The 72089-nt window shown below is 45.9% G+C and overlaps 1 protein-coding gene across 3 annotated transcripts; it reads right to left on the bottom strand.

The window, feature by feature from the left end:
• Positions 1 to 39497: 39497 nt before the first annotated feature.
• Positions 39498 to 71833, bottom strand: CDC20 (cell division cycle 20). 3 transcript variants are annotated; one of them, XM_069227792.1, is made up of 11 exons: positions 71762 to 71833; positions 61815 to 62056; positions 57118 to 57263; positions 56633 to 56729; positions 53820 to 53948; positions 53184 to 53380; positions 45364 to 45458; positions 44701 to 44932; positions 44398 to 44523; positions 41661 to 41778; positions 39498 to 39844 (listed from the first exon to the last, which is right to left on the bottom strand). In XM_069227792.1, the coding sequence occupies exons 2-11, from the start codon at positions 62038 to 62040 to the stop codon at positions 39666 to 39668; spliced, it is 1545 nt and encodes a 514-aa protein (XP_069083893.1). In that variant the 5' UTR covers positions 62041 to 62056; positions 71762 to 71833; the 3' UTR covers positions 39498 to 39665. The 3 variants fall into 3 exon arrangements, with proteins under 3 accessions (XP_069083893.1, XP_069083896.1, XP_069083897.1); XM_069227795.1 differs by having other exon boundaries at positions 71731 to 71766; XM_069227796.1 differs by lacking the exon at positions 71762 to 71833 and adding an exon at positions 71739 to 71759.
• Between the last annotated feature and the right edge of the window lie 256 nt (positions 71834 to 72089).

The raw sequence follows: 72089 nt of genomic DNA, 5'->3' as shown, positions 1-72089 counted from the left end.
ATGAGACAACTTAACAGTAAAGACAAAAGCACTGGAGAAGTAGCAGTTTTGAGGAGTAATTGTTGCAGTCTTGAGAGAAACATAAATGTAGTCACAAAAAATTGTAATAAAAGAAGTAGTACAAATATGAAGAGTTATGTCCAAAATAAAGACGGAGTGTAGTCGATGTGGGAGCACCTATCCTAATTCTGATTTTAAGAAATGCTTTACAATAAAAAACTAATGCAGAAAATGTGGGTCCCTCTGTCACATTTTGAATGGATGTGCAAGGAAGCGAGTAAACAACATAAAGTAAGTTTTAAATCTAGAGTAGGAATAGTGGATACGGTGGTATCGGGTACAGAAGTAGACAGAATCTTGGTAGTGAGGGATGGCAGTGCAGATATAGCAAATCACAGAAATAGGAAACGTTTAATGAGACCAATGGCAAATTTTGCAATTTGTGGAAGCAATGTGAAGCTAATGATAGATTTGGGTCAATGTACATCATAATTCCAGAAAATCTTTTTAAAACTTATTGGAGAGGTATGAAATTAATGCTTAAAGACATTAATCAAGGTGGCTACGAAGGAGAAACCCTTGAAATATTGGGTTATTTGGAAGCGAACAAAGTTTGGTTCACAAGAAATCACAGGAAAAGTTTGTGTGTCCAGCCATTTTGGGATGAAAACATAAGTATGACTTGAATAATAATTAATCCAAGAGCATCAAACCAAGTGACCGTAGTAGAAGAAATATCCTTAGATAATGTAATAAGGAGTGCACAAGGAGTGTTTAAGGAAAACTTAGGATGTCTGAGGGGTTTTGTGCATCAAATTATTTTAAAGAAAGATGCTGTTCCTGTGCAGCATAAGTTGAGGCGTGTGCCTATGGCAGTGCGTGGAAATGTAAAAGTATTGCTTAATGATATGCTTAAATCAGGAGATATTGAACCCATGGAAACATCTCCCTGGATTTCTCCTGTGTTGATCACTCAGAAATCAGATGGATGTTTGAGGTTTTGTGTAGACTTAAGATCATTGAACCACAATTTAATAGCTGATTTGTTCCCACTACCTAATATCAACGAATTGATGTCAACCATAAAAAGGGGAAAATACTTTTCAAAACTGGATTTAAAAAGCGCTTACCATCCGGATCAATTACATGAAAGTTCTAAGTCTCTTGCTCCTTTTGTCAGTACAGAAGGTACTTACCAATTCACTTGCATGCCGTTTGACTTAGTATCAGTGTCAAGTGTATTCCAATGTATGATGGCATAACTTTTTAGTGGAATGGAGTATGTTATTCATTTTCAAGACAATATTTTAGTTTTTGGGGATACGGTGTGTCAACATAATAGTGTCTTAATGAAAGTTTTGAGATGATTGGAGGAAGAAGGCTTAACACCGAGCAAAGAAAAGTGTGTGTTCATGACCAAATGTATAGAATATTTAGGTTACACTGTCACTGTCACTGAAGGGGGTATCAGACCTAAACAGAATTTACTTGATGCCATAAGATTATGACCATGCCCTACATATAAAGATCCATTGAGATCATTCTTAGGTTTAATAGAATATTATGCAAAGTTTGTAGAACATTTTGCTGATAAGACGGAAGATCTCAAAATACTGTTGAGAAAAGGAAACAAATATGTATGGAATGAAAATCAACAAAGATGTTTTGAGAACATTAAGAAAGAAATTTGTGATGCAAATATCTTAACAGCGTATGACATTCATCCTAAATCAGTCATAACAGTTGATGTGAGTGCTTCTGGAATAGGAGCAGTTTTGTCACAGATACATGGAAAAACGGAAAAGACAGCTGCATTTGCCTCTTGCTCCCTAACACAAACTGAGCGGAATTATTTGGTTATTGAGAGAGAAACCCTAGCTGCTGCCTTGGGCGTTGAATATGTCTGTGTGTACTTGTGGGGCACGAAATTCATTTTAAATACGGATCATAAGCCTTTATTGAAGATACTATCACTTGGAGGAGTGGGAAAAGGTTCCACTAGACTTTCAAGAGTAGCTGCTAGGTTGCAAAAATATATGTATACTGTTGAATTTCTACAGGGCTGGAAAAATATTCAGGCTGATTGTTTGTCAAGGATGCCTGTGGATTGGAAACAATGATGAAAGAGATGGTGCAGTAGCTTGGGTTCAGGATGCAGTACACTGTGGTTTAAGTGCTTTTACTATACGTGAGTGGCAAGAAGAGATGGAATGAGATGTCGTGCTATCAGTAATGATGAGGATGATACGTGATGTGGCCACAAGGGAAAGTATAGTTCCATAGGCTGCAAGACCATATTTTAAGATTCTAGATGAACTCAGTGTTCATGGAAACTGAGTGATTATGAGAGGGGATCGTTTTGTGCCATCGAGGGGGTTAAGAACTAAATTCATTAAAATGTGTTGCAAAGGTCACTTGGGACAAACTTTAACAAAAAAAAGATTGAAGTGCGAATTTTGGTGGCTGGGTTTAGATAATCAAGTTGTAGAATGGGTAGAAAAATGCACTGTTTGTAGAGAAATTGAGAAAAGACTGAAGGTGGGCAACAAATCTGTAGAGGGTCATATTGTTGATCCGGGAAACCATGGCACACTATTTGTTTAGACTTTATAGGTCCTATGTTTGAGTTAGCTGGTGATATGCGTTATGCTTTGGTTGTGATGGACGTGTACTCCAAATGGCTCATTTTAAAGTTTATGCAGGATGTTACCAATAAAAAAAACATTAAGGAATTGGAAACATTTTTTGTAGAAGAAGGAATTCCAGCAATATTAATCACCGATAATGGTATGCAGTTGACATCCACTGAGTTGGTTCACTTTCTTGAGCAATGTAGGGGTCAAACATTCTTGTACATCTCTTTATAATCCACGGGGAAATGGAATGGTGGAGAGGACAAATCGGTTGATAAAAGGTACTGTTCAAATGGCACTAGCTAGTAATACTGATATCAGGGGAATGGTAAATTACATAAAAGGGGCCTATAGTACAACTGCACAGTGTTTCTCACAGATGTCCATTTCAAGAGATGAGAAGGAGAGTTCCATGTACCAAATTAGTGCCTACATGGTTGAAGGCATGCAGGAAAGCATTGATAAATCTATTCACAAAATAGAGAAAGTTGATTGGGTAAAAGTCAAATCCGAGCGTGTGAAAGGTGGATTTTTTAAATTCAAGGGCCCATTGAAGGTTGATATAGTAAGCAGATATTAAGTTGTGCTTGAAGGTGGTGATAGGTGGAATCTGAGAAATGTAGCTCTCTATCAGAAAGATGGAGTGTGTAATGTGGAAAGGAGAAGGAAAGGTTGTTCAGGGACTATGGGCCATATTTATACTTTTTGACGCAAAATTGCGCTAAAGCAGTTTTGCGTAAAAAATATTTGCGCCGTCTAATGCCATTTTGATGCGCCATGCGGGCGTAAAATTTATACTTTGACGTACGGCGGCGCAACCAACAGGTGGGAGTCATTATTTCGTGACGCACACAGCGTCCGTCTGTCGTAAAGGAAACCAACGTAAATGTGACGCACATCACTGTGGGTCGATTTACGACAGCGCAATCGTGAAAACGCCGTTTTTTTTCACGCTATTGCGTTTAATTTTTGCGCGAAAACTGCCCTTTCAGCAGAGGAGAGCCAAAATGGATCCTAGATGCCCCAACAGACCCCAGGAGGATGAGAGCAGACCAGGAACCAGCCAGGAGGATCCATACAGGAACCAGGACATTTAAAAAAAAAAAAGAAAGTGTCGCTTCAGTGCAGAGGAACAGGAAATCCTGGTGAAAGAGGTGACGGAACACCAGCACCAACTTTTCATCTCCTCAAAATTGCCACTCAGTAGGAGAGAGGCCATCTGGAAACAAATTGTGGACAAGATTAACAGTGTGGCTGAAGAACGCCGGACAGTCACCGAGTGTAAGAAACGCTGGCATGACTGCAAACGTAGGACCAAAGAGAAAATGGCCAGGAACAGGAAGGCAGCAATGCAGACTGGAGGGGGGAGTCCAGCACAACAGGAGGCCCTGGACCACATGGAGGAGATGGTCGCAGCCGTCATCCCGGAGGAGATCGTCACAGGGATTCAAGGACTGGACAGCGCAGACTACCACGACACAACGCACATGCAGGGTAAGTCGCATGGGGAATTCAACTGCAATAATGGGGACTGTAAGCGGGGGGGGGGATACCTACTACACAATGCATGTAACTTAGCACATATATGAAGTGGCATGGGGAAAGGGGCACGGCAGGGGGGCATGCCCAGTACTGACCGAAGCTGGGGCATGACAAAATACAGCAACAACAACAGTCCCACGGGGACATCCTGTAATTACAACAAGAGAGCCAAGTTAAAGCAGTGACAGGTGGGAAGGACACTACCTCAAATCCACATCCAGGCACTTGTATTGCAAAATCTATTCTACATCAACTAGGTCCCTACCTGTAATGCAGTAGCAAATACAACAACTGCAACGTAACTGCCACAACAGTTGACAATAACACCTCTCATCTCTGTGCAGCTATAGTACCAAATGGCAGGAACCCCACCCTGGAACATACATACCTAAATTAGGGGGTGAGGATGACATCTGCAACTACTCCTAGAAATAAGACAAAGGTACCAGTACACTCAAATGCTGAATGTCCATAACTGACACATACATAAGCCTAAGGAAACAGCAATAGGAGCCACACAGCACCAACGACACACACATGCTGCATACGTCAGGGTCCCTCATGTGCCTGGCTAACAAGGCTACATCACTAATGTCATACTGCTCAGACAACAACATTGAGGAGGGGACACAGGCAACTGGTCACTGAAACACATCTGCACAGTCTGACAAACAAATAGGACATTCATATGATAAACAGGCCAATCCAGTAAGACACACATGATACCCCATCATATTCAAACCTCAAGAATGTTTACATCCATACCACATCCTAACATTGACATGCATAGGTAATGCCACGTAACATGTACAGATCATGCAATGTGAATAAAAAGTGTATGGGGCAGGGCCTGAGAGGCAAGTGTGCTGCCAGGGCATTCACAACACCCACAGTCAGTTAAAGTGTAGTGTTGTAAGTGTAACGTATACTTTGCGCATTAGCTTCAGGCTTTAGGCCTTTGTGCATCTTACCCTGAATGTACTTATACTCATTTGCTCACATCTAAGAGCCTCAGAGCACTTTGCACTAAATGAATCTCATTGCCCTTCCTATCAGTTAATGTATCAAATAGTCAGTCCTAAGGTGTTGTCAATTAGTCAAATCACACTGTTTTGCCTACTTCTGCACTGGAGTTTGCCAGAACATATTCACTCTGTGCCCCAGTCAAGGATACCGTCTGGTACGTTGCTGATAGATGTGGTAGGGGTTAAGGTTTGGCATTCCTGCGTAGGGAAACTTTGTCATCACCATGACATATGTCTTTTAAATTCACTTCCTCGTCCCAAGACACGCATGGGGGAGTTTCCAAACAGAAAATCACAACTAGATGCTGCCTGCCTTGCTGCTGATGCACAACCAGATCCCAGCCCATTCCTCTGATATGAGGGATGATGTCTCCCCTGTGATTCAGACAGGCAAGCTCCAAACTTAACATGCTGTGCTATACATAGAACAAGCAGAGGGAGAGTAGAAACTGTTAGGCACCATGATAGCTGTGTACTAATGTATTACTCTCCTGCGGACTATTTCAATTCTAACAGTGTGTATTGTTTGGGTTATTGGAGCTCACACCTAAATTTCTACAACTCAGTTGTACAATGAAACTTCATATTAAACAAATACTGTCTTTGTCATTTGTGTATGGGAACATACCGGAAAAGATCGAATTGTGTAGGATCTGAGTGACCACCACTTCCCTGAGAAGTTCCAAAGATGTCATGCGCTCGGATGTCTAAACATTCCTTTGATGTGGGAGACCAGAGGCACTGCTAGTCTGTCTGAGCTAAATTGAATATCTGGGTGACAGAGTTATTTACAAGTGGGTCAAACTTAGTCCCCCACACCATTAGCTATCCTGCTGCCTAGAAAGCCAAGAATCACATGTAGGATAATGAGAGCCCACCCAACAAAATGTCCCTCCATAACAATAGTGAAACACCGAGGGAGGAGTAGGACAAAAACACGCCTATTCCTAAATAATTACAAAGCAACACCTAGAGGCGACCTGGCAGACATGTCTGATAGCTCCATATCAGACATGTGACACACAGGTGGGCCATAGGCCTACAACAATGCCCTATGACGGACAGCAGATACCAAGACAAACACAGAGTACAAAGTTAAGGCATCCAAAGGCTTGTATCTTAGTGCAAAATTGTCACAACACAGACACACTAATTGTACCCTGTTTCATTGCAGAGGAACACGGATCTTCTGCCGATATGCCTGTCCATGAGTTCCCTGATGACATGGATGACGAGACCATCAACCTCCCACAAGAGACCATTGACATGGTCATGAAAGCCTCCAAACCCCACCTTCAGTCACAAGGAGGAGCACAGAAGAAGCAGCCACCACAGTAGAACCACCCGCCACCCCAATTGTAAGACCTGCCAGCTCCAACACAGCTGAGGACTCTGACGACACTGGCACCAGCTTCGAAAGAACAGTCGTTGGGGTCCAGCGGGAGCTGGCCAAGGAGGTGCGGTGGGGATGCAAACTATGGCAGCCAGCCTTGAGGGGGTGCGTTCGTGCATGTTGTCAACTGCTGATCAGGCAGCTGCAATGCAAGCCAGAACATCGCTCTTGGAGGAACTTTTAAAAACACAGAAGGAAATCTGCACAGCTGTCATCCAGTTGACACAACAACTCCAACTGCAAGCCAGTCAACGTGTGCACGAATGCAACATAGAACCCCTCAGGGCCGACCTGGCTGCCTACCATTGGGATGTGGCTGCCATTCTGAAAAACCAGCAGGCCCTCCTTGCTGCAGTACTGCCCTTCATTACTCGACAGGGATCAGCCCCCGGGATGTCTGCCTCCATGTCTTCTAACACTGAGGTGTGTGTTGCCCCTTCACAACCAACAACAACAAGGATACACCAGGCAACACACACATCAGAAGAAGAAGACATGGAACAGATAACATTCACACGCAAGAGTACCCGGAAGCCCTAGTCCCTGCACCATGGCCTACTCTGACCAAGGTCCTACGTTTTGACACATGCCAGTCTCACTACAACTACCCTCAATGACTGTTCGGCAATCCACTGTATGACTTGTCCCCATTGGCAGTGAATGTTTCTCTCCTACTATTTGGCAATTCCTGTTCCTCTGCACTGTCTGTGACATCACCCCAGCATGTCAGGAGCATCATCCACACCCCGTCTGTAGGATCACCATGTAAGAATGCACCAGAACGGACTCAGCTAACATTGTGAATGGAGATTTTGCACTACACCACCTACAAATAAATAGCACTTGCACACCTATTGTGTCTCTGTGTTATTTCACACTTCAACTGTGCAGTACATAACTCCAAAGTGGCTGTGTGGCAACCATGTCGATTCTCTATACTACTGTCCTGATTTCATGTATACTGAAACATCTGTGCAGTGGCCAGGATTGCATCATAGCTTTACTATACTGAGGAAAATAACTGATGAAGGGACTAAGCACACACAATCATGCTGTGTTGGACAGAATGATGCACCATCTATAGCTATTCTAGACAACTAATGGTGGCTGAGAAATGTAGGCACCATGCAATACTAAAATTAGAAATTATGCTGTAAAATGAAAGGAATGATAAACAAATTACACAGCATCAATCACCCTTACGGCGTATACTTCCATGAAGGAAAGTCATGCTGAATCAGTACACACATGATGTAGGTCAGCAATGACAGCAACAAGACAAGAGTGTGAACAAATCCTCATCTACAAAGATCTCCCTGAACTTCACACTGCTGTCCGACCTATCTATTTACCTACAATAACAAGTCTGGAAGCACTCTTTGTGAAGTAGGATACATACCAACCCCAAACCTTGATGATCAATGCACACTACCAATGGTGGCTCTCCCACATGGTGGATACTTACCAAGTTAGCACCGGTAGCTGGCATGTTAAACCTCAATAGCCTGGGGATAGCGAGCATAGGACACAAATGTCATACTAAAACTTTCTGCTACACTGATGTCAAGGCCATGAAAAGGTAGCACCTAACGCATCATGTAAAGGGTTAACAAATTTTTTATTTCAAAGTAGTAATAAAAGAGGCAACTAAGGGAAAGGTAAACCTACACTAATCTAACCTGACTACTACTAACCCACAACTGTCCCTAACTAACCTAAGTTAAACTTACTCTACACATGTAACAAAACGATCTAAACATCAACCCCCCCCACCCACCAATATGAGACAAGACACATGCAGGACAACACTTACTAACCTACACACATACTATACTATCCTAAACAAACATATATTTTTTTGAATATTTTTTAATTTTTTTAAAAAAAAATTGTTTTTTTTTTAAACAGGAATCCCAACATTGACCCCCACCCACCCACCCACCCACACAAAAATATAAGATAGAAAGAATAAGGACCCCCCACCCTCTTACCTAACACTAACTAAGCTAATTTCCTATACTTATCCTATAACTAACCCCCCAAACCCAACTAACAGTATGAAATAGGAAAGAGGTGAGAGGGGAGGGGTAAAAGTTCAGGAGGGCAAAATGACTACTGATTTGCCCTCCGTAGTGTGCGCCGGATGGAGCGCACCTTCTTCTTGACCTCATTCATGTCCTCCGTCAGGTTGTCAACCTTTCGAATCAACCTGTCTAATTTTCGGGACAATGCCTGGAAGGCCGCAGGGTCAATAGGAGGGTCAGTGCTGGTTTGCGTGCCGGTGGAGGTGGATGTTGTTGCTGGAGTTGTGTGGCCACGGGACAGCCCTGCTCCCACCACACGGCTGGGTCCAGGTCTGGAGGAAGATGCTTGGTCCGTTGCTGGGTCCACTTGGGCAGACCTGGTGGATGTAGTGGCGGTGGTTGTTGGTGGCACCGTTGGGGGAGCCTGTGGTGTGGCATACCATGCCCCGGAGGCCCGATCCGAATGATATCTGCGGGCCATCCTCCGATACCCACACTGCACCTGCAGGATGTGCCTGTACCTCATCGCACGGCGCTCGAAATGGTCGCGATCTGCGGCACTCAGGTTTGCAGCTGTGAAGAGAAAAGGGAAATATTGAGCTTTAAATTTACAGTGGGTTGAATACCACAATGGGTCATTTGTCCATTACTAGAAATGTATTGGTTGCAGCAATTGTTACAACATAGTTCACGGAAAGGCTCAGAGGAAGTACATGTGAATCATGCATACATAAGGGCATTTCACACATAGCATATCCATGTCTCTACATGATGGATGACATCACCCTAAACTACTCATCCAAATCATACCTAAGGCATTAGACATTATGGCACCAGCTCTTCCGCATACTGACTTCACTACATATGTCATTCTATGTGATAACAATCACACTCCTCACTCAATGGCATTTGGAATTAGTTGTGTGCTAAGATTGAACCCCTGGCCCAGAATCATATGTCCACACTAGGGGCCAGATGTAGGAATTTTGAAAAATCAACTAGCAATTTGCAAAGCAGAACGGTGTCTCTGACACCGTCTGCGAATCGCTATGGGGTCCCTAAAACCCACCTCATGAACATCAATGATGTGGGTTCCAAGTTGCCCCACCTTAGCAACTATGGGCACTCACGGGGATGGAGGCCTGCTGGGAACAGCAGAACTCCATAGACGTGACTGCTTTTAAATAAAGCAAGTTTTTTTCCCCCCAAGTGTAGGCCGTTTACCTGAAAGGAAAATGAGCTGCAATTAGTTAAAAATCACAACAATTCAACTTGGAAATTTTCACGGTAATTATTGGTCCCTTAGACCACTGGCTGTTTTGCGCAGGATTATTTTGGTCCACTCACAAAGGTGAAGTTTTACAATGAGGACCCCTTCCAGTCAGCAAGTTGGTTACCATCCACTTCAAGTGGATGATAACAGCTACTCACTTTGCAACCACGTACTCGGTTGCAAATGGGATTGCCTACCACTGTGAGTTGCAAGTAGGTCTGGTAAACCCCTTTATTATTTGCATTTTGAAAAGCATTTTGCTAATATGTACATGACCACCAAATACATTTTGGAATAGGAAACAGACGTTTGCAACTCACAAACAGAAATTTATGCCATTTGCAACGTGTAGACATTTTGCTACATCTGGCCCTAGGTACTAACTCAAGTCACAAAAGGTGTTAAATACGTGTAACATACTGGTTGCTACAGTCCTAGGTACCCTGTTTCACAGTAACATCCCAGTCTTTGTGGGTGGTGTGGGAAGAACAACCAACAATCCCATGTTCAATGCACACCCAGGAGTGTACAGAAAGTTCAACAAGTATGTGCCTTCACACACAACACCTATGAAGGGCTAGCAACACGTTGTAGTCAGCCAAACCTTGTCACATCCCAGGTCCACACATGTCAAAATGATATGACTTAGCCCAACATAACATACTATTAGTGAGGCATGTTTTACAACACACACAGAGGAGGTAGAACACCCATTCTCATGATTCGACAGAACATCTAGGCCATTGCACTCAAGTCACACACACTTCGAGTTCACCTTGTGGAAGTACATGCCCCCGGAAGATCCGACCTACAGTGTACACAGTCCATCCTCAACTAGGAAGAAGCACTTGTCATCAAAGCCATGTGCCTAAGCTATCTGGGAGACTGTCAGTCTGATATGCAGACTCAGTTAATGGCAAGTCCCTGACCAAGTCTAACATTGAGCAGTGTATTCCAAATGAGTCATACCATTCCCAATTTCCGCCCTAATTGAATGACCTACAGCCCCTCAATCTGAGAGATGACTAGGTATTGCTTTACAGAAACATTATTCCTATTTGATATCACACTAAAACAACCAAGCCAATGAACGGCCAGCACATCAAATCATGAATTCTCTTGAACACACAGTAATCCATCATGCTTCATTACCAAACAATGAAAATAGCACTCAGGCGACACTCACTGTAGGTATCGGGGTCGTCAAAATGGGCCACCTCTCCCACGGTGTACGGGGCTGGTCCACCTGTAAAGCATGAAAGGAAGAATATACTCAGACTGGGTGAACGGACAAATAATTTCTGTTACAATGAGACTGTGTGAATATGACATGGTAATGATACACTTTCACACATGCTCATCCTGCATGGATGACTTTGTATTCAACATTATCATTGGATGAGTCTCCTGCTCCAGTGACACACCCTACTACACTCATGCAGTGGCCAGGACAGTCATGTGTCGTCCAAGTTAATCCTCCATTAGTATGCCCCAACAATAATGTTATCCATACATCTCAGCATGTGCATCCCAGAGAGACATTCCAAAACTGGTTCCATGAGGACTGCATGACCACTCACAATCAAACAGGCTATGTGGACAGGTTCAACACACAGCAACCAGACACACATGGGACATATGTGTGGACAACATGACTAACTTCATGTGATGTGAAGGCAACACACATGTATAGCATCATCATGTGTTTCCAATTTTCTGTCTAGCTATGGCATCTACGTATGTAGGTATGTTGTTTCTACATGACGTACTCACTGGCCATTATGACCAGTAGAGTACAAATAGAGCAGTTCACGTGTTGCTTTTCTGACACAAATGCAACACTACATTACATGCAGCTACAGGCATCTGGTATGTGTTGCAAAAATGAGCCATCGGACTGGTAGCATAGGTCTTCATACACATTCTGCAACAAATACACATTAGGACACATATGTATACCTTTGTATCGCAGCATTTGCATCATTTTGTGACGCAGAGAGGGGGCTACTTAGCAAAATACAAATAGATGTTGGATTTTACTGCTGTTATTGCGTGTACATGTGTTGCAAAAATGGGGATTTATGTGTATGACCATGGGCCTAGGTTTCCCTAGCATTACACACAGTCAGCTACTTATTTTACAGATTGGCTAACAATCATCACATGTTCACACACAGATTTCTATTATTCCCATGTAATTGATTTGTACTCACCAACATGGCCACCAATCCGGAGTCCCAGGTGGTCCAGCAGGTCCTGTTCCCTGGTGATCAGATCTGCCCAGCGGTGCTTGAGTTGATGGACATTTCGCAGACTCCCGTAGACCCGGACCAGGTGATGGCGCACCTTCTCCCACCGGATTTTCCTCGCCTCCGTGTGATACCCCTGTATCACACGGCCCCCAGCCTCCAGCATCAGTGGGAGGAAATGGCTTACTAGCCATATGAACCCCCCCAATTCGTCTTCACCCATCCTGGACAGGCGAGGCCTACCTGACATATTGAGAGGTCTAAAAATGGACAAATGAAATATGAAAGTAAAAGTGGGAAATGGAGAAAGGTAGAGGTGTGAAAGAAAAAGAAGAAGGAGAAAAATAGCCCAACTAACCCCCCAAACTATGCTACCCACAACAGACTCCCACAGACAATACAAACTATCACAGGTATAGACAAAACAAGACTAAACAGACTGAGACAATGTTATACAACAATAATAGATTGACACTAAGACAAAATACAAGGCACACAGGACACTAAAGCAGTAAAACACAGGACAACACCTTTCACACAACCACATAGTCTAGATAAATCTGAGACTGCAAAGTGAAAGTGAAAGTTAACTCCCAGTACAGATTTGGTAAACAGGATATCCTATTACATCACTTCCTGCATAAAATGGCCGCCGTTTTTATTTTCCCGTTATGTGTCATATTTTCACGCATACACAGTTGTGCGTCATTTTTTTTTGACGCATTACAGTGTACATGATGCGGAGTGAAAAAATATGATATGAATATTAATAATTTTTAATGTACATGAGATGACCAACATATTGTCCATGTAGCGTCAATTTTACCACGCATACATCATGGGCGTCAATTTTTTTACACGTACAGTAGTGCACATGATGCGGAGTGAAAAAATATGATATGAATATTATTAATTTTTAATGTACATGAGATGACCAACATATTGTCCATGTAGCGTCAATTTTACCACGCATACATCATGGGCGTCAATTTTTTTACACGTACAGTAGTGCACATGATGCAGAGTCAAAAATATTGTGGATGTAAAATATACTTTGAAGGCGAAATATTAAGACACTTTTGGATACATTTGTATTTGACTCTGCATTGTGTGCACTCATGTACGTGAACAAATTATGACGGCCATGCTGTATGCGTAGAATATGGAGCAAATTTGTCCTTATGTCTTCATGTTTTACCTTTGGAAAGGTGATTTGTCATGGTCAAACGGTGCGATGTGATACACATTTGTGTTTGGATATGACACATGTCCGTTGTTTTATGTATAGAAGGCATTCACACTGTAATGTTTGGGATACGTTGACTAATGTATTGACCATATTTGACGACATATTTGGTGTAATTGCTGATGGCTATTTTGAAATGATGGATGGGATACCATTATGTATTCCGTCTCCAAAATGTGTCCACATTTATGATGGTGATGCTTTTATCTGTAGTCCTAACAGGGAGTGGAAGAGTCACTTACAGTTTTTATGGGGCTAACCATGTCCCATTATGATTTTGTGTTTCAGATTTGTGTTGGACTTATGACATGGAGGCCACACATGAGCCTTATGCATGTGTTTAGTTCACAAGTACATGATTCTTGTATGTTTTGGGGGCGGTAGAGGTGGACTTAGGCCCCCAGCACCCTAGGATTTGACCATCCAGAATAGCTACTGTATCCATGGAGTATATTTATTATATCATGGCAAACCTGCAGCAGCAGGCTAATGTAAGGCCATATGGTATGAATGACTGTTGACCATTCATTCATCTCATTAGCCCATTTGACGTTTGCAGTAATGATGAATTGGAGCTAACTTGCATACCATTTCCCTATGACTATGTTTGCAAGACTCTCAGCGTTCACGATGTGATAATGAGAATAATTTTGTGGTTGTCTGTGTCCCTTTCTGCATAAACTGGTTTAGTGTCATGTTACAATCTTCCTGCTAGGTTCAAACTGGGACACAACTGTGATGGTCTACTTTCAAATATTAGGTTGATTGTATGACATATGTGTACATGTGTGTGGGAATGTGGATCCACTATCACCTGTCTGGGTGTATGTTGTCACTGTAACTTCAAGGTCTCCTCCTGAGTTAGTGGCAGCTGATGTTGTACCAATTGTGTATTGCTCATATCACACACTTGAGAGAAGCCATTGATGACATGGTCACGTACACATGGATGGTCCCACCCTGTCTCTGAACACGTGTGATGTGACTTTCAAATGATCTCCAATTTTGGGCTGGATGAGAGACTGTTTCAGTTGTTTGGATCCGGCATCTGTAATTGTCACATTTGTACTCTTGTTGGGCTCTGTGTATGGTAATGTATCATGTCACATCCTACCCTCTGTGCATACATTTGTGATGTTTATTTTTGGTGTGATGAATGTTATAGCATTCTTGCTCAATGAGATGACATTCATCTTCAGCAATTTCAAACTAAAAGTGGTCTGAAATGAATAGGCCAAAGCATGATGTGGTGTTTGTTATCTGTGTTTATTTACAAGTGTGGAATACAAGTGATTATAATAACTTAAGTAAAAAAATTGTTGACAATCTGTTGGCGCCTACGCACTCCTGCTGCCGTGTTAGGTTGTTCCCCCTCCTGTTGCAGGCCAGCATCCTCCTCATCGTCATCCTCAGGCATGTCTGGGTCCGGTTCAAGGAGGGGAATGTTCCTTTTCACACAAATATTGTGTAATATGGCACAAGTGAGTATGATCTTACAGACCATCTCTGGGGAGTATAGTAGGCTACCGCCAGTGATGTCAAGGCAGCGGAACCTTGACTTTAGGATCCCAAAGGTCCGCTCCACAATGCTGCGTGTCCTCTTGTGGGCGTCATTGTATGCCCGCTCAGCAGCAGTATTTGGGTTCCCATATGGTGTCATTATCCAAGGCTGGATGCCATACCCCTGATCAGCTGAAAGAGAAACACAGAATGGTATCAATTAGATGTAGGAGGCACTGTTGTACGTATCTTTGATGGCAGTAGTTGTGTTGTGTTGTCTGTGACTATTTTGTGTACTAATGTGACAACCTATGGTTGTTGGTGAAAACTTTGGCATTGTTTTTTTTCCTTGGCTGAGCAAGTGTTTGTTGGCTAACTGTTTGTCAGCAGGATGTATTGGTTTCTCAAGTACAGTGTGCCCTCCCTTGCATTGTGACTTGTGACACAGGTGTCCGTGTGTCCTCACTGGGGGTGTGATGATAGTTCCATGCAGAGTTGAAACATGAAAGTGTATTAGAAACGTTCATATGAACATACCCAGGCCATCCCATCCCTTAGAACTTATGCATTGTACAGGTTATTGTGAGCCTTCAAATTTGCAAGGTGACATTTAGGCAACCACAGTCATTAATGTCTTCACACTAAGCTGTAGAGTAAATTCCAATGTGTGAGAGGTTCAATGGTGACTTGTGAAACATGGCTAGTGATGTGAGTACCTCAGTGTGTTCCTGTCTAGGTGTTGCTATTGTGGTGTATGGGTTGTTTATCCTAGAGGGTTTCTGTGCAGTGAGTATATAAGTAGATTTTTGTCCTTACCAACAAGTAGTCCATTGCCATACCGTCCATCCTGGAAGTGTTGGTTGATGGTGCAGTGACGGAAGATGAATGCGTCATGTACACTCCCAGGATATTTAGCCACGATGTTGCTGATCAGTCCTTGGTGATCGACTATGGCCTGCACGTTGATGGAATGTGTGTGCTTCCTGTTGCGGTAGAGGTGTTCACTCGCAGCAGGTGGCACAAGGCGTACGTGTGTGCAGTCGATTGCACCAAGGACGTGCGGGAAGCCACTGATGGCGTAGAACCCCTGTTTGGTTTCCTGCTGCTTCTGCAGTGTGTTAGGGAAGCAGATGTGGCGGGGTGTCAGTCCAATGATGGCATCCAGTACTTTAGGCAGGAATGCGGAGAAAGATGGTTGTGATATTCCACCAACCAGGGCACCAGTTGTCTCAAAGGAGCCACTTGCCAGCATGTGAAGTACGGCAAGCAGCTTTGTTTCTGTTGGGATAGTGCGTGGAGTCACTAAAGTGGGGGCCAATTGCTGTTCAATATTTGTCAGCAGCTGCTGAATGGCCTGCCAGTTCAACCGGTACCTCTGGATGATGTCTCGTTCCCTGAGGCCATGCAGGGTTGTTCTTGGGCGGAATATCCTCTCCTGCCTTCTGCGCTGTCTTTGGGGTCCCTGCTGTTGTTGTTGTAGCTGCTGTTGTTGCTGCAGGGCTCTGCGTCTACGTGCACGCTGAAGAAAAAGCACCTCCATGTCTCCCTGTTGCTGCTCTGCTGCTCTGCTGCTCTGCTGCTCTGTTGTTTGTTCTGTGTGTTCTGATTAAGTACAGGTGTGTTTGCACCATTTTAACGCCTGCCCTGACCCAGGCGTTAAAATTTTACGATATTCGTGCTTTGCGTGATTTTTTTGCGCCGCCTGCCGCGCGGGAGTGATTTTTGCTCGGAAGCATAAATACGACGCACCTCTGTGTGCGTCGGTTTTTGGACGGGAACGCCTACCCTGCATGTCATTAACGCACGGCGGGGTGCCGCTTCCAAAAACTGGTACACATAGCGCCATTTTCCTTGTGCGCCGGATCGGGCGTCAGGGTTTAAATATGGGGCAACGTTTGCGCTGAAAGTGCGTCAAAATTTTTGACGCACATTCGGCGCAAACGGAGTATAAATATGCCCCTCTGTTCATAAATGATGAGGAAATGAGAATGGAAAGAGACAATGTTGTTGAGGGATTTGAGTTAGTTGTGGAAGCAGATGGATCGAATGTCCGAGTGGTAGGATTCGCAACCCACCTTATCTTAAGGATTATGTGAGATCATAAGGTATAAGAAATGTACTACTGACACCTGGTTGCCATGAGACTGGAATGCAAAGCAAGGAAGATGCACTTGAATTTGTCTGGCTCTCTAAAACACGTGAGACAGGTTATCCTGGCATCTGGCACCTACAGCCACAGCTTTGGGTGAAAGCAGGGCCTTTGATCTAGAAAATCAGCTCACTTTCCATTTCAAGCAGAGGATTTTCACCATTACAGAGAAAGGGTTGGACCAGATTGGTCTCTTGATACCCCCTCTGTAGGTGTCATGGACAGATTTCAAAGGCCTGATTACAAGAACCCTGGCAAAGAGATATGACAATACATCACGGGTAATAAAGTAGGGTTTAGGGGTTTTCCAGATAAGGCATTACAAGGTCTGCAGATTTTAATGCTGTACATTTTTTCTATTTGGGAGCTGCAAAACTCAAGATATTGCATTGTTCACAGAAAGAGTGCCCAGTTATTACCTGGCAAAATCTGCACTAGGAGAATAGCATGGTCTGTGCACAAGTTGTAATCAGAGCTCAGAAGTGTCTAAAGCTGGATTATGTAGGCCTGAAGAAGACCTGCTGGTTTTCGCAACTGAAGACTAGGAGGTAGACAGCTCTGTGTGATGACGAACTTACCTACTTCCTCACAGGAGTGGTGAAGTCACAGTTGGCCCTCTGTCTGTCCCGAGGGAAGATGCAACAGGGCGGAATGGAAGGGGCATAACTCCATTGAACAATTTGCAGGACTCACTTGTCCGAGGCGATTGCTTGCCATCCTGGGAGAAATGCAGGATCCTGCCTCTGACAGGGTGTCTGTAAGGACACACTAAAGTGGCTTTGCGGCAGATGGACGAGTCGGGGACTGGGCTGCGCCTGGCCCTCTTGCCTACTTTCTCTGTTGGATACATGGCCTTGGCTATGAAATGGCTGAGAAGCCTGCTGGGCTGGCTGTGTAGGCTGGTTCTGATAGCTACTACCGTAGCATCAGAGCTGGCCAAGCTGGTGGTGAAACTGTCTCACCAGGGCAGACAGACCCAAGGTGTGTGCTGTGCCCCTGCTGTCTTTAAAATGCTAATGGGATAAGTCTGTCTTCTCACTGAACAGGCGAGAGTCATCGAATGACATGTTCATTACCAAGTATTCTACGTCTCCAGAGAAGCCTGTAGACACCTTCCAGGTATGCTGAGTACTGCTGGTACCTACTGCTCAGCCTAAGCAGTCAGTAAAATCCAGCCCCACAACATATCACAAACTTCACCACATCGCAGCAGTCTTGGATGACTAGTGTAAGAGGGGGCTAGAGGTCTTCAAGTACGGCAGTCAGAACCTGGGCAACTCCATTCCAAAGTCTGTCCAAGTAGCAGTTAATGAGACAGCTGTCACTGAGTGGAAGAAAACGTGTGGTTGCCAAAGGTCTTAACACGCTTTGACTTATGGTCCAAGGGGAGGGGGGGGTAGTAGGAAACGCATTTGTGCTAATTCTACTGGTGGACACCTGCACTGTTCTACTTTCAGGGGTAGGGTGTTGCATTACCAAAGCGGGTCGCCTGGAGCAGGGCAATGGCGCAGAACAATTTGTTGGCTTACTGAGGCTCATGTACCTAATAGAGTATTTGTCACGGCCTCATTAAAGAGAAGAGGCTCTGTGTGTCTGACCAGGTTGTAGGACCTCACTGGGGACATTAGTCTTTACCTCCATGGTTTTAAGTTGGAGCTCAAGCACTTCAAGTGCCCTTGGCATCACCACTGCAAAGGAGGCACAGTCCTCAGTAGCAGGATCAGAAGTAGAAACCAAAACAATGTCCGGAGAAGTGTCTAGATCACTGGAATCATGAGGTACCAATTCGTCCTCATCCTTCTAGTGGTCGTTAATGGAGTCTGTTACGAATAAATTATGGATGCCATAAGCCCTGGCACGAGGCAAAGGCAATGAGTCCGATTAGAGGCCGCAGGCCTGCAGCCCGGTCAGATTGTGGAGCGACCTTGGTCGAGGTTGAGAGGAGTTCGTCTCGGAGTCATACGACATGACCAGCTGTGCCTTTTCCTCCAGTGTCGACATTAGCATCAATGCTGACGGGTCCACCCCAGGTCGTTGCAAAGAAGCTGAAGCCTGCACCAAAGACAGTGAAAAACCCACAGCTGGTTCAGAGGATCCAGCTGCCGCCAAGGGCGGGTCCCCCGTGGGATTCCAGTTGGATGTCCTCCGGTTCCCTGGAGCCCGGGGGTGTACCAGATGGAGATGGTAGGGTGCCACCTGTATGCAGCATGACTTCACAGAATTCTTCTATCTGCTGCAACATTGCTGATGGGCCCAGAGTTTCAGGTTGCCTTGAGATCAAGTTTTAGTTAAGACCGGGAAGCGTGTTGAAACACTTGCGTCTTCTCTGGGGGTTCAAGAGTGGTGAGAAGGGACCGAATCCCTCTTGGATGTCTTGTGCCACTATTTAGACATGCCTGATTATTTTCACCTCGATGATAATCTGCCACGTGTATGACTTTTGGAGCAGGAACAGAACCTTCCTTTTGATCTCAGTCACAGCATGGGGTCTTCCTGTGCTTAGCAACGTAAAGCTTCCCCTGAAGGTTCCGGATGGCCTCCAGGTCCATCTGGGCACAATCCCTGCAGGCCTTGGAGTTGTGTTGCGAGACCAAGTACCAGAAGGAAACTTGATTGGGACGTGTCACAGTTTGCGTCTGTCCCGACAAAGTTTTATTTCTGCAGTTTTAGAGGGTGACATTTCCCTTGCACACTGGTAAATATATGAGAATTTTGAGAAGAAAAAAAAGTTGCCTCAGTAGAGGCAAAGGTGTATCTCTGGATCCACGTATGGTGGCGTGGTGTCCGAGCGTAAGAGCGGCGCTTATATGTGTCTCCAGACGTCTCTTCTGCCGCTGACCGACGTCAGTGTGGAGCCACCTCGTGGCATGCAGGGGGTACCACTGAAAGGTTTCTGGGTGCAGTCTGATGGCTGGGAGACTAGTCAAAAGAGAAGTCTGTGGTTGGGAGTACCCATCAGAAATATACATTTTCACCTTAACACTGAATACTTTTGCACGTTTTGCAGCAGCCTACCTCATGCAGCGTGTAATACAATCTTAAAAGAATGACTTACATATTCACAGATTTTTCAGTGGCAGCTGGGACCCCTTAGCATTCTAAATACACATCACTGTTCCCCAGGTGTTGGCTTGTCACCTTTCTGAGAGAAAAATACCAGACACCTGTTCATGTTTTAAGATTTTTCAAAACCCAGACATGATTCTTAAGAAGAACTTTTCATGAAATTACCATTATTCATTTTTAAAATGGCCTTTCTGTTTTTGTTTACTTTAATTATTAGTCAGGGGCATTCAAGGCCACTGCAGAACGCATTTAAATGTCTTTTTTTTCTTCTTACATTTACTGATGGAAGTATGTACTGCTGAGGGAAAACAACACCAACTTCAGGTGACTTTCCTATTTTTTTTGTACCGGCACATTAAAATACCGGTCATGCCGGTATAAAACCAGCCAGGTGTCAGCCCTACCCGCGTCTGCAGTGATCACAATAACAAACTGAGCTTTCATTACCTTAAAAAAATACATTTCCCACCCATTACTTTAACTTGCAATTATATTTAATTTACCTTGAACGGCTAACAAAATAATTGCAGATTATCTTGTTCTGTATAACTCCCATGCCATCCACGCCCCCACGCTGACCCCGCCCCCAGGATCACACTTCCAAATACCTTTTTTTGTGTTCACTTCAAAACATTCCCCTGGCACTGGTTGGCTATAAGGCTGCTGTGCCGGGTGCAGAGAACACGTGGCTCAGCTTGTGTCGGTTCAATGCCAAGCCCGGCCCTGGGAGGCTGGTGCCAGGCTCTTTATTTAAGCCCCATCCAGCTGCCAGTGCCACACAACGCACACCCTGACTGGCAAGTGGGGGTTCCCTTGCCACTTCCAACACAGCTCTCTGCTGCCATCTGGTGCCTCGGTTAGTGAGCTGCGTGCTCTGTGGAAGGGTAGCGCTTATTTATACATGGGAATAGGATGGCTCCACGCGAATGCCAGGGGCGCTCCTTAAAACTTGATAATGTTCCACGTAGCGCCCCCCCACCTCCGAGCAGTGGCTCACACCATTCTTAACCCTTATAGTGGCTGCAGCCTTCTTTAAGCACCTCATGATTCATGTCACACAAAAACACTAAGGGGCAGATTTATGGAAAGTGGCGCTGCTCTCCGCGCAGCGCCTTTTTCCCTGCACCCCTGCACCCCTTAGCACCCCCTACCACCACCATGCGTGCGCCGTATTTAAAATTCAGCGCACCACGGCGCAGGGTAGGGGGGCAATAGCGTCACTATTTTTGACACTATTCATGTACTCTGCAGGAGTAGCACCAAAATATCGGCAGTACTCCTGCAGAGTATACAGGGGCCCATTCAAAATAATGGAAGCCCCCCTTTTAATGTCTGCTCTGAGCAGGCATTAAAAGTGCTTAAAAAATTGCACAAGGAAATCTCAGATTTCCTAGAGCCATTTTTTCACCACCCGCCCCCTTTGCATACATTATGCCTGGCGCAGGCATAATGTAGCACAGAGGGTTGCAGTGCATGCATTGCGGCACTCTGTAGAAACCACACAGGGATTTCGGCCTCGTTGGGCCTCATTAATGCAAAAATAATGATATTAATGTGGTGCAAGGTGGCACTAGGGCATTATAAATATGCCCCTAAAGTCGTGCAGGTCTCCTTATGGACAAAGGAGGAAGCTTCCATTGGCACAGCAGGTATAGTGAGACCAGGGCACACTGAACACTCACAATGCTGTACTTTACTACGCCAACAGGAAAGAGATCATTTTATTTGCTTTCACCAGTACTTGCTGTTTGCAGGGAAATGCTTCTATGTTGAGTTTTGGTTCGTATGTGTTTTTTTTTCCTCTTGCTGTATTAAAGAGTGTATAAAAGATGAGTAAACATGTCATAAATTTAGCATTTTGTGTTCCAATGGTTCAGACGGTGAAGCACTGGTCTGTTGACAATGCAAATCGTCCTGAAAATATTTTTGCTGCCACATATATATTTTTTGCATTACAGGTGTTAGACTTCAGTCAACTCCTTCCTCTTCCTCTCCCCTCCCCGCCCCCGTGTCTGATTTCTTTCACAGGAGGCGTTGTCTTGTAGTCCCCTCCAAAATCTGAATGTGGTCAGAGATCCCATTGATGCTGCGACCACTGAGTCTTCAGACCCCACTACAGAGCCTGCAAGTGCCACCTGGGTTGCTCAACTAGCAGGAAGCCATCAGTGCCAGCAGCCCCAGAGTTGTGCTCACTGAAATGCAGGACAGAGGCTGCAAGATCAGGGTCATAGCCTCAACGTCCTGGACTGTTTCCCCAACAGTGAGCCATAAAACCAGACCAGGTCCAGAATAGCTCCAATTGAAGGGACTTTGTCAGGTGTGACTTTGGCACGTTGATAGTGAACTCTAAAGATGAGAGGATGGTCAGAAGGTGGTAGACGACTGCCCAGGGTGAACCCACCTGCAGCAGCCAGTCTTCGAGGTAGGGGAGGTCTGGCACCTTCACCTTCAAAGGTGTGCTGGTAGCACAGTCACCACTTTTGTGAACACCTGAGGGGAACTGCCATCCAGTTTCCAGGGCAGAAAAGACCTGGGCCAAAGTGAGCATTTTGAATTTCTCCTTGCTGGCAAAACATTTCCACGCACTTTGATTTCCCATCAGTGTTTTGAGATCAGCGATGCTGGTGGAAGCCTGCACCACTAGGCTTTCTAGTGAAGGGTGCTGCAATAGAAAAGTTGGGTCACTTGGAGGAGGGCAATGGCGCCTAGCAGTTTGTTAATTGACTAATGAGCCAGAGAACGGTTGGTCCCAATAAGGTGGCAGCTCATTGAAGGGAAGAAGAGGCTCCAAACATCTGTCCTGGTTGAAGGTCTTCCGGTAGGGAGTTGGAGATCAAGAACTTTGCTGCCCTGTGCATAACCATAACGCAATAAGCAGATTCCTCTGTGACTGGTCTAGGCGGAGAAAAAATAAAGACACGTCTCTGGGGAGGTAGCAAGGTTACTACACACCTGTAATTCCTCATACTAATTCTCCTGGTAGGGCTGATCTAACTCATCACCCAAGTCGGTCATTATTCAAATCGGTCCCAAAAAGGAACGCAGAGTGTTATCGTCCCAGTCACAAATCAAGTAATGGAAGTGGTGCCTCTGGCTTATTTGGATGAGACTTTGGTTGAGGTCAGACAGTTGTAGACAGAACAAATCAGGACAATCTCCTCTGGCACTGGTGTCAATGTGCTGGGAGGGGTGTGGATGATGATGCTAGAAGTCTGAGTCAGAACAAGAGCCTGAGGGAAGACCGGTTCAAAGTGTCCAGCTGGCCTGAAGATGAACCTACCAGCAATATCCCAGGTGGAAAGCCTCCTGGCTTGTTGCAGCCTGATGCTGCCCCAGAGGGAATCAAGAACCAAAGAGCTGGAGCACAGCTGCGCTGACCTATTTGATCTGATGCACCATAGCTGTAGGCCCAGACAACTGGTTGTGCCAAAACCCGCTGCAAGACTCGCTCCAAAGTTAGCCAACTTAGGGAGCGAGATCGAAAAAGGTGATGCCACTCAACACGAATGAGTGGCATAAGAGTGGAATCCCGCTTTGGCTTGTTTCTTTTGCCTGCCTGAGGACTTGGATCACAACAAAGATAGGCCTGGGGTCTAGAGGCCAGACACCAAAATTTGGATGCAGTGACTGAACAATCCTAGTGAGGGGTCTTACGTTTGGCAACTGAGTTGACAGTGTTACCTGATGGCCTTTAGGTTTGATGGGCCACTGCAGCATGCCTTGGAGTCATGGCTTAACCTAGGCAGACCTGATGGGGACAAGTCACATACAGTCTATACATGGTTTAAAAATCCATAATTTGGGGGGACAAGATCCCTTGCACCCTGAATAACATTCTTGAGGTACCGTCTTATACCTGTAGTGTGGTTAGTTTTACGTATTCATTGCGCCTTAGCTTCAGGCTTTAGGCCTTTGTGCATTTTGCCCTGAATATATTTTATTCATTTGCTAATAGCTTAGAGCTTCTGTGCACTTTGCTCTACATGCTTTTTATTAGGCTTCGTACTGTTATTTTTCAAATAGCCAGTTCTACGGTGTTGTTTTTTATTCCTATCACACTGTTTTGCCTACTTCAGCACTGGAGTTCTCCATAACATATTTACTCTGTGCTTCAGTCAAGGATACAGTCTGGTACATTGCCGATAGACGTGGTAAGAGTTTAGACTGGGCATTCCTGCGTAGGGACATTTTGTGATCACGCTGACATGTTAGTTATAAAATTACTTCCTTGTCCCAGTACACGCGAGAGGGAGATTCCGACCAGGGAACCACAACTTGACGCTGACTGCCTCGTTGCAGATGCTGAACCATGATCACAGGTCTTTGCTCAGGTATGAGGGCTGATATCCCCATAGTGATTCTAATAGGCAAGCTAGAAGCTTAACATGCTGTGCTCTAGATAGATCAAGCAGAGGGAGAGTAGAAACTGTTTGACAATATGATAGCTTTGTTTTTATGTTTTACTCTCCTGGTAACTATCACAATCCTACTGTGTTGTATCGTTCTGGTTATTGCGGCTCACGCCTTAATATCTAAAATACAGTCGTTTTATTAAAACATTATATAAAACTTATACTGTCTTTGTCATTTGTATATGAGATCCTATTGGAAATAAGAGAGTTGGTTTGGATCTGAGTAACCACGACTTCCCTGAGAAGTTGCAAAGATGTCATGCGCTCGGCTGCCAAATCATTCCTCCCACATGGGAGAAATGAGGCACTGCTAGTTAGCCGGAGCAAAAACCGGATTTAGGGTGACAGAGTTCTTTACACGTGGGTCAGACTCAGTCCCCCACACCGTTATCGATCCTGCTACCTAGAAATCCAGTAGTCTCATTTAGAATAATGAGAGCCCACGCGACATGGCGCCGCCAACGTTTGGTCTGGCTCTAATGATTAGGTCCTACTGACTCTCTTGGTCTCATATATATTTTGACTCCTCGGTTCCGTATACGGAGACGTCCGTGGGGCTGAGGGTTTCCGCCGCCACGGCATAGGTGCTTCCTATTGCTTAGTGGTCGGTTGTTCAAGCTTGAACTTTGAAAGGAAAAAACCCCGATATTGGTGTGCCTTCTCTGCCCTGCGGCTGTTTTTTATAAAATGGCGAATCCTAATGTAGTGAACATAGCAATTAATATGCGACATCCGCTCACGGGACATCTATTGACACATGGACTGACAGTCCAGGGGGGTCCGGTCACTTTTGTGGTGGACGCCCATGCAGCCTATAGAACGGAACTTTTTTATTCTTGGGTTGCTTTTCCAGCAGTGGATGGGGGAACAAATACTTTTCACGAATACACAGTTGCGAATGCCCCTGGACAATACAGGGCTTACGCTTATTTAGAAATACCTCTATCTTATCAAGAACACCATAATTGGCTTGATGGCGCCCTCCCACACACAATAGCACAAGTAAGGTTAGGTCCACTGAGTAATGATGGTCCTACCTGGCCTTTATTGGCTACATATACACCACATCCTGCGGTTGCTCAATTGGCAGTGGTTGAAGTTCGTCGTTTATATACAGAATTAACGGCTACATATAGACGATTAGTTCAGTTTGTGATGCAGACATTAAATACGAATGCAGCGCGTGCTGCTCCAGCGCACCCACAGGCGGTGGTTCCGGGTCTTAATCCGGCCACTGTACACTCAGTTATGGGTAAAGCACCGGCTAAACGAGAGGAGACTCCGTTTTGGCTGGCGCAAAAAATTAATACGCTGGAAGCAGTATTTCCCCATACGGGACCTCAGGATAAACATAGAATTTTGACGATGTGTTTGCCGTACGGGATGGTTCCTCCGGTGGACCTTTGTAATACCTGGGGCACGGTGTTTGCCGCGCTCTACACTACGGCACACGGTACACCGACATTAGCTAATTTACCGGACGTACTTAAACAGATTCAGGATGAATATGGGGCTGCCCCTGCCTTGGATTTGGGTATGCAGTTGCTGGGCAATTTTGCCACGGTTTCTTCTATTATTTTGAGTAATCTCAAAGGAGAGGCAGTAGCACTAGCAGTGCGTATGCGTCTTCGGGATGTTCCGCTGCTTCAACAGGAGCGGGAGCTTCCGAGAATAATAGCAGAAACATATTCTAGTATTGGTCGTGATAGCCTAGGGCATGGGTACTCACAAACATTTTCCCAGGGGCCAAAAAGCTTGGTCTGTGATGTGCCCGAGGGCCGCATTGAGGCCAGCGGGATGGCGGTTGGGCAACAGAGTTGGGGGATTGGCAGTAAAGTAGGTGTAGGCGAAGCAAAGGATATACATGTAGTGGCTGAATTCAACTATGTGAAACTAGAAAACCTGGGATTAATCCCTACTTCCCCACTTTCCCAAATTGTGTGATCTTAGGCTGTTGTTTATTTTCACTCACCCTCCTTTTTCTTCAAAATCACATATGAGAACCTCAAAATACATGATTTCAGGGTGTGCATTATACGAAATCTGCTCCTGTGTTTGATTTAATAAACTATAATTCTGTTCATGTATAATAGGAATCCACCCAAAAAGTACACATAACTGACTGCCTCTTTGATTCACTATTGACGTTGTTGTCAGGTTAGGGGAAAGAATAAATATTTCTAAATTCAATTTTGAAACTATCACTTTTAAATTGAACATTTTCAATGCACTGATAAAATAAATTGTACTGAAAAGGTCTGCATGTTAACTCAATACATTTTTTGAAGTTTGAAGCCACTGTAATATTTTTACACTGTTGCAGCAAGATGTTTTAAAAAATGAACTTGTTTATAAAGTGAAGCACAGATTTCCCTAGTTACGTCCTTTCTTCCAAGACCCATTAAGCTTGAAATAAGTGAATGCCTGTCTACTTAATATATTTTTTTTAGTTTTAGAGATAAGTTGAGTAAACAGCAGCTCACTGTTCCTGTCACTCAAGGGGGCCACAGGTAAAGGTCAGGGGGGCCGCATGCGGCCCCCGGGCCGTACTTTGAGTATCCATGGCCTAGGGGCTAGACCACAAAAAACCCAGTTACAGGGTATAAATAATAAAGATAATGCTAAACAGCAACAACCTGAGGGTTCGAAAAAGCGCTGGGAAAAGAAACAGCAAACACCTAAGAAGGATGATGGGCAGTCTCCGCAAACGGTGACCCCACAGAATAAGTATAATCTCAGGAATAGGGATACTTTGAAGACGCCTGATAGATATCAATATACTGATACACGCCAATCTCGTTCCTTTCAGGACTCCTCGGAAAAGAGAAGTGAGAGAGGTGGGCGGTCAGAGCGGAGGACGGAGTACATGAAACCGAGACACGATTCACAACGCTCAGCAGAGGTTTCTATTAAACAAGAAGGGAAACCGCTGCAACAGAAACAGCAATTCAAAAAGAAGAAAGTGGCAGCTGTCTCAGTTAGACATGCCGCTCAAGAAGAGAGTTCTCTTGACGAACAAGACATGGGCGTTAGCACTGTTAGACAGCGCGGCAGAGGTCACAATAGTTCGCCGGAGTCTTCTAGAGCATCTGGAGGTGAAAGCAACTGATGACTTCATACAAGTAGAAACGGCGGATATGCGAGTCTCTGATCCTGATAGAGTATATGAAGTAACTATGCGATTGGAAGGGGACATTGACCGTGTTATAAACGCCATTTTTTGGGACCATGTGGTAAAATCATATGATGTTCTGTTGGCCGAACAAGATTGGCCACCTGACTTTGTTCGCGACTGTCCAGTTGGGGAGGAGGTTATTACACCTTCCTTCTCACCACTTGTTCCGAGAGAACTTGCGGAGTCCTATAGTAAATCATGGGCTCTAGCTCAGGCTCCCGCCTTGTATAGAAATAACGTGGGGTGGGACAGACAATCACCTTATCATGTAATATCGATAAAGGGCGAACCTCAGCCACAACCGCAATATCCTATCAAATTTGAAGCTAGGGCATCGGTTAGGAAAATTCTTACACAATTGGAGTATCAGGGTGTAATTGAGCCCTGTGTCTCGCCGATGAATAATCCCTTGTTTCCGGTTGCTAAACCGGACCATTCATATAGGATAGTGGTGGATTACCGACATTTGAATAGTCATACACGCACATATGCAATACAGAATTCACATAGCGCAGCGCTTATGAATAATATAGTGCGTAAAAAATACAAAACAACATTAGATATCTCGAATGGATTTTTCTGCCAGAATATAGCGCCCGAGAGTCGGGACTATACCTGTTTCAGTGCGTTTGGCTCTCAGAATTTTTTTGTCGTTTGCCTCAGGGGTATAAGAATAGCCCAGGACTGTTTTCGGCTCGTGTAACTGAAATGCTGCATGAGTTCGACCCTGAAGCATTATCATATGTTGATGACATATATCTGACAGATGATGAGATTCTGCAACATCTAAGGCGTGTTTCGCGCATTGTTGTGGGATTTGATGATATTGCCTATAAGTTCAATTTTAAGAAATCAAAGATTGCTTTCCTCAGCGTCATTTTCCTGGGATATGAGTTGTCGAGTGAGGGCAAGAGCTTAGCGCCACATTTTTTGGAGAAATGTGCTTTATTGCAGGCTCCTAATACGATTCGGAAGCTCCAGTCTTTGTTGGGGTTTCTGAATTTTGGCAGAACTTACATTCCTGAATATGCCACGCGTATAAACCCATTATACGAGTTGATTCGCCCAAATTTTTCGAGTAAACTTTGGACGATTGAACATACACACATACTGCGAGAATTACAGAGTGATCTTTTAGCAGTTAAACACTTACACACTCGGGACAATAAGACACGTTTAGTGATCAGGGTAATACCTGGGGCTGTTGGGTTTACTTACGTCACCTTTAATGAAGGGGAGACTGTCCCGATTGCATACAAATCTCACTTGTATTATGCTGCAGAGCAACGTTTTGCACAAACTGAGAAAATTCTCACTGCAGTACAGATGGCTGTTATTAAAGAAAGACCGCTGGCCCAGGGTCAACGCATTGTTGTCGTTTCCCCGGTTCCGGCCTTAGAGGCTGTTACCAAAGCGAGTGTTCCTAATTCGAAGGCTCTACACCCACGATGGATACAATGGGCTACGTCTTTGACAGCCACTGATGTAGATTATGTATTTGACCCTAAACTGCAGACTCAAGAATTTCTTCAATACGAAATAGAATACCCTGTTCCTGCTGGTACATTGCCTATTGACCAATATGAAGTGGTCATGTGTACCGATGGCTCTGCGCAACCGGCGGTTGGGACTAAACAACAGTATTCTGCTGCATGTGCGGTGGTGAGCGGCACTATGGAGGGGGAAGTGTTCTACCCCCGACATACTTATACTAAAACCTTGGGAGATTGCACGGCACATCTGGCTGAGCTCAAAGCTCTATTGTTAGCGTTGGAGCACGCGGATCCGGCACTTTTAACCTTGCTGGTCTGTGACTCCTACTACTGTGTGCAGTCTTTCAACGAATATTTACACTATTGGAAGATGAATGGGTTCAGAGATTCTAAAGGCAACACCATTAAGCATAAAATGTTGTGGGGTAAGGTTGCGGATCTGAAGGATCCGCTTCCTAAAGTCCATGTTGTGCATACACTTGGACACCAGCGCGTTGGAATACACGTTGCTGGGAATACTTTGGCTGATGAAGCCGCGAAATCGGCAGTGGCTGTCGCCACTGTGGCCGCAGTGACTCGTTCGAGTTCCAAACCAGACACAGAAATATCGGCTGCCATAAAAGCTACTGCTGCTGGCACGCCTTTTCCTAAAGGATTTCCTTCAAAATATAGTTACTGCTTGAATGGTGCGCTAAATGCTACTGTTACAATTCCAGGCATTGGTGTACGTGAAATTCCCAATAAAATTGAGAGACCTCGATTGATTTCTGCAGCACATGAGGGGGTGGCTTCTGCACATACTGGGGTGGCTGCCACAATTTCACTTTTACAGGCTCGTTACTGGTGGCCTGGTCTCTATAAAGAGACGAAACAGTATGTCCTTTGTTGTGACATTTGTCAACAAATTAAGACATCGTCGGCTAGACGCCCGCAGCAGACGCCCCTTCTGATTTCAAACAAACCATTACAGTGTGTGTACTTGGATCATTGTGGTCCGCTGACACCAGATAGTGCATACAAATATATATTGGTTGCTGTAGATTCGTGCTCCAGATTTGTATGGGTATGGCCACAACGCTTGGCTGACGCTCGCACTGTTATTAAAGATTTGCGCATCTTTGTCGATATATTTGCAGTTGCGGCTTTTCATTCGGACCAGGGCCCTGCTTTTGCCTCTAAGGCATTCAGGGACACCATGGCTTCGTTGGGGGTCCAACTCCAATTCTCGTCTCCATTTCTCGTCTCCATTTCATCCCGAGGGAAATTCTGTCGTGGAGCGTTTAAATCGTGATTTAAAGCAGTCCTTAACGGCCAGAGTTATAGGTACGGGTCGTGGTTGGCTAGCCCACCTATATGGAGTACAGAGAGCACTTAATAACTTGCCTAGAAGGTCACTGGGGGGTCGTACTTCATATGAGTGCCTGTTTGGAACACGAATGTATGTTCCTGATCTAGATGGTCCTGGTGTGGAGGCGGCAGATACGCCCTTTGACATAAATGATCGTGTCACTGTTTTGCAGGATTTACAACAATTCCGTGAAGATAACTCTTCTGCCAATGCTGCCTCCTCAGGAATTATGGATGAGCCAGTAACACCTATTGGTTGGATACCCAGGATTGGGGATCTAGTGCGTGAAAAGGTCGCAGTTAAAAAGGAATTTGGTCCTTCGTATCGAGAACCTGTCCCTGTGTTGGGGGTAAGCGGCACAAGAACTGTGATTTTACCACCGCTGCGAGGGGCCAAAGGCAATCGCTTTGTTTCCATTGATAATGTCAAGTTACAACATGTGGCCGATTCTGCACAGCAGACCAAGAGGGACACCCAGTAGTTCCGGAATCCCTCTCACTACTGGGGAAGAAGTCCCGCTGCAGGTGATTTTCACCGACACGGTTTCCTCTCCGAGCTTGGGGAGGGTGGATAATGATCTTGCGATTGTTCCACCGACGGCGATTAATATGGAATCTTGTGATCAAATTGCTGTACGTTCTACTGATGTTTCTGAACATGTGGTTTATAGCGTGCCACGGCGGGAGCCTCCGTCTGCTTCTTCGTTCAGAGTTGCACCTTTTGCTAGAACTGCTTCTGGCTGCTTCAACGACGCTGATAATGATGGGTCCGGCTCCTCGTCTTCAATGTCTTCTGTCCACGGTCCACGACGGCTGCTGGGATGGCTTAAACGAACATATTTTGTTTTTCCTTGGAACTATTTTTGGCTGTTTTTGGCCGTGATGACTATTTTATTATGGTTGGGATTTGTGGTTACTTTTTTTCTGATAATACATGGTCATTTTCTTCCTGATCGATCTGACATTGAGCACGTGGAGACTGTGTTAAAACCACATTTTTCATCTCATATGGTTCGAAGAGACTTGTCCACAGTGAACATTTCTGCTATACCAGTTCCGGATGGCATTGTGTGGGATAAAGTAATGTTTGATATATATGGTCCCACTGAATTGATTCAAATACCGTATGTCCTCAAATTATCAATGAATGATATTGTTATACCTGGCATTGTTTCTGATGATTGGGATGTGAAGACAGTAGATTCTATGCTAACGGATTTGCAATATTATACTGTCTATGACGATGAAGATGCTTACCAGTTTAGAGATAATCATGGTGACATGTTTTGTTACAACTATTATGGACACCACTTTATTCATAAAGCTAGTAGCCCTAAGTCCATGTTTAATTATTTGCAATGGGAACATTGCTCGACTCCTCCACAAGGGAGTTCAAAAACGTATTATGACAAATTTGCATATTTTACTGGGCATGATCCACGTAATGCTAGGTCCTACTATTTTAAAGTTACACCGTATTCTAATAAGCAAATGTTATTGACCGATACTAAATTACTGTATTCTACTTTGTTTGTATCTAAACTGTCGGTCGAGGGATATGAATACTGGTTCAAAACTGTTGACTTGAAGTGTTTGGGGTACGAAAAATTGGCAAATGCGAGGTAGGGACACGTTATTTAGAGCATGTATTATCCCTGTGCAGATGATTTTCCTCAATGACACAGTACAACAGACTAGCTGTTTGGGCTTAGCGACGATTAAGGAGTTAACTTTGCCTAGTATACCTGTCCCTTCTAAATTAAAAAATTGGCAGCACTATGTGAATGCTACTTTTAGTGAATTTACACATTGGGTCCAAAATGGTAGACTTAACACTTCATCGTTACATCCAGGCGGGTGGTTATTATGGCCTGTAGACACTAATATGTGTCATCAACGTTTTGTCACCTCTTCAGGGGGGTTCAGGACTAGTAGGGCAGACCCTCGTTGCGTTTCACCAGAACATGCTGATATTATAACTTCATACAGTGTGGGGAAGCTTTGTCAGCAATGGTTGAAGTCATCCACGCTGGATGCAGTTAAGTCACATCTCATGTTACTGTCTAATAATACTGATTTACAAGATTTTTTGTCAGGTCCCAGAGTACCACGGAAGAAAAGGTTCTTATACGAGGTTTATAATGAGATTTGGAAGCTTTCACAACAAGAGGCTGCAGCCCGGTTGAGGCAGATTGATCAGGAAAATCTGATGCGGACCTTGTCTGTTGTTGATAATGGCATGCATACCCTTTCTGAACGTGTTTACACGATTGACAGCATTGTTTCCTCTGCCATTGACATTATTAAATCGGACATGTCTTCTTTATATCATGGGCAGAGTCAGACGCGGTCCATCATGCAGCTGGGTTGGACTCTTCAGACCTTGAAGGCGGGTCGCGTTCCATGGCAGCACGTTCGTGCCAGAGAGATCTTTATCTCTTAATTTGACTCATCAGCAACAACTGATGGCTAAAAAGGAAGCGACATATGTTATGTTAAATATTGAAAAATTAGAGAAACTGCCTTTCACGGTAGCTGAGATTCCGTCAGCTGAATGGTTGATCCATGGGGTTATTAATTTACCGATCTCTACTTTGCAATTTACTTCGTGTTTGAAACACATTCCGGTGGGTAGATATGAACTATTGGGAGACAGTTACATACACGAGGTGTGGGACCTTCCCTTTCAGTACAGATGTGTTAATGGTTTGAAGGAGGTTTTTCTTAGCGGCAGTGAATGCGAAGCTTCTGTCAGCCATTCAATGGTTTGTAAACAGCTGTCCTTGCACGGGGCGTGTAATGCTTCGATTGCTAACTTAGCTTGTTATCTGAAGGGAGTTCCAGTCCCGGTTATTAAAAACACTTTCCAGGTGCTTTCTAACGGCAGTTACATTGTTCTTAACAGCGAATGCTGCTGTGGCATGCGTGCCGGAATAGTTTACATCGTCGTTGTCAACAAGGCCGTTACGTGCTGCGGGAATGTGTTGTTTCCCCCCACTCAAATTAGGGAGGTAGCGGACATCTGGCCTCATATTGCTACTTCCAAGGTTGATTTCGACAAGTTGAGTCGGCTAAAAGCTTTATTGTTTCAAAAGCATGTGGCCCTTACATCTGCTAGCGAGACCTACGCACTTCAAGTGGCAAGGTCATCGGCGGAGATACAGTCCCTTTTGAGTACTAACTTTCCGACTCACTTCGGTGAACTTGTGGGACGTATATTTAATGCATCCAGCACTGATGGTATTGCACATTTTTTCAAAGTCGTTGGTGTTGGTTTTGCTCATACCTTCTCTTCCATATTCGGTTTGATACCTTTGGCTATACATTCTATTTTCGGAAGCATTTTTGGGGGTTTCCCGATTACTTTGGCTTTATTGGCTGGAGTCTTGCTGTTATTGCTATTTTTTCGCAATGGCTGTCCCGTCACGACGAGATCTTGTACTGCTGCTCCCATCAGCGCAGCTGTGTCGTGAACGCATGATGCAGCATTTTGGAGCAACACTCCTGGGACATTTGGAGTGCGACTGGTCTCTGTCATTCAGACCGGTTTTGGATTGTGTGCAACCCGTGTTTCGGTGCCTTTGGTGCTCGTTTGAACATGCACTGGCTCTCTGTCTCTCATTGCAGCGCCCTCCACTGGTCGATGCTGATCTGTTGATGTTCCTGATTAGGGCTCATTCCCAGACTTGTGCACTACGGATGCGCTTGCTTCGTGAGGCAGTTTATGAGATTCCCTTCCTGGAGGAAGATGGTAATGTCTCTTTCATAGGCCCTGCACGGGGTGCCGCCCTGAATGGTTTTGGGGCTTTGGATCACACCTGCTCCATGGTACTTTGTGGCGTGGATCTTCCGATATTGACATATATCGAAGTGGAGGAACTCCTACGTTCTATTGCTTCTGTCTGATGATTGGATTTTACAAAATTGACACTATATTGAATTTGGTTATGCTCACATGTTACCTAAATTTATGACTTTGTTGTCTTCTCACCTTGTCGAAATATTTGTTTTAGATATTGTTTATATTTAGGGCATCCTTTTATGTTATTGGAACCACTTGCTACCGACAAGGGGAGGGTGTAGTGTGGTTAGTTTTACGTATTCATTGCGCTTTAGCTTCAGGCTTTAGGCCTTTGTGCATTTTGCCCTGAATATATTTTATTCATTTGCTAATAGCTTAGAGCTTCTGTGCACTTTGCTCTACATGCTTTTTATTAGGCTTCGTACTGTTATTTTTCAAATAGCCAGTTCTATGGTGTTTTTTATTCCTATCACACTGTTTTGCCTACTTCAGCACTAGAGTTCTCCATAACATATTTACTCTGTGCTTCAGTCAAGGATACAGTCTGGTACATTGCCGATAGACGTGGTAAGAGTTTAGACTGGGCATTCCTGCGTAGGGACATTTTGTGATCACGCTGACATGTTAGTTATAAAATTACTTCCTTGTCCCAGTACACGCGAGAGGGAGATTCCGACCAGGGAACCACAACTTGACGCTGACTGCCTCGTTGCAGATGCTGAACCAAGATCACAGGTCTTTGCTCAGGTATGAGGGCTGATATCCCCATAGTGATTCTAATAGGCAAGCTAGAAGCTTAACATGCTGTGCTCTAGATAGATCAAGCAGAGGGAGAGTAGAAACTGTTTGACAATATGATAGATTTGTTTTTATGTTTTACTCTCCTGGTAACTATCACAATCCTACTGTGTTGTATCGTTCTGGTTATTGCGGCTCACGCCTTAATATCTAAAATACAGTCGTTTTATTAAAACATTATATAAAACTTATACTGTCTTTGTCATTTGTATATGAGATCCTATTGGAAATAAGAGAGTTGGTTTGGATCTGAGTAACCACGACTTCCCTGAGAAGTTGCAAAGATATCATACGCTCTGCTGCCAAATCATTCCTCCCACATGGGAGAAATGAGGCACTGCTAGTTAGCTGGAGCAAAAACCGGATTTAGGGTGACAGAGTTCTTTACACGTGGGTCAGACTCAGTCCCCCACACCGTTATCGATCCTGCTACCTAGAAATCCAGTAGTCTTTTAGAATAATGAGAGCCCACGCGACATACCCAAAGCTACAGATCCACATCTGGAGGCACAGAAAGGAGCTAATGTCAGGACATGGAAGTTGTGCCTAAATAGGCCCTGCATGTCATTTACAGAGCAGAATGTATTCCGAGTGGAGCCACACTGCCACCTTCTGGCACACAGTTGCACTGCTTAAAAATTCCCAAATCCAGTCTAACGCTTGGGGAATATATAAAAAAAAAAGTGAGGAATATGCAGCTAGAAGTCTATCAGAAGTTTCCAACACAGGAAGTAGGGGACCTGTGGTCACTCAAGCTGTAAATTGCACTACAACACCTATGCCCAAATTAAAATATTAGTTAATCAATATTTTAGAGAGCAGCACTACCATCCCAGGGAATATCTGGGTGCTGGGGGTGTGAGGTCTCCATCAAAAAGCCAGGTCTTGACTTTTTTCTCTCCGAGGACCACAAGGGAGGGTGCTGTTCAGAGGTGGAGGAGCAGGTCGTTCCAGGTCTTAGCTGGAATGTAGGAAAAGGAATGGCCACACCTGCAACAAACTTGGGGTGTGTGCGAGGGCTGTGAGGAGTAGCACAGGTGCCTGGTGGAATTTCAGTCAGTGGTAGATATAGGCCGCTCCTTGATTACATAGGACATTGCAGGAATGTGTCAAGATCCTATGCTGGCATCTCTTCTGGGCGGGGAGCCAGTGGAGGTTTCGGAGATGGGGTGATGTGGGCCCATTTGGGGTGGTCCAGGACAAGTTTAGCTGCTGTGTTCTGCATGGTCAGGAGCCTTGAGGTGTTGTGGAGATGCTGGTGTAGTGTATTGCCATAATCAAGATGACTTGTGACGAAGGCCTGGGTGATTGTTTTCCTTGTGTTGATTGGAATCCATCTGAAGATTCTGCAGCGGGTGTGGAAACAGGAGGCAGTGACTCCATTGATCTGTTGCTTCATGGTCAGTTCACTGTCAAGGATGATGCCGAGGTTGCATGCTTGGTCTATTGGCGTGGGACAGGGTCAGAGTGTGACTGGCCACCAGCTGTGGTCTCATATGGATGTTTCTAAGATCACTACGTCTGTGATGTTTGAGGCAGTTGCCTACTTTGGTCATGGCATTTCAGAGGTTTGTTCTGGTGGTGGCAGGGTCTTCGGCGAGCAAGAGCATAAGCTATGTATCATCTGCGTAGGATACACTGTTGAGACTGGTGGATATGACTGTCAGCAAGATGGATCATGTAGGTGTCGAACGCTGAGGGATGATTCTTGGGGTATGCCACATATGATTTTTAGGTTCAGAGGTAAAGGGAGCAGGGGTTCAGATGCTCCCAGTACCTCCGGTCAGGAAGAAGCCTATCCTTTTGAGGGCGTTCTCTCGTATGCCAATATTGTGTAGTCTGTTGAGGGTGATATGGGAAACTGTTGAATGCAGCTGAGATTGAGGAGGATCAGGGTAGCAGTGTCGGTGCAGGAAGCTGGGTTCTGGTTGCAGTACCCTGCCCCTCCCCCACTTTTTGCCTGGTTTTCAATGCAACTTGGAGTGAAGTGCATTTGATTCCTGCTAACCAGGTCCACAGTGCCAGTGTTCCTTACCCCCAAACAAGACACCTGGCCACTTGATCCCCTAAGTGGCCAGGCCCTTAACACCTCTTTAGTCTCTAGTAAGTGGTACCCCTGGTACCCAGGACATGGGTACTAAAGAGGACCCTTAAGAGCTGCTGCACAAGTTGAGCCACTCTAAGGGACTCAGCACCAACCTCTGCAGACTGCAATTGCAGGTTGTGTAACCAGGTTCTCCCAAAAGTGAACACACAAAATGGCACACAGCCTGTGTGCCACGTCCCCTAAACACAGCATGCAATATTTGTACGTCACCCCTGCAAATGGCCTTACAGCCCTAAGGCAGGGTTCATTATACTACATGTGAGGGCATAACTGCAAGAGCAGCTATGACCCTGCTATGTGTCGATTCTCAGACAGTGAGTGAACAGGGCTTCCATTTTAAATACATGTGCTGGACACTTGTCAGTACCAGTTCCCCCAGCTATACGACTCCCCCCCCTGAAAATAGGGATGTCTGGTATCCAATCTCATATTAATAAACCCTCACTGATGCAAGTGATGCATTTAATATATGCACCCAGAGGGCATGTTGGAGGCTAGCCTGCCTCCATCAGACGGTTTCTGACCTAGAGGGAGCAGCAGAGCTGCTTCATTGCATCTTGCAGACACCCTAAGAGAACTGCGAGGACTCTAGATCACTGAAAACCTGACACCTGAAAGCACCGCTGCACCCGAGTCGCCCACGTGGACCTACCAATGCTGCCTGCAGCCTCTGCACGCAGGCCCCCCCTCAGCCGCGAGTGCTCCCAGTAGAGAAAACACACCTCTGCACCCATCGCCCCTGCTCTGTGGCGAAGAACTGAAGATTACTCCCCACCTCTGAGATCTCAAACTTGAACCCACATGTTGGGTCTCAACTGGACTCCCCGTCCAGACCGGCTGCAGCCTCTTCCACCAGACCGATGCCCATTGACACCCAATGCCATACTACACCTCTGCATCTGGCTGCCCCAGTACTACCAGGCGTGACCGGTTGGTGTGGCCCTGACCCTTGCCCAGTACTTACCTTAAGTCCAGGAGACTGGTCCCGTAAGTCGCTGTATTACACCCAAACGCAGTACTTGTTTTTCTTTCCATAGGAAAACTTCTGAAAAACACATGGGTCAATTTTTAAAACCTAGAAGTGTTTTTCTTGCAAAACGTACTTTCTCATATTGATTCTGGTGCCTATATACACACACTTGTTTTTGTAAATTGCTGTGGATCTCTTTTTTGAGACTGTACTTCCAGATGTAACAGGAGTGTGTATGCTACTGGGTGCTTCCAATGATGGCTGGCAGTGTTAGCTTGGCAGCTCACAATGCAAAAGCAATGCCTCCAATGGATTTCCTATGGTAAGGAGACTCCACATGGTGCAAGCTTGGAGGACAGTGTTTGGTTTGTATTGCTTGAATTTAACTTGTCGTTATAGCTGTCTTTTTCCTTCGGAAGCTCTGGACAATGCAGAGTGCCTTGAACATTACATTCCTAGCCACATGTAGCCAGTGGTGCGATTGCAGGGATGGGGTCATGCCTGCTATTTGTTTAGTCTCACTTCTGACTGCTTATCTTACTTCAGGCATCTGCATCCACACCAGCCACCCTTTGGAGTGTAGGGAGCAGGTAGTGAATTACTAGTTGCAGGACGGTCAGGCTGAGCTGAGGAGATACACTGCATCCAGGATGCTCGCTGGTGTTAAAGAATAGTCATTGCTTACAGTAGTGGTTTTCAAACTTTAATGCCGTGCCCCACTCAGAATTTTCCATAATTATTCTATTAGGTTTGCAATGTTTAAGTATGTCTAAACTTATTTAAAACACTGCCCTTAAGTTCTGTAAACGTTTTAAAAATGCAATAATTTCTTTTTTGCTTAAAAAAAAAAAAAAAAAAAAAAAAAAAAAAAAACACCCTGGTATCTGCATAATGCTTCTTTTGGCCAGATCTTGGCGCCCCACTGTGAGATCACTTGAGCCCCCCCCCCCTCGTCTGAAGACCCCTAGCTTGCAGCAAGAGAAAGGGAGAATGCTAGAGGGTCCAAGATGATCCTAGTCTTCCAGGACCTTGTGCAACAGACTACACCTCAAAAACCTGCATACTGACTGGGAAACTGCATATTGTGCAAACCCCAGAGGTTATATATGGCTCAAAGATGCAAAGAAAGATATTTCCTTCCACTTAGCCAAGGTAAACATACTTTTATAACTTAAGTCTCCCAAGGTAGGTCTAGACTTTACACCTTAATTGAAAGTCAGGAAAATTCCAAACTTTGAGCTCATCCAATGATCAACCAGCTTTCCATGATGCCTCATGACAAAAGGCTGTAAGTCAATATGCAAATTTCTTTATTAAAGTTACCTACAAATAAAATAACTGTACAATTCTTTCAGTTAACAGGCGTTCACTGTAAAGTGTCCTTCTCATGATTGTTGCCAAGAGCCACTCATGGAAATTTCTCCCGCTCATGATCTTAGCTGGACAGCAGCAGATGGGAATTCATCTAATGCTTTGATGGATGATGCTGTTTTTGTTGCTGCCAACTTTCTCCTTTTCCTTCTTCTTGACTGGATCCATTTCAAAACATCTCCAGAGCCTCAGGGTTTCATCCGCAGCAGCAGAGGCGACCGTGCATCCATCTGGACTCATGGCCAAGTTCAGAATTCGAGCCGTGTGACCTACAATATGATAAAGTCAGTGGTGCACAACAGGTCTCCCGATAAACACTGGGCTTTAAGCTACGTTTGTACTAGAACACTAATACTTTTATATAAAAAAAACATTAAGATAAGAAATTTCTGCTGCTGAAGTGTGGTAGTACACTGGCATCAAAAGGATGATTACTTGGCCCTTAAACATAATTCAGTATAGAAGGAACAACATTGGTCAGAGAGGAGAGCAGTTCATCAGCTGTAGGAAACAAATGTAGAATACAGTAATTGCAGCAGCAAGGCAAGAACCACAGCAAGCACCTAAAACAGACAAAGCATGAAGAAAGAGGAGGATGACACGATTGGCTATAGCATGCAGCCATTGCAAGCGGAGCTCATGATTCGGCACCATGGGTCCGATGAAAATGTTTGTCCTGCACAGAAAATTATGTTGGATGTATAAAGTGCATGGCTACTGTAGCAACAGGGCTAGGCCTAAAAACTGGGATCAAACTTTGACTGCAAAGAATCAGAAGAGGCGATGCCTCAAGGTTCTATAGAAAAGAGCCAGGTTGTCGGGGTTTTCCAGAAGTGCAAGGGATTCTTGGTTTCCAATATGGAGAGGGAGCGAGTTCCAAGCAGCAGAGGCCTTCGCTCTAAAGGACCGGCCACCGGCTTTTGCTTGCATAACGCAGGGTATCTCCGCTAGAACAAGATCAGTGGCGCGCAAAGCGCAGGCTGGTTGATACAGGAGCACCAATTTAGACAAGATAAGAGGTCCCTGGGAGTATGGGTAAGTTAATAGGTGCCTATTCACCAAGGTAAACTTACACGAGTAGATTTATTAATTTGTAAATTCACTTTTAAATGAGGAGCAACTCCACTTTTTTGCTATTCACCATTTCAGTGTGCATAGTTACTCCAAGGTGTAGATTTGCGCATCTTCCAAACGCCACCCCACCACCTGGATGTACAGGGGTGAGAGAAACTTAAGAGTGTAAATTTATTATTAGAAACTGAGTATGGGGAGGTCTTTCAATGGAGGAGAGACTCCCTGTATTGTACATTCTAGGGAAAATTAATGGAGTTTATTAAACTTTTAGCATGTATTTTAAAGTAAAATAACATTTAATTTATAAATATTTAGAATTACAAAATCACAGTAATTTTGTATTTACTATGCATTACAAATTAATAGCTTTTATAGAATGAACATATCAAAGAGTTTAAGCTCAATTTTAAATTACATTTTATGTTGCCCTAATGAGGTTTAAAATATTTGCAAGTGTAAATAGTTTTATTTAATGAACTTTCCCTATGGGATCTTAGGTCCCTGCTCCACTTATTTCCACTGGGAGTGTTAGGGAACCTGCGAGTAGAAATGCATGGTGCTGGACTTATTCCAAGGCATAGCTGAGTACATTTACTAGTCTTGGGACCTTTCTGGCTCTAGTAACATTACAAGTACACTTTGTGAAAGCCTCAGCTTTACTCTTGAGTAGGTATTTGTACGTGCCTTCCTAAAGGAAATAGTATGCACATGATAGCAACTCAATAAGTGGCTCATAAGGCCATCACATTGGATAGTGTATGCAAGTGTTCCAGCCTTTCAATCCCTACAAAAGGAGGGAACATAATTGAGCTATTTAAGATCTGAACTCTAGCCACACGGGATCACAGAAGGCTCAAATGCTGCTTGTGACACTGGTAGTATACCATTAAACCATCTCCCTGTAGGAGCTGAAAGCTCAAGATCTCACTGCAGATGGTTGCTACCTGCAAATTAAAACAATCCTGCCCCTGCACATCTATGAAAACTCTTCCCAGTCAGACATAATAGTACCTTTAAGTTCAGATACTTTCACCAGAGAGGGGTATTTCCAAATCACAAGCTGATTCTGTGCAAAGCCATGTCCAGAAATTAGTTCTTTGTAGTTGGTGGACCACAAGATGGAACAGACCTGAAAGAGAAAGTGAGCATTCCGGTCAGAAACCTCAACCCAGAGAACTGATGCCAGTAACATATCCTACCACCGATGCCACCCACCCAAGTAAAATGTATACACTGTATTCACCATCTGGCATCTGCCCCAAGCATCCAGTCATGCACAGTACCAAAGAGCCCATATGCAACCTGCAGCCAACCCCTTGCATCAGCTCCCAACCAGCTAAGGACAGTCCCTTTTCCCCGGCCATCTACCAATCCAACTACCTCAGGCATTTGACCCTCACGTGACATGGATACAAACCTTTTGCTTTCACCAGTAGTGGAGTCAAATATCCACTTCTACCACAATAACGAATCTGAAATGTCAGGTGGTGGTAGGACTGCTTCCAAAATGGAAAACTGGTTTGCGGGCGCTTTAAAGAGGTCACTCAAGTAGGAAAACGTAAAGGTTACCTCGGCTGAACGAAAGTATGGCACTTTCTGAAAGTTAAAGCACCACATGGAACTCCTGCTTATGCAGGGTCCCCCCCCCCCCACAAAAAAAAAAAACACCCCACTTGCTGAGAGCGTTAGGGAACAGTTTAAACTAACGCAGTTCCTATTAAGACACCCATTTCAGAGAGCACCATCTCAGGCATTGCAGTCTTCCTCCCTACAAGTATCTGTAAACAGTGCTTGAACCTGTAAAGCCAACTCCTTTTGCCACCTGTCCCCTCTCCAATGGGTTCATTAGGAAACAGGGACCCCCCCCCCCCCCCCGACTGCTCAGAATAAGGCCCGGGACATCTTTTGTTAGCCTGCTCTTAAGGAACACAGGATTACAAATATTCAGGGACAGCCAGGGAAGCCTGCTGGGAGGTGCCAGTCAATCAGCTGCGCGTGTTGTCAGTCTCCATAACCTCTCCAGTTCCTTTAAGGAGGCTTCAGAGGACACTCTGGTGTGGATGCTCAACATATAGCAGTCTTGAAGAAGGTGAAGGCTTTGCACTTTAGAGCTTTTCACAGTAAATGAAGGGTTGCCCAAGTGGCAAGTACGGATTATAGATACAAGGGTGCAGATAGTTTGCCCATTGATTGGGCTGTGGATGCCTTGGCTCTTGCTTGATACCAGCTCCTTGTTGATCAATCCCCAAAGACCAAAAGCTGTCTAGTTACAAATCTTTTGGACTCTACCAAGAACCTTCAGAGTCTGCTCACTGCTTCCATTGGTTTGCTTTATCAATTACTTGACTGCTTATTTGATGGACATTTTTCCCCTTTCATTTGTCCATCTCTAGCATCTAGCCTCTACCATCCTTTTGAGTGGCTGACTCATTGTTGGGTGAGTTTGTTTTATTAAGCCCTGCATGGGGTTTCTACCACTCCCTTGTGTGCTCCTAACCCAGCTCTGTTGCTTTGTCCCTACTGTAATGCTTGTTATGTGTGCTTCCCCACCGCATTCTTTACTGTTTGGGTGCGTCTCCCCTTACCAGCACCCATGTTGCTCTCTTGTCCACCCTTCTGTGCATCCGCTCCAAGCAGCTTTATTTTTATTTTGTCCCCACAGCTCCACCTGTTCCCCTAACTCATACTGTTTAATCAGGTGTTTTGAGGGACACCCAGCAGAGTGTTGCAACCCCCATCTCATTAAAAGTTAAATCTCAATTCCCAATCCATATTGGATCGATGAATAAAATCTGGCACCCACGTCTTCTCGTAGATGCATGCGTGGTGATGTAGGCGTGGAGTGACACACGCACAGCTAGGTTATGCCTTTATTGATGTTAGTGTCAGGAAACTGCATTGGAAAAGCTCACGTGACCTAAAGGGGAGCACCATGCTACTTTACATGTGGCCACTTCAGCCAGTGTGGTCACCTTTCACATCGCTCTCCTCTTGTTAATCAAGGTCACAAACCATTCAAGCAGCTCTGTCCAGGAACAAGAGCCTAAAGACAGACTAGCAAATCTGCCCATTGAAGATACTGCAAAGTGAGATTACATTAGGAATCCATTAGAAAAAGGAGAATGCTCTACCTCATTGGCTGAGGGATTCTGAGGTATGTCATTATGCAAAGGATGGATTCATTAGAGGACATAGGGCTATGTATACAAAAAGTAGAAATTGAAATTCTTACTGAATCACAATTAGAAAATTGCAATTTCTAATTTAAGAACTGACATATTAGTGTTTGAGTCGCAAATCGACTTACCTCATGAACATACACACATTTTAACTGCAACCCCGTTTCCTTAAACCGGATAAGTTTACAAAAATATTACATTTTAAGAGTATTCTCTTAAAAATACTTTTACACTCTTAAAAGGGGAGGGGTGCCTGCAAGATCCCCTCCCCATTTGTGAATAGTTACCACCAAGTGTTAGTAGTGTATAGAAAATTAATGTATTGTGACCGTAATTTGTTCCCAAAACATTAGTACATACCTCTGCGATTCAGTAGTTGAAGGAACAATTACGCAGTTACTCAAACAAAGCCTTCTTTTCATACAAGCACACATCTTATAATGAAGGCCGACTGTATGCAAACATTGGTCAGTCATATCTAAAAAGATTGCCAGGCCCATAGCATTAAATGCCTGAAATGCTGAAGCTATACAGACAAACCACACATCCTCCCCTTTCACAAATCTCACCTGGGATTGGGTATCCACCGAGGACAAACATGTGCCGGAGCTCACATTCCAGACACGGATATGCCGGTCACTAGTGCCTCCTCCAGTCGCTAACACATTGGACTGCCAAGGACACCACGACACTGCCTAGAATAAGAATGGTTAGTCAGTGGGGCATGCAAATGGCATATTTGCAAGAAAATAACTCCAATAGGTCTTCTTCCCCAAGGAAAATTTACCGTCCCCTCCCCCAACCACAAATGTAGCAACAAAAACTAAGGAAGCTAGTTGTAAGGAGCACAATGAAAGAAAAGTTTAACTCACCTTAACAGCTCCTTGGTGTTGCGTGAAGGAATGCAGAGGTGTGAACTCTGCACCATCGCCCTGGACACAAGGCCAAACATTCACCACATTGTCATTAGCCCCACTGGCTAGGTACCGCCCATCAGGAGACCACTTCAGCCCGCATACCTCCTGGGTGTGACCAGTGAGGGTGGCCACATGATGCTGAGGGACTCTTACATCGTGGTGGTGGATATGTCCTGTCCGGGAGCCACTGAAATGGGGCAAGTGTGAGAAGAGGTTTACTACCATGAGTAGGGGGAAAACATTGCGATTAGTTATCATACACCAACAGCATCTACGATTTTGGTATGAAATAGCACTTTGATAGCAAGAAGCCATTATGCAGGACACAGTGTCCCTACCACCCTAGCGACAAAACCTTGCTAATAAAGCCACCTTTATTTTCCACACTACAATTTTCATCAAGTACCCCCTCCCCCCCCATGGATAAGAAAATTGTCCCGGCATCCCTACTGGCCCCAGACCTCCTTCCTCTAACACTGCAAGATTAAACTACAGGCTCCTTGGCATTACTAGTTTATGTCCTAGCTGGGCAGGTGACGCTGCAGGTAAACCAATCGGCCAGATCATACAAAAGTCTATGATGACCCCTCTCCGGCAGAATGAGTTTCAGATACTTACCTGGATAAGATGTGATTGTTCCAGCTCAGCGCCGCCACCCGTGCAGAGTGGCTGGCCATGTTGCGCAAGCGCTTCTGTTGCTGCACATCCCAGAGCTAGAAGAAAATATAAAAGCATGAGAAAAAATAAATAAAACAAGCAGCAAGTGCTGGAGAGACTTCTAGACTGCATCGTTTCAAGGGCATGCACCTTTTAGAAAGGGGCCTACTCTTGATCAAATCCGGCCCAGGCAGTACTGGGAAACAATTTGATTGGTGCCAACAGCCCTACATGACATGTGCTGCATAAGGTATTAAAAATAAATAAAAAGTTTCTAAAAAAGTTAGAAAATTGTAACCCTAGTTCATCATTGGCATCCTTCAAGAATGTACATACTTTTATACCCTTTTGGGATAGGAACCCTCAGTAACAGTGTGCATGTACAAATATTAGAGACCATAAACAACCACCTCATTACATAACAAAAGTTGGTCAATCGAAGAAAGAAAGTCTAGATCAGGGTATTTGTTGAGGCTCTGCGTCTTTGGTCATATTTCCTGGATTGGCCTGTCAAGGTTGCCAGTTGTAATCTTGTACGAAACTATTGCCTCGCTTGCTGAACATGGTCGTCTTAAGAAGGTCTTAAAGGCAGCAAGAAGTTGACTTTTCTGCAAAAGACCCTAGGACCTTGCAGTGTCAGTCTGTTTAGATGGTTTGCAGCACATAATCCATTTAATTTCTTTGAAAAGAAAAAGGCTGGTCTGCACATCAGGCCTGAAGAACGAGTTACTTACCTTCGGTAACGACTTTTCTGGTGGATACATTAGCTACCTGTGGATTCCTCACCTAATGAATACTCCCATGGCGCCAGCATTCGACGGAAATCTTCTTACTAGTCTCTGCACGTCGACGAGGACGTCACTCTAGCCCACGCGACGCCGTCTGACGTCATACAGGCAATAAGAGGTCCTAGACGACGTGCGGACGTCAGTACCAATCATTTTTTACGTGCATGAGAACAACCAGGCAATGCAATGAAAGAGCAAGGCAACATCCCATTATATTGTAAAAATACACAACATTGCATGAATAACTGTAAATCATATATATATATATATATATATATATATATATATATATATATAAAAAACTCTTTAAAATATATATACACATCAAGTATATACACAAAGATATATACATATATATAAATATATTATATACAACATCCATTGCACCCTCAAAGACCAAGAGGAGCGCACTCAAGGATTACTTGGTAAGACCAGAAAGGCAACGGGGAGGCGGGTGGGACTGTGAGGAATCCACAGGTAGCTAATGTATCCACCAGAAAAGTCGTTACCGAAGGTAAGTAACTCGTTCTTCTGATGGATACAACTACCTGTGGATTCCTCACCTAATGAATAGAGTCCCAAAGCAGTACCATGCCCGGCGGTGGGTGCCTAAATGGTCAAACCAAGAAATCCTGCAGCACTGACCGTGCAAAATGGCCGTCCCTTCTAACCTCAGAATCTAAACAGTAATGTTTTGCAAAAGTGTGAAGGGACGACCAAGTTGCGGCCTTGCAGATGTCGACCACAGGAACACCCCTGGCCAAGGCCGAAGTGGCCGACTTAGCTCTGGTGGAATGAGCTCTAATGCCCTCAGGAGGATCCTTCTTTGCCAAAGAGTAACAGATTTTAATGCAAAGAACAACCCACCTGGATAGTGTTCTCTTGTGGACTGCCTTTCCTCTCCTCTTGCCCACGTATCCAATAAACAGCTGATCCTCCAGCCTGAAATCCTTTGTTCTATCAATAAAGAAGCTCAACGCTCTCTTTGGGTCCAGACGGTGCAGTCTTTCTTCCTCTTTGGAAGGATGAGGCGGAGGATAGAACGTGGACAAAGTAATTGCCTGAGCCAAATGGAAGGGTGAAACAACCTTCGGGAGGAAAGCAGCCTTGGTCCTCAACACCACCTTATCCCCATAAAAAGTTGTATAAGGGGGCTTTACTGATAAGGCCTGCAACTCACTCACTCTCCTTGCTGATGTTATAGCTATCAAGAAGACTGTTTTTAAAACCAAATACCTTAAGGGGCAAGAATGCATAGGTTCAAAAGGGGACCCCATAAGGAAAGTCAGGACCAAGGACAAATCCCATTGCGGCATAACGAATGGCTTTGGAGGATATTTATTTAGAAGACCTTTCAGGAATCTAACAATAGGGGATTTAAATAAAGATGGTTGGTCTGGAAGACATATGAAGGCTGACAAGGCCGATAAATAACCCTTAATGGTAGCCACTGCACAACCTTTCTGCACTAGAGACAGAGCAAAAGACAAAACGTCCGATAGATGAGAATGCAAAGGATCAATCTGCCTCTCTCCACACCACGCAACAAATTTAGACCATCTATTAGCGTAGATAGATTTAGTGGAGTGTCGCCTGGCCGCTAATATAACATCCACTACCTCAGGCGGGAGAGAGAAGGAACTCAGGTTGCCCCGTTCAATCTCCAGGCATGTAGGTGCAGACTCTGGAGGTTGGGGTGTAGAACCTGACCCTGCGACTGCGAGAGGAGGTCTGCCCTGAAAGGGAGACGGAGCGGAGGGCACATTGAGAGTTGGAGAAGGTCGGAGTACCATACCCTCCTTGGCCAATCCGGAGCTATTAGGATGACTAGAGCCCGGTCCTGGCGAATCTTCCTCAATACTCGAGGAGTCAAGGGTATGGGAGGAAACGCGTAAAGCAACTGTCCGCACCAGGTTATTTGAAACGCGTCCCCAAACGCTCCCTGCATCGGATACTAGAGGCTGCAGAACAACGGACAATGCGCGTTCGAGTGGCAAACAGATCTACCCGAGGAAACCCCCACCTCTGGAAGATTAAACGGACTTGATCTGGATGGAGACGCCACTCGTGGTCTGCCGAGAAATGGCGACTGAGACTGTCCGCACGCACAAGACTCCGGCCAGATGGAGTGCTATCAAGCAAATCTGATGGTCCTTTGCCCAGGACCATAGTCGAAGAGCTTCTCTGCAGAGAAGGTACGACCCCACTCCTCCCTGCTTGTTTATGTACCACATCGTGGTAGTATTGTCCGTTAGGACCTGTACCGACTGACCACGAAGGGAAGGGAGGAAGGCCTTGAGAGCCAGACGTACAGCCCGTAACTCTAACAGATTGATGTGAAACATCTGTTCCTCTGGAGACCAAAGACCTTTGATCTCCAGATCCCCCAGATGAGCTCCCCACCCTAGAGTGGAAGCATCCGTTATGACTGTGGCCACTGGTGGCGACTGCTGGAACGGCTTTCCTTGTGAGATTGTTGCTTGCAATCCACCACTTCAAATCCACAGCAGCATCTCTGGAGATCTTGACAGTACCCTCTAGATCCCCTTTGTGTTGAGACCACTGCCTTCGGAGGCACCACTGAAGAGCCCTCATGTGCCAGCGAGCATGCGTGACCAACAGAATGCAGGAGGCAAAAAGACCGAGCAGACGAAGGACCTTGAGAACTGGAACTACCGCTCCATTTTGAAACATTGGAACCAAATCCTGAATATCTTGAATCCGCTGAGGCGGAGGAAAGGCCCGACCCAATGTTGTATCCAGTACTGCCCCTGTGAACAGGAGGCGCTGAGAGGGCTCTAGGTGAGATTTGGGCTCGTTCACCGAAAAACCCAGGTCGAACAACAACTGGGTTGTTGACTGCAGATGATGCGACACAAGCTCCGGGGACTTGGCTTTGATCAACCAGTCGTCCAAGTAAGGGAATACTGCTATCCCCTTCCTTCTGAGTTCTGCCGCAACCACCGACATCACCTTCGTGAAGACTCGAGGTGCTGAAGTAAGACCAAATGGAAGGACCGCAAACTGATAGTGTTGCGATCCCACCACAAACCGGAGATACTTCCTGTGTGACTTGAGTATCGGGATATGAAAGTAAGCATCCTGCAAGTCGACAGACACCATCCAGTCTTCCTTGTTCAACGCCAAAAGCACCTGTGCTAGGGTCAGCATCTTGAATTTTTCCTGCTTGAGGAACCAATTCAAGATCCTCAGGTCCAGAATTGGTCTCAAACGACCATCCTTCTTGGGAATCAGGAAATACCTTGAGTAATATCCTCGACCCCTTTCCTGCTCTGGGACCAACTCCACCGCGCCCTTGGAAAGGAGGGCTTGTACCTCCTGTTCTAGCAACAGGAGGTGTTCTTCTGAACAATAAGGGCGGGGCGGGATGAGGGGCGGGAACTCCCGAAAGGGAAGGGTGTAGCCTTTTCCCACAATACTGAGAACCCAAGTGTCCGTTGTAACAGTCTTCCATTTGGTGAGAAAATGCTGTAATCTTCCCCCTACAGGAGAGGAGTGAGTGGGAAATGGTGGAAGCCTAAGGCTGCTTCCCCTGCTGCACCCCGCCAGAGGATGAGGAAGAGGCAGAGTGCTGCTGAGAGGCTCCTCTGGTGCGGACCCTACCTCTCCCCCTGAAAGATCTATAGGGATGGGAAGAGGCAGGTTGCTGATATCTTCCCCGAAAGGAAGAGGAGGAAGAGCCACGCCCAAATCCACGAAACCTCCTGAAAAATCTGGAAGAGGCCGTGGAAGAAGGAGCTTGGAGCCCCAACGACTTAGCCGTGGCCCTGCTTTCCTTAAAACGTTCCAAGGCCGAATCAGCCTTGGCTCCAAACAGTTTGTCCCCATCAAACGGGAGATCCAACAATGTGGACTGTACATCTGCAGAAAAGCCCGAGTTACGGAGCCAGGCCTGTCTCCTTGCCACCACAGTTGTGCCCATTGCTCTGGCTACCGAGTCGGTGGTATCCAGTCCCGTCTGGATAATCTGGGTCGCAGCAGCCTGGGCATTTGAGACAAGATCCAAAAGACCCTGGGGAAGCTCTGTAAACGATGAGGAAATGTCATCCATCAGAGCATGAATATACCTCCCCAGGATACAGGTTGCATTGGTGGCTTTTAACGCCAGACTGCAGGACGAAAAAATCTTCTTCGACTGCGCCTCTAGCTTCTTTGAATCTCTGTCCCCAGGCACCGTCGGGAAAGAACCAGGCGCTGACTTGGATGAACAGGAGGCCTGCACCACCAAGCTCTCCGGCGTAGGGTGCCTAGATAGAAACCCAGGGTCAGTCGGAGCCGCCCGATACCTCCTGGCCACGGCTCTGTGAACTGCTGGGGAAGATACCGGCCTCTTCCACACCTCTAACACCGGATCCAGCAGAGCGTCATTAAATGGCAACAGAGGCTCCACCGCAGCGAAGGCCAGATGTAGCACCTCTGTTAAAAGGTTTTGTTTAGCCTCCACCACCGGCAAAGGCAGGTCCAAAAAACTAGCTGCCTTCCGTACCACTGCATGAAAGGAAGCAGCCTCCTCAGTATATTCCCCCGGGGACGAAAGATCCCACTCAGGGGAAGTGTCCAGCCCACTGGCCGACTCCAGTCCCCGCAGCCCATCACCCGAGTCCTCTAGCTCTTCTTCCTCCAGGGCTCGTTGGTACTCCTGCTCTTCTAATACACGGAGAGCACGTCTCCTGGAATGAAGTCGTTGTTCAATACGCGGAGTCGACAATGCCTCCGCCGAAGTCTAGGATCGGCGCCGATCTTCAGAAGCCACCGACGCCGCGTCCGGCGCCACAGGTAACTTCGGCGCCGACAAAAGAGCAGCTGAAGCAGATGGACCCAGCGGAGTCACAGGCCGAAATCCCGACTTAGACGTCGACTGGATGGAAATCCCCGGGGCCAATCCTTCTGAAGCCACCGGAGCGGCCACTGGCGCCGAGCCCACGTTCCCAAAAGGGAGAAAGGTCATAAAGGGTGCCGGCCGAAGAGGCGCAGGATCACCCAAAGAAAAGGCCAAAGGCCCAGCCGGAGCACCCCCTGGAGCCATCTGTTGGAAGATGGCATACATCGCATTCAAGAATGCGGAACTATCGGCTCCAGGGGTGGGAAAAGCCGGATACTGAGGTGCCTGTCTCGGAGGCGACCCCGACGCCGGCCTCGGCGTCTGCGCCGGAGAAAACACCTGAGGCTCCAATACCTCAATCACCGACGCCTGTCCAGGTGAAGTTGGAGACGCCGGAGAGGGCAACGGCGTCGAAGGATGCGGCGTAACCGTGGGACTGATCTCCCATGTCCTTCGGCGCCGATCCGAAGACCTGGAACGAGTCTCCTTCGAATGACGCCGAGATTCTCTACGGCGCCGGGAGTCTCGATGACGCCGATGTCTTGGAGAAGAAGACTTCTTGTGATGCTTCTCCTTCGATTTAGCCATAAACAGCTTCGCCTCACGTTCCTTGAGGGCCTTTGGATTCATGTGCTGGCATGAATCACAAGTCGAGACGTCGTGGTCGGAGCTCAAACACCAAAGGCAATTGGAATGAGGATCCGTCACCGACATCTTGCCTCCACACTCACGACAAGGCTTAAATCCAGACTTTCTCTGCGACATTATTACCACAGCGAAAGACTACGCAGCAAAAATACACTGTAACCAAAAAAGTAACAGTTGCTCCCTCGAAGATAACCGTTTTGAATGCACGGAAAAAAGGGAACTGACGTCCGCACGTCGTCGAGGACCTCTTATTGCCTGTATGACGTCAGACGGCGTCGCGTGGGCTAGAGTGACGTCGACGTGCAGAGACTAGTAAGAAGATTTCCGTTGAATGCTGGCGCCATGGGAGTATTCATTAGGTGAGGAATCCACAGGTAGTTGTATCCATCAGAATGAAGCCTTTTCAACCCCATCCCACCACTCACCCCAGCAATAGCCTTGCCCATCTGCTTAAAACCAAGTGTAGTTTAATCCACTGCAGCATTGGGGAGGGCTGAAGATGCCATTCTTCCTTTTAGTATACCAGTTTTGTCTTCCTCGGACAATTCCCCAGTTAGCAGTACTATTTCATGCTATAATAGGTAATCCTAGCTGGTCAACTGCTGACATGGGCAGTTCTGATGAACCTGGCAGTCAGCACATGCTCTGGTTCGAGCAGCATGCGGCTTCAATTGTCAAGTCATTTATACTAGTTCTACTAGTACTTTTACTAATACGCCTCCCCTCTGAATAGAAACAAATCGTTTGATAGCAACTAACTGCAGATTCTTCACCTTCAAATATTGCCAGGGTCGATCTGGTGAGCTTTTCACACCAGCGCTTCCATGCAGGAAACAGCCATTACAATGCGGTCATTACCACGTGTGACAGTTACCATAAAGGCATTACCACACATGCCTTTAGAACGAAATGTGCTGTAAAGGCATGCGTGGTAAAGATTTTGCAGGTTATATATACACACACATACTTGTTTAGGTTGGGTACGGGTTTGGGTGTCAAGGAACATAGCTCTATATCCGTTACTTACCAGTTCACTTTTTATTGTGCATATGCTTTTTTACCAAGCATGCCTTTACAAAATAAAGGAACTCACAAAGCTCTGTTCAGTGACTTCTGGGACGGTATGAAGCCATCATGGACCTACTTGGCAACCCATGGGGGTACTGCAGTGTAAAGATTTTTGGTCCCAGACTGGCTACTGGGGAATGTTCCACGGAGAGGAATCTGCAGTTAGAAGCATCCATCAGAATAAAGTGAGTGGGCAATGTGAAAGTGTAAATTGAGGACTGTACACTTAGTCTGAGAAGTGCACTCTAAAGGAGGAACGTGGAAGTGTCCTTTGAAGTATAATCCCAAAAGTACCACTTGTAAGTACACCTTATGCTACTAAGAACAAAAGGTTTGCAAGCTCATTTCAAACATACTACTCAAGGGTCTTTAGAAACTTCACAACACTAGCACATTAAATAACGAGTGCACTGCCAAAACACTAGACACCTCACCTGGACCTCAGCGTTGCTTGTGCCGACAGCGAGGTAGTTGCCTTCCTTGATCCAGGACACGGAGGAGATGTACTCATCTGGCCTTTCCATTTGCATGAGCAGGATGATGTCCCCAGATGTGTAGTTCCAAAGATATACAGAGTCATCCAGTGCTACAGCCAGACAGTTCAGTGCACTCCAGTCAATCAGGTTCAGATCTAAACAAGAGGCCGCAACAGCACAATAAGTCAGATACACTGCACAGGGGTGACGGACCACACAGTGGGCTGCAGACTAGACTGACAACTGTCTAGTTCATGGGCTAGGAGTAGGGCAGACGATGCAGCATTACATTTGTTTACAGCAGAACTAGATGGTGCTAGAATGATCTAGCAGAACTGTGCAGATTGTAATCGGAAAGGCTGATTCATTAAAAGGGGTTTACAACAGGACAAGTTCAGCAAGAGACATCTTACAAACAGGGGACAGGGCAACATTTGAGGAAAATTAGGCTGACCCTATGAAAGAGCACCGACTACAAACAGAAGTAGAGCTAACCTACAGCAAGGGACAAGGCAACGCGTTAAGCTAGTTTGAGGGAGAAGCATTAGACTCAATGTACTGTAGAGCACAGAATAGAAGCATGAAGAGGCTTACAGTAGTCATTCCTGATTTCTGGAGCATCAAGGATGCGATCCGGCATGGAAGGGATGTATCTGCCAGGCTTCCTGCTGGATCCAGGAGTTGTGTTCTGCGAGTAAAGTACTTTCAAGTTGTTCTGATAGCCTGCAAATGCAAAGAGATGCATCATTCATTTGCATTAATCCATGATTTCTCAAAACACTTCCCACGATTTAAGCCAGTCTTCACACTCTGGCATGGAAATCAGTCTAACGCATGCAGATCAGCCACCAGTTTACCTTCCCGACACTATACATTCTATGAATAGTTTCACACTTTTGGAGGGACTTTGAGCGCTTATCTAATTTAATGGTATTTAGCTTACGGCCATCTGTCACAGTTGCGACAGAGCAACCCCTCTGCCAAGATCTAAACCAGACCTTTAGTCCCCAGAGGCCTGTCCTCAAGAGAGGGTGCCTGCAATGGCAACTCTGCTGAAGCTTCATTGGGCCAGGTACCCAGGCTGCAGGTGTCTTCAGCAATGAGTTGCTGGCAAGAGTGGAGGCCGTTGCAGGAGTCGGACTCTGAACCAGGTTGGGTGGGAGTTCTGGTTTGTCATGGTCTCTGGTGATTTTCTCCCACTTCTAGACATATATTGCATCCAGTTGCAGAGCAGTTTTCAGTAACCCGAACAGCACTGCCTTCCATGGTCCGAGAACCCTCAACTGAACAAGCGGGTCCATCTTTTCTACTGTGAAAGAGGGCAGGAGATTCTGGTCCACTGTAAGAACTTTAAGAACCAGTTTAGGGTTTTCTTTCAAGTGTTTTTTCTACGTGGCTCGGACAGCATTTGGAGTGATGCTCACAGCAGGGTAAGTCTTCAGCCTGGAGCGCACACAAAGAGGCTGACTTGAGCTCTCTGCACCTGGCTGTCAACCCCACTGAAGAGTGCTTCGGAGAAAGACAAATGCCTGGCCTCACTCAAGGACCCCTTTCATCTTGAGGGCTGCACTCCCACCTTCAGTATCCACCAAATGGCAGTGACACCAGACTACTCCGCAGCCGTCCTCAGAAGGGGGCTGAAATTAAGGGCCTTCTGCCCACTTCAGTGTCTAGGTCTGCTCCCTTCAACTTCAGAAGGGTCAGCAGTACACTGACATTTCATCTGCATCTTGTGCTGAAGTCAGTGGCGGGGGCATTCTACAGAACTCCATTAGTCAAGTTCACTCGCAGCATGTACCACGCAGGCCACATACACAAGTATGTACGCTTGGGAAGTTACCACTACAACTCAGGCTAGCATATAGAAATACAATTGGGGTTTTGTGGGCGCTGTTGGTTAAGGGCAAAAAAATATATATATATGAATACCAGCTACAGGCAGTCAAGCTCAGGGCAAGAGAAAACTGTATTGCATGCACAGGACATTCGCAACATACGGCTCAAGTCTATATTTCCTCTGGGCAAAAGTTACATTTGTAACGAGGAGTTGGCCATTAAGAGTCTTCAGCCACGTCATGTAGCAGGTCTTCCACATGTACTGTACTTATTCCCCAGCTTCCTTAAGCCTAGGTTCAATGCCAAGTACGCTCGCTTCAGTTTGTCGTAATACCTTTCTGTTAGACCCGACAGCCTTAGGGTGGTCTTCCCAACTTTTTGCCTGCCTTCCTCCATTTTTCTGATCTCATTTCAGCTGATTTTAGGACTGCACACTACCACTTCTGGTCAGTGCTCAAGTGCTCTCCCCTAAACATGGGGATATTGGCTCAAACCCAATTGGCATATTTAGTTTACCCTTAAGTCCCTAGTAAAGTGCACTAGATGTGCACAGGGCCTGTAAATGAAATGCTACTAGTGGGCCTGAATCACTGATTGTGCCACCCACATAAGTAGCCCCTTAACCATGTCCCAGACCTGCCAATGCTACGTATGTGTGTGCAGTTTCAATGCCACTTTGACTTGGCATTTAAAACTACTTGACCAGCCTCAAACACCCCTTCTCCTCTATACTCACCACTACGGTAGGTCTGAAGGAACCCATAGGGCAGGGTGCTATGCAAGAAGAAGAAGAAGAAGAAGAAGAAGAAGAAGAAAAAAAAAAAAAAAAAAAAAAAAAAAAAAAGGAGGACAGGACATGTAAAACACTTAAGTACATGTTCTGGAAGTGAACCCCCCCCCCCCCCCCCCAAAAGTCATTTTTCACTACTGTGAAGTCTGCTCCTCTCATAGGCACGCATTAGATATTCCCTTATATGCTTTTACATAGTAATTTCTGATCTGAGAGGAATAGACTTGTCCTATGTGTTATGGTTAGAATTGTATTAAGAAACTCTACTTACTGGTGGAGTTGTATTTTACATTACTACTTCAGAAATGCCACTTTCTGAACACAGGCATTTCTGTGCACATATTCCTCTCTGTGCCTTACAGCCAGTCTCCAATCCACGTTTTGTCTCTGCTGGTTGACAGCTACCACTTGTGCCTTCCACCCAGACAGCCATAAAAACAGGACTCGGCTGCATCTGCATACAGATGGATTTCCCTGGGCAGGAAGGGTTGAGGGGCTCACTTCAAAGGCTAGTGGCCTGTCCTCGCACAAAGGACTGATACCCACCCCCCACTGCCCATGCAGCTGACTGCTTTTGTTAGCTCATGCCAGGTTGACAATACAAAAGAATTTGAAGTTGAGCATCAATATAACCATTGTTTATGGGGCAACACAGTTCAATTTGATGTGTGCTATATGAGCAATTAATGCCACCATCTCAGCAGTTGGATATTGCGATGTCCAAGGCCCGCTGCTTGGACTTCCAATCAAATGCAAACCAATGTGAAATCCAATAACTCACCTTGCGGGGCATTCTGGGGTTTACCACTGAGTCGAAGAATCTTTGCTTCCTCCATGTCAAATCCGTTTAGGTTTAGAGCCCAGGCTTTCTGCTGGTCCTGTAGCAAACAAATCAGGTTTAAGCTTTAAGTTTTTGAATAAGTTAAACACAAAGGGGATGGTAGAGAAAAAGGCAAGTAACATCAAATACAAAGTGGTACCCTCAGCAGCTATGAGCGCACTCCCAACACATGGAGTTTATTAAAAAAAAAAAAAAAAAAAACATTTATATAAAACCCCCACACATAACTAGTTCAATATCACAGCAGAGCAAAACATTGGACAAGTTCATTCATTAACATAAGGGCACTTAAAATGCCTTTCAGTGCCATTCAATGCAGTACAGCAAACTGGAACTAACTATTCATCCAAGGCGTAAGGACAGAGCGTGGCTTGGGACAAGCTACAGACACCAGTTGTGCTGAGCATGACTGGTGGAGCACTTACCTTCTGCGTAGGCGTGTCATCAAGTGGTTCATTCTCTTTGGTCAGAAGAAAGCTTGCAACATCCATCTGCATGGTACTGCGGTTGGGAATATAACGATCACCCCCTGCCTTGGAAGGTGTGTTCTGGACTTTGCCACCAGATTTGCCTGAAAAAGATACAGAAAAACATAATTCCAGTAATAGAAAGCATCCACTAAGGGAGGAGCCAAGAGACTGCACGCATGACAGTCAGGCATGGTCCAAAATTAATGGAACCGTACAGGGTCATTCAAAATATTAGCATTTATTGTGCAGTTACGTGCACTCCGCTTGGACAAGGTCAAAGTCAAACTAATCACCAATGCCCACACCATTCTGCTCATATGTTACATATTAATGAAAATTGTACAATTCCTGAAGTACCAGAACGCCTTACATACAACATCCAAAGAATGATTAGGGAGGGGGATTGCAAGTTATGCTGGAGCAGCCTACAAAGGTAAAAGCATTAATCTAAAGAGGGCACACAAGCACAAATCCAGGCAAGATTACAAGTCACCAGCTAATATAATTAATTTTTATACAAACAAATGTGACAACAGCAGCTCTCTAGGTGTGAGTTACATACCACATTTCATTAAAAAAAAAAAAAAAAAAAAAAAAAAAAAACCACACACACACCCCCCCCCCCCCCCCCTACTATAGCCCCCACAGGATTGGTCAATGCTACTGCTAAACAAGGATACCAAACCTGGCATGTAACTGGAACTCTAGTGAAAATAAGCACTACTTGGAGTAAATCCATTAAGTAGCTTGAATTAATTGTGTTACAGAAAGGTGTGGACTTCAAGAGGGTAAAGTTTCAGGGCTTTTCATTTGTAGTTCATCTGGAGGATTGATTGTAAACCAGAAAGGAGGAACCATTTTCACCCTTAAGCCATTGAAGGAAATGGCACATCCCAAGAGGACCATGCATTCTGGATGGGTGAACGACTGGGCTAACCCAGACATTTGTCGTGGTGGCCATTACTGGATGACACCGTAGCATTACATTTCATATGTTGTGAAGTACATGCGCGTTTATCAGCATCTTTATTCCTATTTGATGCACAGAATCGTGTCCCACCTGCTGTATATTGCTTGAGCACGCTGGACAGGTCTTGAACAAGACTACATTGCACAGCTGTCTGCAGTGGCTGCCAGATGAGTCTATGGCCACCAAGCTGAATTTACTTGTGAGCAGTTGGTTTTTAGTTGCCACAATCCTATGCTTCGAGGTTATAGATCCAGCCAAGCGTACTGAGTGGTCAAATGCTCCTTTAAACATGTTGGATGCTCGTGATGACATCAGCAGCAGCGTTTCCTGCCAATGACCATGCAGGGACAGAAATGACCAGAATGGGCAAGGGAAGGGCAATCGAGCCACCTGGTATCGGTGTGGCACATGCAGTCACCTAGGTAACAGCAGCAATGACCCAGCAGTAAGCAAGAATCCATCAAATGTAGGGCGGTTGGGCAGTTTTGCCCCAAGCTGGGCAAGACCCGGTAACGTGCAGATTCCTGCTCCTTGAAGAAGACCACAGGGGTTGATCGCCATTCACTTTGTGTGGACAAGCTGTTAGCTGCAAAAGGAACTGCCAAGTACTCATGAATGATTTATTTTAGACTGGCACCACTCCACCTCAGTTTATCTGTGGGGTCACAGAATGTTATAAACTCTTAGGTGCTTACCTGTACTTGTGTCTTTTGGCCTGGATTGGGCCAAAACTGTATTTCACAAGCTCATGGACACAGTTCAGGGACATCAAGGGAACACAATCATTTAAAGAAAACTGGGTTCTGAAATGGGAACCTTTGGTCCAATTTCTATCAGAAGCCCCCTCCCCACCCCCGACAGTCTGTCCTACCCGAACAAGGGCCCTCCACATATTCCAACTTTGAGCAACTTCAGAGGCTCGTCTCACAATGAGAGGTGGTTCTAGACCCCTCCTGTAGGCCATACACATACGTTCCCCTACATCCCGCACACTGTTCTCCTTTATTTTTTTCCCGTTTTTCAAAGTTTTTTTTTTTTTAAATCTGGTTTCAGGGAGGAGGGTGTTTGGGATTCTTAAACATCGAGTAGTTGATATTTCGCCGTAATTTGTTGACGTCATTCAATTTGACACGGAATGGACACTGTTTTAAGCATCCGTAACCGACACTAGCCGACCATGTACATTATCTCGACACTCGCTTAAGAGTGATTGTTGAGCTCAATACTTTGTATAAAAAGCTAATACAAGTGTGATTAAAAAAACAAAACAAAAAAAATATTACACAATCAGTTGATTAATTTAAGCACTGTCACTTCGGATTTATTCTCATAGAAAACATTTCATGCCGAAAGAGATAAGGAGGCTTTGAAGTTGTCCTTTGGCAAGACTTAATACAGTGAAAACCACTCTGTACAGTCCTTTGTCAAACTCATTGGAAGGGTTAACAGGTTTTAGAAACAATGGTTCAGTCTACTACTTTGAGCTGGAGGCAAGGAAGCACTTACGAGAAAGCCTGGTTGCATGTTAACACTCCCCTAAATTGAGGCGCATTTGGAATTATCGCAAGGTAAGGTATAAGCAGGTTGACATCCATATTTTCAATTCGCAGCCTCGAGAGCCATGCTGCAAGAAGAAAAAAAGTCTTCTTTGCGAATTGCTCCATCCATTTGGATTCCCTGTCCGATTGAATCACAGGGAAGGAGCCTGGAGCAGACCATGTAGAGCAAGAGGCCTGAACAACCAGACTCTCTGGGGTAGGAGGTTTCGAGAAAAACCCCAGATCTCCAGGCACCACTCTGTACCTTCATGCTACAGATCTATTCACAGCAGGTGACGACACAGGCTTCCTCCAAAGCTCTAACATGGGCTCCGTAAGAGCATTGTTGAATGGAAGCAAAGGATCCTCAGAAGTTGAAGAAGGGCGCAGGACCTCCGTTAAAATGTTGGTCTTAATCTCTGCAGCACGCAATGTAAGATCTTAAAAGTTTGCCGCCTTTCTAAATCACCGTGTGAAAGGAGGCAGCCTCCTCCGTGAACTCCCCTAATTAAGACAAGTCCCATTCTGGGGAAGTGTCAAGCCCACTGGCCGAATCCAGCCCTTGATCTTCTCCCAAAGGCTCCACAATCTCCCCCTCCTCCAACAACTGCCTTTGGTACTCTTCTTCTAAGAGTCTCAAGGCCTTTCTGCGTGACCTCAGCCTAGCCTCTAACCTCGGTGTCGACAGAATTGGCTGACGTCGACGACACTGGCTTCAACACTCGACACGGAACAGGTTGGCTTTGGTTGAATCCATTACTCAGATCTGGCACTGGAGAGGACCCCAACGGCGTCGACTGACGAGACGATGAAATCGGCACCGTAGGTCTGGAAGGCGACATCATGGGAACAACAGGGCCTCAAGGAGATGTCATCGGCGCCGGTCCGGCACCCTCAGCCAGATAGAATGGCATGAATAGTGGCACCTTGTATGGAGCAGGGGAGCCCACAAAAATGCAAATGGACCCGTGGGACCAGCCGGTGCACCAGCAGGGACCATAGCATTGAATGTCGAGAACATGGCATTAAAAAAAATGCCACAAGATACGGGAAGGCAGGATACCGCTGATCTCCATGTTGCACCTGTGCTTGCTGAACATCGGAATCATGAGCAGCAGGTGAAAAATCGAGGATTGTCTGGAGGTGCCACTACCTTGAAGACTGATGGCACTGGAGAAGCCTTAGGGCTCCAAGGTTGTGGAGTCACCAGACTCACCTCCCACGTCGCTGTTGAGATGGAGCCCTTTATCTTGACCGGCTCCAAGCCGAACAACGCAGAGAGTCATGACTACACCGTTTAGGTGTCTAAGTATGGGAAGAGGATCTATGATGGCTCTTATGCCCCTTTTTCATCTTGGCCAAAGAGTTTGGCCTCTTTCCTTCAGAGCCTTAGGATTCATGCTCTGGCAGGAGACACTCCAACGTCATGCTCAGACACCAAAGGCAACCGTCATGAAGGTCAGTAACCGACATGCAACCCCGCGCACTAAACATGGCTTGAATCCAGACTTCCTAGGAGGAGACATTTTAACTAGAAAGTGTATAGAAAATAGCAACAAGATGGAACACCTCCAACAGTAGCGAGAGCTAGGGGAAAACCATTAGCGTCGAAGGCACGGAAAAAAGGGAACTGACGTCAGCGAGGACCTCTTATTGGCACAGTGACGTCAGACAGACAGTCACATGGAGCCGTGCAATTGTGACGTCGTCGATGTGGAGAGCTAGGAAGAAGATTTTCCATTGGATGCTGGCGCATGGGTGAATTCATAAGGTGAGGAATCTACAGGTAGTTGTATCAATCAGAAAGAGGATACTGAATATAGAAAGATCTGTGCCCAACATTTACAAGTACAGCCTACACACAGTTCAGAAAAGCAATGCACACTAGGCAAAGATCAATCTACAAGTGGTACTGCTGGGTTGATTCTGAGCATGGTACTCTGCACAAATCAGTGTCCCCACACAGTCTAGAAAGCTCACCTCTGGATTTTACTAGGGTAGCGTAGATTTCCATGATCAAATGCAAAATGCTGCATAGCTCTTAATAGCTGGCACAGAGGGGTACCTTGTGGTATGCTCTTAATTACATAGTAGATTAACAAGAACAAATTGCAAGCACAAGGTCTCAGTACATATTGTCTTACCTGGAGTCTTGGATGGAGTTTTACTTGAGCTCTGTGACCGGTTGACTGTTTTCATGGGTGAAACTGTACTTGTGTTCATCGAGGTGGAGACGATGCTGGTAGAACAGCTGCTACTGCTGCCCTCCTTGGCCTTGCGCTGCCATCGGGCAACAGCAGTGCCGGTGACAATGGGGGCATCCAGCTTCAGGATACTATTGAGGTCATTTTCAAACACAAACTGTGCCATGATTCGAGTGTGTTGACTGTAAGGAAAGAAATCGTCATGTGTAAGTACAGATAAGGTCAACTCCCAGCACAATTAAGATCAATGAGGGAAAGACTATAGTTACTGGGTCTAGAAGCATTTTACAGTATTGCAGGGGTTAAGCCATGCTTCAGCTTCATAAGACAATAAGAGATGTGTTAAAGTGGCAAGCAAGCTACAGTCTACCCAAATAGAAGCCAAAAGGTGCTTTATGCAAGAAATACATAACTCACATTGCATTTTCTCAAACACAATCTGTTCTAGCTACTACTACACTTGTAACGGATCCCCTACACCTATTTTGCCAATTTTAGTGCAGCTCTCGTCACAATATATAATTTCAGCTCCTTTTAAACAATGTATACATTTCTGGTACACATGAAGGTTGTGTGCAACAAAAGTTCTTCACTACCACTCACCAGTGGCTGTTCAGTATATGGCATGCCATGAACGACACCTCAAACGCCTGTCCTTCACGACCCATAGTGTGAATTTACATCCAGCAAAGCTCCACATGCCAAATCCTGATGCTAGTCTGGAGCCACTCACAAACCATCTCTGCAAGATACTGGCCAGGACCTGAATTGCACCAACCCACCACCTACCTTCCCATATTCCTGTATGGCCTATCTAATAGGAACGACAGTCTTCGCTAAAGCTGCAGAATAACCTATACATTCCCATTTGTGGCCCAGAGGAGCATGATTTCCCATTTCTTAAACAGTTATCTTTTGTCTCACAGAACAGGTAACATCCTGGGACAGCCCAGACCAGTGGAAAATCTTACTCAAAGGGTGAAGGAAATTAAACCCATGTGAAAACATCCTGAGGAAATCAAGGTACATTAACCTTACATTTGTCAATTTCTTAGATAGCTTAGCCCAGGTCAGTCTCCATTCCAAGGTACTCAAAGAGCTACTCGGTATGCTGTGTTTGTACTAATTTTGGGCCTAAACTGGACCCCCAAAATAGAATTATCAGCACATTGGTGTCCAAATGGGTCCTACACGTCTAGGGGAAATAGGGTAAAAGACGCCTATGTAACCTCATTTGCAACCATGTTCAGCAATTACCGAAAATCGCTAAATACAAAAAATATTACTACAAATAAGAAGCCAACCGCGACCCAATAAGAGGCCAACAGCTTAACTCGGGAAAACACTACATAAGGCCCAAATATGAGGGGACTACCTGTGGTATGAAGGGAACTAGACTTCACAACAGTCAAGTCACAGACCATTTGCTCACTTTAGCGCCCTCAACTCATCTTTGCCAGCTGGAGACCGGAGTCTCAAATACAGCTGGCTCAGCTCACCCACACTTAGACCAAGGAAATGCCCTGTGTTGTCCTGCACCAACACTAGACTAGACACTCACTGTGGTATTAGCAGCCAGCACTCAACTACACTACCTTCACTACAGCCCTGCTCAGAATAGAAGCTTCCTCAAGGCACCAGACTCTGTCCATCCCAACAAAGATGGAAAAACACCAACATAAAAAACGGATTTCAATATTAGATGGAGACTAACTCTACTCTATCCACGACAATCCCAAAATTAGAGGACCATGCAGGAGTCTATGCTCTGCATCCTCACACAAGCGCTACATAAACCAAATACATGTCTTGTGCTGACAAGAGCATGCAGAATTCATTAGAGCAACTGCATGGATAAACTAGGGTGTAGTCTGTGCCCAGTAAGCCCTGTCCAGGGGACCATAGAATAGGGCTGTCATCACCACAAAGGTTACTTCTTGAACCCCAAAATCTGAACATCCAAGTAGATACTATAGCCATTAGCTGCTAACTCTACCACCAACCTCTGCTGCAACTTGTCAACCCTACAGATTTCCTTTTTCCTTCAGTGCTTTTAGGAAACATCACTTCTTCAGGTGCTTTGAAGCCGTGAACACCTAATCACTGTTTTACTGGTTGCCTTTACAATGACTATAGAAGCCAGTGTATCCTTTATACAACGATACCAAGCAGCTCGTTCTCTGCTTCCAGTTCGCCTTTCAACAGCATTTTCAATTTGCCACAATAACACTCCAGTCTACTCCAACACCAAATGCACCACAATATTGTAGGAAGCTGGGTCTTTATATAGTGGACCACAATGAGGTGGGTATTTTTAGAGTTTGCAAAAGTTGACCGTACAATTTCAGATGCAACAAATTTATCCTATGGAGGAAGAACAAACACTGCATACAGGTATAGTACAGAGACTTGCGGGACCAATCTCCTGGACTTATGGTTGGTATGGGGCAAGGTCCAAGGCCACATCAACAGGTCACCTCGGACAGCATTGGGGCAGCTGGGTGCAGTTCAGCGCCTGGTGCCCCCTTGTAAGTCTATAAGGATTGGTCCAGTCACAAAGTTGCTGCAGGGGTGGACTGACGTCCAGTTTGGGTGAACCACCATGGGGGTTCAAAACTTGCAATGCTCTGGGACGTAGGGACACAAGTGGTCCTGCTCCCCTCGGTCCAGGGCATCTGGATACAGAGGTGGTTTGGACTGTCAGGTTTACATTCACTGGGGGCGGTCATAGTGGAGGGGGCATACAGGAATAGGCTGAAGGTGTGGACCGGGGGGAGGGGTCCAGTCTGGCTGAGCCAACAAGTGGGCTCAGGTCTCAAGCTTGGGGGATGCAGGGACACCAGTGGTCATCTTCTCCTCCGTATGGGGTGCCCAGGTGCAGAGGACTGTTGGGTCTCCATCCTAGGCAATTGCTGTGAAAGGTGGAAGAAGGAGGTAATAGAACCAGGCTGCAGACACCACCTGGAAATCCACAGAGGGCAAGATTGGGTGGGCTTTGCCTCTGGAGGGCCTGGGAACCACATTCACACCGTTGAACTTCAGCTCAGGCTAGGATGCTCTGGTGCTGTCCAGCATCAGATTTTGATGGTCCATGCCCTCACAGTTCTTCCTTTGGGTGCCCTCAGATGCAAGAAAGCAGCTCCTTTTCTCCAAGGGAGTTCTTTGCCGATTTGCAAAGCACTGGCAGCTCACGTTTCTTGCAGGCTGCAGCAGCAGGACAGGTCAGTTGTTCCTTAAGGGTCAGGTGCAGTTGGCAGACTAGCAGGGCTGGCTCCAAGTCTGTTGTGCTCCTCGGTTCTCAGGTTCAGCAGGCTTCTTGTCCACTCCTTGTGTGTCCAGTGAAGATCTGAGGTCCTGGCATCAGGGAGTCCAATAAATATTCAATTTAGGAGGTGTTAGGGAGTGAAGGGTAGTAGCCAATGGGCTACTTACCCTTGGGGTCACTACACCCCCTAGATGACCTCTTTCTCTGAGGAGTGGCCATCACACTGTCAATTCTCAATTCCACCACCCAGAAGATGGTGGAATTTCTATGGCGGTGTTCATCCTAGAGGTGTGTCCACCCCGGAAATGAGGGTGGGTGGGGGGTGGTTAAGGCATTTCCCCTGAGGAAGGCTATATCTGCATACTTTAAGGCAGTGGGCTTCTGCCTTGGAATTCAGATTTGCAGGTCATCCTGTTGGATGGGGTATGTTCACACCTGCCAGAGCAGCCTGTTTCTGACCTCCAGAGAGGAAAGACTCTCACCCTGAGGTGGTGGGGGTGCAGAATCTCATCTGTTGGTGGCAGACCGGCTAGAACTAGTCAGTGAGCCCACCAGCAGTTGGTAGGTTTTGAAGGGCCACCTCTAAGGTGCCTTCTGGGTGCCTGTATGAATAAATCCATCACTGGAATCAGTGAGGGTTTAATAATACGAGATGTTTGATACCAAACACCTGTGCATTTAGTGAAGCGTCATGCAGCTGGGGAATAGCACATGCATTTAGAATGGCTTACCTGTACTCTTACTATGTCTAGGGCTCAAAGACACAGCAGGGGAATATCTGCTTTTGCAGATACGTCCACACAATATAATGCACCCTGCCTTAGGGCTATAAGGCCTGCTGTAGAGGTGACTTACAAATATTACAGACCGTGTTTAGGGGACATTTCACAGAGGCTGAAATCTTGAAGGTCAGATGCTACTAGCGCTATGGCCTTGTTCTTAGATCGGAGGTGTCTGATGGGACAATAGTGACTAAGCTTTCTATGAAGATACGTTGAGCCTTAACCCACCATCAACTTACGCATGAGATTGCATAGTTTGAAAATAGAGTGTTTCCTGACAGGCAAACAGTGAAAGGCTACTAGGATGGGGGCAGAAAGAGTACCTGCAGGGAGATTGCACACCAGACAAGGAGCAGTATTCTGCACCACCTCTAGGTTAGACAACAGCGATTCATTGGCCACCCCGCGTTTTACCCAACTGACACCACCTTTTTTTTGCCACACCCCAACAGCTCAACAAGATCGTGACTCCAAATTTTCCATCCACGTGCGATTCATTCAATTAGTGCACCACAAGGACTTAGTGCCATCCAATTTATGTGCACACTTGAGGATTGAAAACCATTCCCATTAAAGCACCCTGCTCGTTTCCAATCCCTATATTTCAGCAAGTGTTTTGATTGCCAAAAATGGAATGATGTGGTAGAATGTTGGCGTGTGGTGTCAGAGCAAGCTGGAAGATCTGTACAGCTGGATAAAGTGGCCTTAAAAGGTCTTACTTCCTGTTGTAATGTGAGGACCGAATGTGAAATAAAGAAATGACTTTCTACCTCAATCACTCTATATCCCTGGGGATATCATATGCCTTCAGTTCACCTCGCACTACCTATTAGCACTGTAGACCACTGAATTATGCACCTCAAAGCCCTAGGACTGGTGAGTGTCTACTTAATTTTATCTGTAGCTTGTACCGCAAGCCCTTACGTAATCCAACAGATTGCATGTGGGGCATTTTATACTATGCACCATGACCCTTAAGAACATAACTACAAGCCCTTCCCCTGACCATCACCAACCCATGCAAGGCAATAACGAAAAGTACACCTGTGCTCAAAGATTCAATTTGACAGCTGCAATTTTGGATAGGGAGACTAATGTCTCATTACTCCATATTCTTTGGCTGAATTTCGCAGCTGGAAGTTTACTTGTTGATTATTGACACATTCTCACAGAAGAGTTTTTTTTCACAGCGTCGGTACTGTCAACTACACAGCAGTAGGAGGCTGGACTGGCTTGTAGTGAGTACCAAGGGGTACTTGCCCTTTGCACCAGGCCCAGTTATCCCTTATTAGTGTATAGGGTGTCTAGCAGCTTAGGCTGATAGATAATGGTAGCTTAGCAGAGCAGCTTAGGCTGAACTAGGAGACGAGTGAAGCTCCTACAGTACCACTTAGTGTCATATGCACAATATCATAAGAAAACACAATACACAGTTATACTAAAAATAAAGGTACTTTATTTTTATGACAATATGCCAAAGTATCTTAGAGTGTACCCTCAGTGAGAGGATAGGAAATATACACAAGATATATATACACAATAGCAAAAATATGCAGTATAGTCTTAGAAAACAGTGCAAACAATGTATAGTTACAATAGGATGCAATGGGGAAACATAGGGATAGGGGCAACACAAACCATATACTCCAGAAGTGGAATGCGAACCACGAATGGACCCCAAACCTATGTGACCTTGTAGAGGGTCGCTGGGACTATCAGAAAATAGTGAGAGTTAGCAAAATAACCCTCCCCAAGCCCCTGAAAAGTGAGTGCAAAGTGCACTAAAGTTCCCCTAAGGACAAAAGAGTCGTGTTAGAGGAATAATGCAGGAAAGACACAAACCAGCAATGCAACAACTGTGGATTTCCAATCTGGGGTACCTGTGGAACAAGGGGACCAAGTCCAAAAGTCACAAGCAAGTCGGAGATGGGCAGATGCCCAGGAAATGCCAGCTGCGGGTGCAAAGAAGCTTCGACTGGACAGAAGCTGAGGTTTCTGCAGGAACGAAAAGGGCTAGAGACTTCCCCTTTGGTGGACGGATCCCTCTCGCCTTGGAGAGTCGTGCAGAAGTGTTTTCCCGCCGGAAGGACGCCAACAAGCCTTGCTACACGCAAATCGTGCGTTTGGCGTTTTTGGACGCTGCTGGGGCCCAGGAGGTCGCAAATTGGACCTGCAGAGAGAGGGGACGTCGAGCAAGACAAAGAGCCCTCACTGAAGCAGGTAGCACCCGGAGAAGTGCCAGAAACAGGCACTACGAGGATGCGTGAAACGGTGCTCGCCGAAGTTGCACAAAGGAGTCCCACGTCGCCGGAGACCAACTTAGAAAGTCGTGCAATGCAGGTTAGAGTGCCGTGGACCCAGGCTTGGCTGTGCACGAAGGATTTCCGCCGGAAGTGCACAGGGGCCGGAGTAGCTGCAAAGTCGCGGTTCCCAGCAATGCAGCCCAGCGAGGTGAGGCAAGGACTTATCTCCACCAAACTTGGGCTGAAGAGTCACTGGACTGTGGGGGTCACTTGGACAGCGTCGCTGGATTCGAGGGACCTCGCTCGTCGTGCTGAGAGGAGACCCAAGGGACCGGTAATGCAGCTTTTTGGTGCCTGCGGTTGCAGGGGGAAGATTCCGTCGACCCACGGGAGATTTCTTCGGAGCTTCTGGTGCAGAGAGGAGGCAGACTACCCCCACAGCATGCACAAGCAGGAAAACAGTCGAGAAGGCGGCAGGATCAGCGTTACAGAGTTGCAGTAGTCGTCTTTGCTACTATGTTGCAGGTTTGCAGGCTTCCAGCGCGGTCAGCGGTCGATTCCTTATCAGAAGGTGAAGAGGGAGATGCAGAGGAACTCGGCTGAGCTCATGCATTCGTTATCAAAAGTTTCCCCAGAGACAGAGACCCTAAATAGCCAGAAAAGAGGGTTTGGCTACCTAGGAGAGAGGATAGGCTACTAACACCTGAAGGAGCCTATCAGCAGGAGTCTCTGACGTCACCTGGTGGCACTGGCCACTCAGAGCAGTCCAGTGTGCCAGCAGCACCTCTGTTTCCAAGATGGCAGAGGTCTGGAGCACACTGGAGGAGCTCTGGACACCTCCCAGGGGAGGTGCAGGTCAGGGGAGTGGTCACTCCCCTTTCCTTTGTCCAGTTTCGCGCCAGAGCAGGGGCTAAGGGGTCCCTGAACCGGTGTAGACTGGCTTATGCAGAATTGGGCACATCTGTGCCCAAGAAAGCATTTCCAGAGGCTGGGGGAGGCTACTCCTCCCCTGCCTTCACACCATTTTCCAAAGGGAGAGGGTGTCACACCCTCTCTCAGAGGAAGTTCTTTGTTCTGCCATCCTGGGCCAGGCCTGGCTGGACCCCAGGAGGGCAGATGCCTGTCTGAGGGGTTGGCAGCAGCAGCAGCTGCAGTGAAACCCCAGGAAGGACAGTTTGGCAGTACCAGGGTCTGTGCTACAGACCACTGGGACCATGGGATTGTGCCAACTATGCCAGGATGGCATAGAGGGGGCAATTCCATGATCATAGACATATTACATGGCCATATTCGGAGTTACCATTGTGAAGCTACATATAGGTAGTGACCTATATGTAGTGCACGCGTGTAATGGTGTCCCCGCACTCACAAAGTTCAGGGAATTGGCTCTGAACAATGTGGGGGCACCTTGTCTAGTGCCAGGGTGCCCTCACACTTATTAACTTTGCACCTAACCTTTACCAGGTAAAGGTTAGACATATAGGTGACTTATAAGTTACTTAAGTGCAGTGTAAAATGGCTGTGAAATAACGTGGATGTTATTTCACTCAGGCTGCAGTGGCAGGCCTGTGTAAGAATTGTCAGAGCTCCCTATGGGGGGCAAAAGAAATGCTGCAGCCCATAGGGATCTCCTGGAACCCCAATACCCTGGGTACCTCAGTACCATATACTAGGGAATTATAAGGGTGTTCCAGTGAGCCAATGTAAATTGGTAAAAATGGTCACTAGCCTGTCAGTGACAATTTGGAAGTAATGAGAGAGCATAACCACTGAGGTTCTGGTTAGCAGAGCCTCAGTGAGACAGTTAGGCACCACACAGGGAACATATACCTGCACACCTATGAGCACTGGGGCCCTGTGTGACAGGGTCCCAGTGACACATACATATAGGCCACAAACCTATGAGCACTGGGGTCCTGACCAGCAGGATCCCAGTGACACATAACAACCATACTGAAAACATAGTGTTTTCACTATGAGCACTGGGGCCTGGCTATCAGGATCCCAGTGAGACAGTGAAAACAGTGACAAACACCCTGACATACACTCACAAACAGGCCAAAAGTGGGGGTAACAAGGCTAGAAAGAGGCTACCTTCTCACAACAGCCTACTCATTAAACCTCACATTGATGTCATTCAAGTCCATGGGATGTATTTTGTCTGCACAGAGGGTGAAAAAGACCAAAGGTCAGACACTCCTATGATGAGAGACAAGTAAAGTGCCAAACTTGTTCTCATCACAATTCAGGAAGCTTAGCACGTGTGGAAAAACGATTTGCATTCTAATCCCTTTACCATCTACTGGAGGAAGCCTCGACTGCTAGCTATTGCAATATTTGAGACAATTCTAGATGAACAACTGTGGTCACTAAATGGAATTAAAAGGCACAGTGGGTAAGTTTTAACCATGGAACTAGGATACTTGACATCTCATCTGTTTTACTACTACAGCTAATTATGCTGAAATAAATAATTGAATCTAATGACTGGCAGGGCCCAAAAACAGTGGCGTTTGCATTGAAAGGGCAAGACATGGGACTTGCCGGCATAATCACTGGTACCGCCCAGCTGTGGTCTAATGGACAAGTCGGAAATACAGAATCAAGAAATTCAAGCTTCCCATTTGGCCAAATTGCGTGCTCTTGGCAATCACTTTTTGAACTTATTCCTCTACTCCGCTTTGGCAGAATTGGAGTATTTGGGATAACTTGAAGAGCTGCTAGTACGCACGTTACTAAAAAATGGACTGGATAACTACTGTGGATGGGACCAGTACCCAGTATCATGGCATATTCACCAAAATTCAGCTAAACGTATACCCTTGGCTGCGAGAGGCTGTATGCTGCATAGTATGGGCTACCACTTACCTCCTAGACCCTGGGAAAAATTACACTTTATATACCCCTGTCAACCCAGTTGACTATGTGACAGCACTGAGGAGACTGGCTTTATAGAAGAAATGAACCATGGCGTATTAATAGAACAAGTCCTGGCACTTGCTAACAGGACAGGCCGTTTCTAGGCCAGTGGGTGGATTTGCCTCACAGCTGAAGTTGTGGCAGAACCTTATTTTCAGGACCCCCGCCCTGTGTGCTGCAGCTCCTCCCACCCATCGACGGGTGGGTCAGAGGATTTCACAGCCACCTAGGGCTGAACCGTGAAAGCGGCTTGACCTGGGAGAGGTTGGACCTACTGGCAGGGAACCGAATGCCATGCAATAAGCGCCCTGCAGAGCCTGTGCAAACAAAGGGACAGGAGAACGGAGTGCACGGCCAAGCCATGAAATGTGGGGCGGTTGGACACCCCGAGATCATGGACCGCCTCTCCCCGACCTCAACGAGTACAACCCGGCCGAGCTTCAGGAGGGGGCACGGTCACACACGACCAACACCACCCCCACCCGGGCCCTCGGTGCAGACAATGAGGGGAACCAGAAGCTACCCCCACGCCCCTCAAAGGCTCCTCCCACGGGCTCCTCGCCCTGTGCCACCTTCCTGGTGGTGTTCCCCGCACCCCCTGGTGGGGGCGCCCACCACCGCTGCAGCCCCCACACCCCACCGCGCACCTCCTCACCTCCCGGTCCAACACAGACCTACCCTCACTCGCGGTCAGTTTTCAAACGGGCCTCCGCGCGCATGCGCACTTTTAAATGTCTGCCTCCGGCCGTTCCCATTGGCGCACTTGAAAAGAAACCGAGGCGCACCCGTTACCATGGTGAGAGGGGGACGCCAGGGGGAGCTTGAACATAGAAGAAGGACTGAGGGACGCTAGATTCCATGGAAGAAAGACTATGTGCACGCCGAGGGAAAGGGAGAGGAAAGAGAGACTGACAGGCCCGACAACGATGCTTCAGTAACAAAAGCGAACATTTCTAGCACTGGCAGAGCCTGGCTCTTAGAAGCACTTATTCGGCCTGTTCGTGAT

The sequence above is a fragment of the Pleurodeles waltl genome, chromosome 4_1 (assembly GCF_031143425.1).
Source record: "Pleurodeles waltl isolate 20211129_DDA chromosome 4_1, aPleWal1.hap1.20221129, whole genome shotgun sequence".
Classification (NCBI taxonomy): Eukaryota; Metazoa; Chordata; class Amphibia; order Caudata; family Salamandridae; genus Pleurodeles; species Pleurodeles waltl.
Note: the sequence above shows the minus strand (reverse complement) of the source record. Positions and strands in the feature narration are given on the sequence as shown.

Coding starts and splice junctions, on each gene's coding strand:
- CDC20 (XM_069227792.1), bottom strand. CDS start 62,040: ATGGCACAGTTTGTGTTTGAAAATGACCTCAATAGTATCCTGAAGCTG. Junction 57,264..61,814: donor AACTCCATCCAAGACTCCAG/GTAAGACAATAT, acceptor TATCTTTTTCAG/GCAAATCTGGTGGCAAAGTC. Junction 39,845..41,660: donor GAAAGTATCTGAACTTAAAG/GTACTATTATGT, acceptor ATCATATTGTAG/GTCACACGGCTCGAATTCTG.